Raw genomic sequence first — 72,089 nt, 5'->3', positions numbered from 1 at the left:
TTGTTGTGGGGGGGGGTTCCGTCCGAACTTGTCCGAATGTGTACGATGCCGCTTTTGGCCTTCCCCGCACCCCTACCCCGCGCGCCCCCTCCGCTGATCCCCCGCCTGCGGCATAGCGCGTTGTTTCCCCGGAGGCGATGCCACCCCTGAAAGTTGTGACCCTTAATGTTAAGGGTCTGAATAACCCCGTGAAGCGTAGGGCGATCCTTTCCCTGTTGGAGGGGTCACAGGCGGATATCTGCCTCCTGCAGGAGACCCATTTACTTTCCAGGGACTGCCATAGGTTGCGCTCTGCTAAGTTCCCCACGCAACTCTTTTCCTCTGCTGCGACTAAGACCGCTGGGGTGGCCATTCTCCTAGCCAGCTCCTTTAGGGGGGAGGTGTTGTATAAACATGCTGAGCAGAAGGGGAGACTTTTAGTGTATCGCATGCGCTTGGGTGGTGTTGCCTTTACGGTTGGTTCGGTTTACAGCCCAAACGACCACCAGGATCGTTTCCTGGAATCAGTGTTAGTGGACGTTACTGCCTCGCCCGATCGCCATATCATCTTGGGGGGAGACCTGAATATGGTCTTCGACTCCACTCTAGATAGATCTGCCCAGCGCTTCCCGCAGACGGGGGAGCTTTCTGGGACGGTACAGGACCAGATTGCGGAGTTGGACCTGCATGACCTCTGGCGCACCATGCACCCCACCGATAGGGACTACTCCTATTTCTCCCACGCACACCGCACTTATTCGCGGTTGGATTATCTTTTGGTGAGCAGCCCGCTTCGCTCGGCCGCCATGGCGGCGGACATCGGGGTCTTGTCCCTGTCCGATCATGCGCCGGTTTCCGGAGTCTTTGCGTGGCCGGCGGCCCCCCCCTCCAGAGGGATGTGGCGGCTCCATAAGAAATCGGTAGTGAAGCGGGTGGAGGAGGTCATCCAGGACTACTTGACCCACAATAACAACTCTGACACGTCCCTGGCTACGCAGTGGGCGGCTTTGAAAACAGTCGTCAGGGGAGAGTTTATCTCCATTTCCTCGGCGGAAAACAAGGAACGCCAGCGCAAGAGGGAGGAACTGACAGCGCAGGTTAGGGAGCTTGAGCAGGTCCACCGCCGTACGGGGGCTCCTCGTGTTTGGAAGCAACTGAAGGCGGCACGGAAACTCATCTCTGCGTTGGATCTGGATCGGGCGGAGTACGCAGCGCTGCGCCTGAAACATGCCTTTTACACCGGCGGGGACAGGTGCGGTAAGCTCCTGGCCCATAGGCTCAGGGCCGCGCAGCAGCGCAATGTGGTGAAGGAGCTGGTGGGAGTGGATGGGATCCCGGTTTCCGGTGACGCGGAGGTGGCAGATACCTTTCGTTCCTTTTACGAGGCACTGTACGCTTCAGAGCCTTCCCCACCGGGAGAGGCTGAGGCCTATTTGGATTCCGTGACCCTCCCGGCCTTGGACCCCTCCCAGGCGGCCCACCTAGAGAGGGACATTCACGTGGAGGAGGTCATCTCCGCGATCGCACGGCTGAAGCATGGTAAAGCCCCGGGCCCGGATGGCTACACGGCCTTGTTTTACAAGACCTTCTGTCCCACTGTTGCTCCTCTCCTGGCCCGCTTGTTCATTCCTTCTCCGAACCGGGTGCCATCCCACCGGACCTCCTCTCGGCGACTGTGTCGGTTATCCCCAAGCCGGGGAAGGACCGGACCTTGTGCGGCTCGTACCGGCCCATTTCGCTCCTAAATGTGGACCTCAAGCTTTATACCGGAATCTTGGCGGCCAGACTGGGTCTCCACCTACCAGGTTTGGCGGAAGCGGATCAGGCCGGTTTTGTACCCGGTAGGCAGACGGTCGACAACACGAAGAGGGTGACGCACGTACTGGAAAAGGCCTCACGCGTCCCGGGGGAGCGGATGCTTCTATCGGTCGACGCGGAGAAGGCCTTTGATGGGGTTCATTGGCCATATCTCGAGCTGGTTCTTGGGAAACTGGGGATCGGCGAGAAGTTCCGCACTATGGTCTTTAACTGCTATAGGCGACCGTCGGCGTCAGTGCGTGTCAATGGACACAGCTCCGGCAGCTTCGCCATTGAGCGTGGCACGAGACAGGGTTGCCCCCTCTCGCCGCTCCTCTTTGCCCTTTATATGGAACCGTTCGCGCAGAGGATCCGCGACAACCCGGACGCTATTGGGGTGAAGATGGGGCAATACACGCACACTGTCAGCTTATACGCGGACGATGTCTTGCTGACCCTGGATGACCCCAGGCGGTCACTTCCTGCCTGCGTCCAGGAGCTGAACGCTTTTGGCCGCGTCGCGGGCTTTAAAATGAACATGGCCAAGTTGGCTGCGCTGGATGTGTCGCTTTCTGCCGACACCAGGCGGGACCTTCAAAGTCTCTTCCCTATGCAGTGGTCCTCCTCCACGGTGACCTACCTGGGCATTTTACTTGCTCCCTCCCTGCCTGCTATGGTCGCGGCTAACTATTCCTCTCTGGGCAAAAAGATCAAAGAGGAACTCGGCCGATGGAACAAGGGCCTACTTTCGTGGCTGGGCCGTATTGCGGCGGTGAAGATGACAATACTACCCCAGATCCTGTATCTTTTTCGCGCTCTGCCTCTTCAGCCCCCCGTGGGTTGGATACGGCAGGCGCAGGCAGACATCTCCCGCTTTGTGTGGCAGGGCCGTAAGCCTCGGATGAAGCGGGTCCTCTCCATGCTTGCCCCGGAGGCGGGAGGTCTCGGAGTCCCGGACCTCCGGAAGTACTTCCAGGCGGCGCAGCTCCGGTACCTGGTGGAGTGGAGCCGGTGGGAATCGGACAAACACTGGCTCTTTCAAGACCAGGCAGTTGCAGGCCGTACCCTCCAGGAGGTCCCGTTCCTGCGGCGCATCCATCGCCCACCTAATCTCTACGCTTCCTTTATCACCCGGGTCCCGCTACGAGTGTGGGACGCGGTGTGTGAGCTTCGGGAGCTCACCACCTTTCCATCGCCGTTCACTCCCATTGCTGGCAACCCGGACTTCACCCCGGGTCTGGAGCCGGGGGCCTTTTCCCACTGGATGAGCGCGGGATGTAGGGCGCTTTTCCAGATCTACGGGCCGGAGGGCGTGCTCCCCTTCCAGCAGCTCCGACAGGAGTTTGGCCTGGCAGAGGGGGACAGACTGCGTTACATGCAAGTCCGCCACTGGGCTCTTCAACCCCCAGTGCGTGACGTCGCCGCCCGTTCGATTACGCCCTTTGAGCGATGGTTGGTAACCCGGGCCTCGGACGCCAAACTCATCACTGATTTGTATAAGTTTCTCCAACCCCCGCCGTTTCATTACCATAACCCAGGGAGGGAACGCTGGCACAGGGAACTGGGCAGGACCCTGAGCCACAAGGAGTGGGACAAGATTGCATATCGGGCGAGGCACTCTGCGTACCACACTGGGCTGACGGAAACCTTCACTAAAGTGTCCACCTATTGGTACTACACCCCGGAGCGGCTCTATGAGATGCGCAAAATAGGCGATAAGGGTTGCTGGCGCAGCTGCGGACAGGAGGGTACCCTCACGCACATTCTCTGGGAGTGCCCGGTGCTGTCGGCCTACTGGAAGGAAGTCTTAGATGAGGTGGATAGGCATTTTGAGATCGAGCTTCCGCGCTTCCCCGCGTATGTCTTGCTTGGCCTCCCCAATGATTTGATGTACCCGCTGAAATCCCGTAGGGGCAGGCAGATTGCGATTGCGCTAGGCTCCGCCGTCCAGAACATACTGGTACTTTGGCGCACCCCCACTGCCCCCTCTATCACTGGTTGGTTGCATAGGCTCTGGCAGGTACTGGGCATGGAGAAGATATCGCTAACGGTGGCTGGGAATGTTGACCAGTTTGAGGAGCTCTGGCATCCCTTTTGGCACTGCTGTCCACGGAATTTCGCGAGCTTACGTGTCCACGGTACCTGCGCCTCCTTAGGCTGACGCCGCCGGCGCCAACGGCGGAGTGAATGTGCGGATTGGGGGTCGAGGGTTGGGGGTGGGAAGTGGAGTTATATGCTTCTAATGCTGACTTTCGGACGGGGATGTTGGGGTATTGTTTTTTCTTCTTTCTTTCTTTGCTTTTCTTTCTCCTTCCTTTCTGGGGTCGAGGGGCTGGTGGAACGGTATGCTTCTCTCTCACTGTGTCGCGGAGTGTTATTTTGGCTTGACCTTGCCTAGGGAGTGGGGGCCTACAGGGGGGTCGTACAGAATGCCTTATTGCCTATGTCTTTGCCTTGTTACCCTCTGGGGCATCCTGTCTCCCTCTTTTCCTTCTTACTCGCTGCAACGTTTTGCTTCTTGTATTGTATGTTTACCTGACTTCCTGCTCCCCTCCCCGTGTTTTTCTTATGCCTTAATAAAATACTTTAAACCTAAAAGGGATTGTAAACGTCTTGCTGTTCTCGCCACTAAGACAGCGTCATCTGCATATAATAAAGCCAGAATCTTTTTTTGACCAACTCTGAGGATATCTTTACACGCCAGAATTAATGCATCCCCCAGGTTATTTATATAGAGCGTAAACAAGAAAGGCGCTAAAATGCACCCTTGCCTTACCCCTCGCTTTACTGGCCATGCATCAGTCAGACTCCCATTCTCGTCATAACGGACTGCTGCACTGGTGTTCTCATGAATTTCTGCTAGGAAGGATATCAATATAGGCTCCAGCCCCATGTCAAACAGGGAAGTCCAAAGTTTTTGCCGGTTTACAAGGTTGAAAGCAGTGGACAAGTCCATAAATGCTAAATGTATGTCCCCCTGCTTTGCGACTGTGTATTTCCCTATGACAAGGTGTAAGTTAAGACACTGGCTAGCGGTACCTCTTCCTTTTCTAAACCCATACTGCAGGTCCGAGACAACAGAGTTATCTTCCAACCAATCTGTCAGTAGCTCTAGTACAGCTTTTCCCATTATTTTCGCAGCCGAGTCTAAGAGTGAGATCGGCCGATAGCATGCCGGATCTTCTCTCGAACCCTTCTTGAAAATTAGGACAATGACTGCTTTGCCCCAGGACTCTTGTGAACCGGCTTTGGTAGCTGCATTAAAAACAGAAGTTAAAATCTTTGCCCAGTACTTAGGGTCGGCCCTATACAAGTCCGCCGGAACCCCATCCGGGCCCGGCGCATTCCCCTTTGCAGTAGATTCAATTGCCTCCAATACTTCTTCCTCGGAAAATAATTTTTTTTCGGCCTGTGTGACCTCATATCGTGGAAGAAAACATGAAGGGTTTATTTCTGCATAAAGACCACTAAAAGGCTCCACCCACTTTTCTGGGGCAATGAGACAATCCTTGTTTGTATTAGCTGTCTCATTAAACAGTGGACTATTGCTCACTTTCCAAAATTGAGTGCTACTTTTCAGAACACTCGCTTTGGTCAGTTCCTCCCATGCCAAGTTTTTTAGCTCAGCTTTCCTCTGTTTGGTAGCATTTTTGTAGGCCCTTCTAGCCTCAGTAATCCTATGTGAATCCCTATCAGACTCTTTTAGAACTTCTAGAAGAGCCGTATGCGTGTTGCTGCAAGCTTGGTCAAACCAGTTTTTCAACTTTTTAAAGCTAGGTTTACCTTCCCTAGTCAGGTTTACCGCTAACTGTACTGTTACGCGATTAAAAGTACTGAGGATTTCAGTTGGGTCTGAGTTTATACCTAAACATTTGCTCAGATCCTCAGTATTGCTCCCATACAGATCTTCAAGAAAGTCCGCAGGGGTAATCCCCTCCCACCTTAATCTCCGCCCCTGGCATATGGTGGCTATATTTGAGTTTTTAATAGATGTCAGTGTATTTTCACTTTTAAGAGCCCTAATATTAATATCCATACTAAGAGGATTGTGGTCACTAAAACCATTCTGTATGACACCAAAGAATCTATATGTATCTACCAAAAGGGATGAAACAAAAATGTAATCTATAATGGACTTATGTCCTTGACCCACAAAAGTTGGAATAGGGCAAGATGTTTCACCTTGTGAAGGGGCAAATAAATAATACTCAGATAAAAGACTCTGAAGATACATCCCGCTCTTGGTGTGCTCAAAATGAGTACACCCCCGGGAGTCGTATTCCAAATCAACATTCTGCAAACACTTTAGGTGACAAACATGTATATTAAAATCGCCAAGAACTAAAAGATAATAATATGCATTGTTGTTTGAATTATATTCATCCAAGATTATTGACAGTGCTCTTAAATGCTCCAATTCATCAATCCCGGTGAAGGAATTATAAAAATTTACCACCAGAATTTTAGGCAAGTTTTTGCCCTCCAGTCCTACCGCTAAAATATTTGGGGAACTTGTCACTACTAGCTCGGCTTTGTACAATAGTTTAAGACTAAATAATAACAAAAGACCCCCCTGGATCTCCCCATTGGCGATGGTATTGCAAATTTATTAAACGATTGATAACCGTCCAAATAGTAACACTCTCCAGAATCCCAAGTTTCCGGCAGGGCAATAATATAGTATGGTAATAAAAAGGCCTCCCAGTTTGGGTCCCCTCTTTTTGATCGCAACCCCACGATATTCCATGACAAAAAGGCCATCTTATTCTCAATTAAGATAGCTCTAGACTTTTCAAGCTCATTACCTTCAATATTCACAGGGTTTGATGTCACTAAATTAGTAACACCATCTTCCTCTGCAAACCTCAAAATATGGGCGTCCGTTTCTAACAACGACCCCTCTATTACAGATCGTAACACAGACCTATCTCTCTCCAGATCTAGTTCACTAAGTGGAACAGTTGGAACTCTATCACCAGTGACAGTGTTGCTGTCTACCCCTGAGGTGCTACTAATTCAGTAGGCGAACATGCTCAATGGTCGTCAACTGCGCTGGCTATTTCCAGCTTCAAGTTTTTCCAGCCACAAAGTCAATCATTTATATTCAGTGAGCTTAACGCCTTATATCTATTAGTCAATGCAACTGGCCCAATAGAAGTAAGTAACTGGGTACTATCCCAGCCCTCCCCATTTACTCTGATATTCTTAGGAGGATAGAAAAACCCCAGGGGGAGGACGTTAACATAGTCAGAATTAATCCTAACTGAACCTGCCTGCTTCAAAATGCGGTCAACCAATATTGGACAACCAAAGCTTATAAAAACGCAGTCATCCTTAAGAGTCTTCTTAGTTTTCCCCACCCATGTTACCCTTCTCACCATTTTAAAGTTATTAAACAAATGTTCACCTAACACAGTTTTAACGCTCAAAAAGTGGAGGGCCTTGTTTTTAAGGGTGGTCCAGTGTTCCTCTCTGCCATCCTGTGTTTTCGGGATATTTGCCAAAATTATCGACTATGGGCTTGCTTCTGGAGGGAGGTGCAACGATATTTCACGAGAACAAGCCTGTGCTGGAAGGCTTATTCTCCACACAGGGCCTGCTGGCCCCTGTTTTTCTCCTTAGCTGACTCCCGCTCCCACAACTATGGCGGGGATAGATGGTACTACAACTTGAGGTTCTACACTCATCATGGTGTCCACCAAATCAGTTACTCTCGTTGTAAGTGCACTCAATGGGTGAATTCTAGTTGGTTCGACCAATGCGTTGGGGCTTTCTGGTTTGAAATATATTTTTCAATAATTTTTAAACTGCCATCTATTTGCTCTAATTTGTCCATAACAGGGGTGATAAATGCTTTCAAACGTTCTTCCATAACTGTAATGAAGTCACCCATATTGCCCTCCATGGTATCTTTTGCATTATGTTCTTCGAGCTCCAAACCTCCCTTTGTCCTGTCTTCTAAAATCTGTTTTGTGACATTTCCATCCAGTCTACCCCGCCCAGACAAAATATTTGTATTTTTATTATTCCTGGGCTGCTTAGCTTTTCGCCAACTACTTTTAAGGGGGTCACCAGCCTTTCTTTTCCCTGGCGCAACATTGCTGTTAATAACTGAAGTAGACCGTAACTGCCTAGTACATGTAACTAAGGGAGAGGGCGGTAAACTAGGCGCAAAAGAAGAGTCAGATGCAATGGACAAACTAGCATCTAAGACTGACCCATTAGAAATCTGAGGGATACACAGAGGAACCAAGGGAGCAATGGTACTTATAGAAGACTCTATAGTTGTTTTCGGCAAAAGTGTTTGGCAAGATGGATCTAAAGATAACCTTCTTTCAACAAGTTCAATTTCTTTCACCACAACAGTTTCTGCTCGTTTCAGAAACGCATCCAAAGTCCCAACCCCCCCCACCGCCTGAACACCCTTTAGCTAATGATTTGGCCATATCAGTATGGGACAATCTCAGTTAATACAATATAGTCTCGTGAACAGATGGAAACAACAAATCAGGCCGGTAGCCAAGTCAAAGGAATATCTCACCCCTTGTTTTTTTTAAATGTCAGAGAGAGGGACCAGCCCAGCCTCCTTTGGCCTCTGACGGCCCGCCCTTGTCCCGGGCTTCTCCCGGGATGCTCCTGCAACGCGGGGAGTGATGCCGCAATTTAAGCGCCTCCTGGCACGCTTGCCCGGGTAACAGCTTCCGACAGCACTGACTGGTGGAAGTTCAGGTGCCGCGGACCCCCCCTCCACACAGCGGCCTCACCAAGATGAAACGAGTGTGCGGCAGCGGGAGGCGGGCGGGCACAACAAAACCAGCAGTGGCACAAACGTAGGCACCGGGCAGCAGGTAATGGTCACAGAGGTTCCACAGAATTTCCAAGAGGCTCCCCCCATAATCCTCCTATAAAAATTATTTTGTTTTAAAAACAGTAGAAATGGGTGAAGGACACCCGAACCGACTTTCCCTAAAATGCAGGTGAATACATAGACCAGAAACAACATGGAACATCTATACCCAACATCAGCTGAAGAAAAACGTTAAGGGGAAATGCCAACCATACAGTCACACAGGTCTAAGGACAGACAAACACGAGTGTGCACAATAGTGCACACAAACAATGATACACATGGGACTCGTACCCATTTGAACACCTATGTAGAGGTTAGTAGCATGAACAGACAGCAGAACACAAGGGACGCCTTCCCCTTAGAACCTCATTGTAAAGGTTATAAACGTGAACAAAACAATAGAACACATGGGACTCGGACCCATTAGAACACCTATATAGAGGTTAGTAACATGTACAAAACAAAAGAACACATGGGACTTGTACCCACTAGAATCTCTAAGAGAAGGCTAGAAGCATGTACAGAACAAAAGAACACCTGAGACTCTTACCCATTAGAAACCTTCTGTGGAGGATAGAAACATACACAGAGCAGAAGAACACATGGGACTCTTACTCATTAGAAAGAGTGTGAGCGGGACTGACGCCCACAACATACTGTGTAGATGGGAAAAACACTAATTTCAAACTGTGGAGATGGGACTAGACCCATAACAAACTGTGAAGATGGGATTAGACCCATAACAAACTGTGAAGAAGTGATTAAATATGAGCTGTAACCAAGTGAACCTACTGACACACTCTGAGGTGCAAGAAATATAACATTCAATGTTCACTCCTACACAGAAATAAAAACAATCATGCATTAATAGAATGTGAAAAGACAAGGTAAACACTACGCCAGTGAGCGACTTCTCTCCCGAGTACTTCCCATTAGACAAAACCTAAATATGAGATCGGCTACCTCTGACTTGGATGAGAGTCCTTTTGCAAAACCAACTGTTGTAAACTATACACAAAAAAACAGACATGAACAAAGTGTCTGTGGACGCCACAAGAATTCCGGGGCTCAAATAAAGGCATTTTCCTCCAGGCTAAAAGCATTTCGAAATTGAGCTGGGGCTTGAAAGCAAGTTCTGTGGCATATAGGCATTCGTGAAAATATACGTGAATCACCGGGATCACACACAGATCAACAAGAGTAGTATGGTGTACCCTAGTGCTAGATGGTGAAAGTCCAGTGTTAGTGTGGCTCCTGTTACGTCATTAATTAGAGTATTTATTGAATCCCAGAATCTCCTGATCTTGGTGCAGTGGAGGAGGAGGTGTGCCAGGTCCCCCTTCTGCTTATTGCAGTTCCAGCAGGAGTCATTCTCTCTGATACCCATGGAGGCTAGACGTGCCGGGGTCCAGTAGGCCCTGTGTAATAGCCAGAATTTTGTCTGATCTAGAGTTGTTGTCACCTTTCTTCTCGATGAGGAAGACCAGAGGTCTGCCCTTTCCTTCTCGTTGAGTTCTCTCCCCGCCGCCTCTTCCCAGTGGGTTATAATTTTGTTATTTAGTTTAGTGGTTTGGGGGCCCAGGGCTCTGTATATGTGCGCAACTTGGTGTCCTATTGTGTTCAGGCTGGTGGCGTATTGTATTATTGATGAGGTGTGACTGTTTATGCCTGCTTTGGCAATTGCCACTCTTATTTTGAGGAAGTTATAGAGCTCTACGCTATCAAACTTTTATTGCTCTTTGAGTGTGTCGAAGGTTGTTTGATTTCCTTTGATCTGTAATTGGCCCACCGTTGTTATGCCGTGTCGGTACCTTGTCTGCATGTCTAGTGTGTTGTTCCTATACTTTATTCTGGGGTTGTACCAGAGGGACTCTAGCTGTGTTTGTCTGACGCTTGTGTCTAGTAGTTTATCTATTCTTAGTAGTGCCATTCTTGTGTTCCTTAGTATTGCGTTTAGTTTTATTGAGGGGTGTTTCGTCGCCGTGAGTAGTGCAACGGGCTCCATCCCCCCTAGCAGGCACACCTCCATAACAACAGATAATGACAGGGACCTGATTGACCTCCTGCTCACAACGGCGGTCAAGACGGTGTTGAACAATTGGAAAAACACAGCAAAGGCCACTTTTAAAGCATGGTTCAACTGGGTCATATTCCTACGAGGAGCTGACACCATAACAACCAACAGCCTACCGAACTCAGGGAAAAAAGCGAGATGTGGCTGTCGCTAGACAACTACCTGTCCTCCCATAAGCCACCCTGAACGGTCAGACCAGGTAACACGGCATAAACCACACGCATCACCTACTATGCGACACAATTTGCCTCCTCTCTCTCTTTACTCTCTATATCTCTACACCTCTCTTTTCTCTTCACGCCACCAGGGGAGCAAAAGACAATCAGACAGTTCGTAAGGGGTAGGGGGGAAGCCTGAAGTACTGGCGAGAAGAAGAAGAGGCAAGCACGAGAACATGGACAAACAGAACAGGCACAAGCAAATCAGGACAATGCTTGGCCCCCCCCACCACGCCCCCTGGGCGCTTTTTTCCCTGTCTTTTCCCATCCCCCCATGTGTTTCACTCTGCACCATGTATATTTGCTTTTTTTCAATAAAAAATTACTGAAATAAAAAAAAAAACAAGAGTAGTATGGAATGTGAGTGTAGACGCTGCAAGTAGCAAACAACAGTAAATGCTCCAAAAGAACGAGGTGTCCTGTTGCTTGAAGTGAAGATCTACAGCCTGTGAAACTCACAGGCATGCAACATCTCTGAATTTGTGTAAAACCAAAATGGCGGCATGCATGCGTTATGAACGCCGGGTGGCTCAAGCCGTCACTAAACCACAATACGCTCCGGAGCAGCAAAAACGGGACTCTCCCATAGACGTCGCCGAAGCTTGAGTCTTGGCACCAACTTCAAGATGGCAGCACACTGAATATGCTGCGCCGGATGGCTCTCTGGGCACCCGGGCAGCAAAGCGTCCCATCGCAGCTGGGAAGCTACCTAGCAACCAAAGCGTGGAAGAAGTTGAAGGGAATTGTCATGAAAGTAAGAGTGCGCACGATATAAACAACATGTGCCCACTTTTTCAAACCGTGCTGCTGTGGTTAAACTGCCATAAGTCCAGGGTGAAGTTGCGAGGGACCAAACAATATTAAATGAAAGGCTCACCCCCCAAAAGTCCACAGCAGAAGTCGCAAACTGGTTAATTTTCTCTTGTAGTACAACGCGTTCACTGTAATGCCCACAACGCAAAAGTTACGCTGGTGCTGCAAGCACTGTGGCCAAGATCCAAATATAGCTCTGGGCATTTACAAACAGTGAAAAACACATAGCAGAGACACGATGTGAAAGTCAAATTCAAAACATGGAGATATAGCAATATTCCAAACCAGAGCAAATGCATTGATATGTATGCAATAAATATTAAACAAGAAAACCTTCTTTGAAAACCTTTGGAGATCAGGATCACACAAAGTGTACCAGTAGCAGGAAATCCAATTGTTAAACCCAATGAAGTACAAGCAGGCAGAACTGCTATGGGGACCATAGGATAATGCTGTGTCAATGTAGAGCTAAGGACTACCTGTAGAATATATATATATATATATATATATATATAGATATATATATATATATATTCACAGAAAAAAAACATAGGTTTCACACCAGTTATAGTTAGGTATTAGCATTTAAAAAACCTATTAAATTCACTGAAAAAACCATAGGTTTGACACCAGTTATAGTTAGCTGGAAATTTTACTGACATAAAACCATTGAAATTCCCACGTTATAGTTAGTTGGACTCACTATAACTTGCACGCCTGCAATGCACTGCTGATGACGTCACATATTACATCACTCATGACATGGTCAGTGACATCACTCATGACATCATTATTTTCGGGTCATGTGACCTGAAAATAACACTTTTCATTGGTTCAGAACAGTTTTTTTTCTAAATGATGAAAGCCCCCACCTTTTTTCCTCATTCTCACTTTGTACTTTGACTGAGGAAGACCTGTTTGTTTCACTGCTCGGCAGCGGAGATGGATACAAACTTTTCCTAGCGTAATTCAAGAACCCCGAGGGTTGCGAGATTTGTCGCGCACCCCCAAAGGTCTCCGTTGGACACATGACAAACCGGAAATACCAGATATACTGATTGGCAAGCAATGATGTCCTAGTTATACTCTTCTACATAGGAACCGATGATGGTCCAACCTTAAAGGCCACTGAACGGCCTTATACAAAGCGCTCCTGTTCTTTTTTTGTCCTGAAGAAGACCCCAGCATGAGGCTTCAACCAACCCTTAAACCGGGGGTCGAAACGTAGACCAGACTATACCTACCCTCTAACCATAGGAGAAACTAATGGAGTAACACAGATCCTATGTTAAAGAGTTACTTGGAACTACTGATCTAAATTAGACTGTAAAGGCCGCACTGATTATCACTGTGATTGTTTTATGGTCACAACAACCTTTACCCAGTCCCCACCTTTACCCCATCACACCCATCCCATCTAACTACCTCTTTTTCCTCATCACTTTGAGCGCGTTGATATGTAACAATGCAGACAATATGTGTGAATCTTTTCTACATATGAAGTTTTTCTATGCATTTAATTGATACTTGTGTCCTTAAATATGTGTCTGATTCAATGAAGTAATTGATATGCTTTTTCATATGTTTAGTTTTATCTCACAATTTCTGGTACTTATAGAATGATACTAAGTATCCAGGTAACAAAGTGCCTAAAATAAAAATGTTGCACTACATGGATGGAATGTTGATAATTTATAATTAGTAATATTCATACATTTGATGTTCTATTAATCAATAGACTCTGACCACTTTATACGTATCTACAGTAGCAGGAGCATCTCAACCACCACCACCACCACCACCACCACCACAAGGACCACCACAACACCACAGTGGTGGTGAAGAAAAAGAGGAGGAGGGGCAGTTCCTGCCTGAAGATAATACCCCCTATAAACCAAAGAAGCACATTGTCTGGGAGTTTTTTTAAATCCCAAAGGGCCTAAAGAAAGTTAATGCTCCCAAAGTGGCATGTCTGATCTGTGGCACTGTACTTTCCAGGGGAAACCCTGCCAAAAAGTATTCATTTGGCAACAATACTATGATTCGCCATATGCAACGCAGGCATCCAAACAACTATGCTGCGGCAGAGGTCAGAGAACTGACAAGGAACCCTCCCCAAGCTTCTCGCAGCACCTCAAAAGACAAGGGAGATGGTCCCAAATATCCAACCCCAGTTTGGAGATTTTATAATTGTTTTTTAAATTTTGCGGGACTAAAATTTGCTATGGAGAGCAAAGTATTAAACTGATTAACCGTGCTGGAGACAACCACAACTGCAAAAACAAACCTTAAATTGTTCGTGTTTTTTTGCTCCAGTTGAGCCGTTTACAATTCCCTGTTTTTTGTTTGTCCCCATAAAAATAAAAAATAAATATTAAATTGTTCATAAAAGCCGAAAAAAGTAAAAAAAATCCCCAAAACAATAAAAATAAATTAAAACAACAAAAAGAATAAAAAAACAGTTCTTTTTAGAACTACCTCCAATTTATAAAAAAATGCTACTCCCCCCGCGAAAATCGGGAAAAAAATATTGCCCCGCAGGGCCCTTTTATGGCCCCCACATCAAACCTAGGGGGTCAGGGGGGGTCTATTCTTCCCCCTTTTGGTCATTTTCCCCCTTTGTTTTTGCCACCTCTTGTGTCTCGATCCTACCAAGACACAAGATGGCGGCCGCTCCGGACTGTTTGGAATCTTGACAGACACCCGAGAGCCAATCGGCTTTCCGCTCGCGAACTCGCGTAGCCCGGTGCCCGTACCGGGACGCGCTTATAGATATATATATTTTTTTGAACCTAAATTACTCAAAATCCACTGGAGCACATATCTTGAGACATAGCAAAGGCACATCGGGCTACCAGTCCCTACAACTTTGCCAAGTTTGGTGGAAATCCATTCAGCCGTTCGGGCTAAAAGTGAGTCCAACCGCCCTATGGAAATTAACATGGGGAAAACACGTTTTGGGACCCCCTTTTTAGGTCTCGCCTTTTCCATTCCGCAGGAATGGAAAATGGAGAGAATTCTAGTGCTCAAAATACTCATCAAACTAAGGCATTTTTCTGTGCGGTTTTCTTCGAGTTCACGTGAATCACGTGACCAAACAAGCACGCGCATCAGCCTCCCTCCCTCCCTCCTAATTGCATTTTTTCACGGCCGCCACCACATGAAAGGGCTTCTCCCAGCGTGTGCTCTGCGGCTTCTCCTCCCCTAATTATTCATGGCTGGCCGGCCGTACTTTCAGTTTCCCGGCCGCTCTTGTTCCCCTAATTCTCTCTCACGCTATCACGTGCCCTCTCTTGTACTGTTTTCTCTCTCAGCTCCCTCTTTCTCTAAATCTTTATGTGTCAACTGTGTCTCTCTCCAGATTATTTGCCTACCCGTTTGTTTCATTTCAGTTTGTCTGTCTTATTCGTCCCTTTGTTTTCTTTCATCATATGTGCCAGGCTGTCACCCCTCATCGCTCTCTTTTCTGTTTTCTGCATTTGCTTGACTCTTTCACTTCCGAGCTTATTAAAGCATAGCCCAAGACAGAATACAAACCACGTTATCCATTAGCATTATCCTTTTTATGAAATCTATTAATCTACTTGAAGTTGTGCGGGGCTTCTCCGAGAGGTAATGAGGTGTCAGCATCTGCTGGGGACCGAAGAGGCTTACTCCTCTCAAGACACAGACGATCCTCAATTAACTGAGCGCCAGCAAAAGTGGGCTGGGACCAACTCCATTAAACCCTTCAGATGCTTGAGAAGAATCGATGTAATCATTTCATACAGCTAATACCCAGTGAGGGATGCGCGCGCATGCGGCTATGCAGACGACGTGCAAGAGAGGCGCGGAAACAGGAACGCGTGAAGATCCTTACAATGAGACACAGCGTTAATAGGTGCGCGTGATGTGCAAGGATATTATGATATGCAGTGAACCTTCCATAGTTACTATTAAACATGCATCTTTCTCTATGCAGACATGCACAAACAGTGGAAACAAGCACGGTGTTGTTGGCCAATACACTGACTGAATACGACCATAAGCATCAAACAAACAGAAAGCCACAACCTCAGCAACCACCAAAGAAAATGATGGTTGCAAGCATATCCAGGTCCTTTGAAGTTCGTGTCAGTGCTCATCACACAGCAGAGTAGAGGCTGGGATCAGTCTTTGGGACTGCCTGCTGCTGGGCAACGAGAAGGCACTCAAATATTAATAAAGACTATTAGATGGCAATCAGCAGTTGAACTAAGCCAGAACACAATTTGCAGTTTTTAAGAGGTTTCTCACTTCAGAAGGTTTGCTGGTTTGTGGCCAACTAATTATGTCATTTGTATAGCTTATTTTTGGGCCATTTATTAAAGTCATTTTTCCATCACTAAAACTTTCACATAGTCATTTTGGCTAGCCTCCACACAACCACACACCCAACCACACACCCAACCACACCACACACACAATCTCACACACAACCACACACAACCACACACCAAACCACACACACAACCACACACAACTACACACACAACTACACACACGCAACCCCACACACACAACCCCACACACAACCCCAAACACCCACACACACCCCCAAACACCCACACACACACAACCCCACACACAACCCCACCACCATACACGCATACAACCACTCACACATACAACCACTCACACATACAACCACTCACACATACAACCACCCACACATACAACCACTCACATATACAACCACCCACACATACAACCACTCACACATACAACCACTCAAACAACTACACACACAACCACACACAACCGCACACACACAAACACAAACATCTGTCGCCCTCACTCTATCTATTCCCCTCACTCTATCTATCTATTGCCCTCACTCTATCTCTCTATCGCCCTCACTCTCTATCAATCTATCTATCGCCCTCACTCTATCTATCGCCCTCACTCTATCTATCGCCCTCACTCTTATCTATCGCCCTCACTGTCTATCTATCTATCGCCCTCACTCTGTCTATCTATCTATCGCCGTCACTCTGTCTATCTATCTATCGCCCTCTATCTATCTATCGCTCCACCACAGCATCACTCAGGGGCACCACAGCATCACTCAGCACCACCACAGCATCACTCAGCACTACCACAGCATCACTGGTTCAAATATGTTCTCTCAATGTTTGAAGCTTTATTGCAAATGTCACAAAAAAATGTTAATATTTCACTTCTGTTCTTGGATTTTAGTCACTGAACATAATCTTCACAACAGTTATTTACAAAAGTTTAAGCTATTGCCATTAAAAATTACAATCACTTTTATTTAAGTATTAATTATTTAAAAAAATTAAAAGCCAATGTTAATTGTAATATCAATACATCTAAGTAAAGGCAATACAAAACAATTGACATTAAAAATACTAAAAGTGTCACATATGCTAAAGTTAAAAGTATTGGCATTGTAAATCACAAAACATAAATATAAAATGCCATTTACAAAACCAATAGCTCCAACTTTCCTACTGCGAGACCTGTTGGCAACGCCAGTGCTTGTTATCTCGGCCCCCGCTTGACAAACCCCCCCCAAACTTTCAGGGAAGGAGCGGAGCGCAGCGAGGCAAATTTAAGGAAAATTACAGGCAGAGTTATTCCCAATAGAATGTTGTGGATTTCCTATGGAAAACGATCCTAACTATAACTACCTACTGGCGATATATATATATATATGGCAGCGTGAACAAGGGCACTTGTGCTCGAAACGCGTCGCTGGTTTTGGTTCTGTGTAGCTAAATAAATAACAACATTTGCTGACTTTTGTGGTCCGTATCCTTTTTGTTGTTGGCGCGGAGGCTGGGACCACGAGCGCAGAGCAGACAGAGGAGGAACTTTGTGCTCTTATATATATATATATTCACTGAAAAAAACATAGGTTATAGACCATATATAGTTAGGAATTAGCATTTACAAAACCTTATTTTACTCACACAAAACCATTGAAATTCGCATATATAGTTAGTTGCACTAACTATATATCGCGCACCCGCAATCCACTGCTGATGATGTCACATATTACATCATTCATGACATGGTCAGTGACATCACTGATGACATCACTGATGACATCTCAAATGACATCACTGATGACAACATCCAGTGACTGTATGTTTCTGTAAAGGTAAAATATGTCTTACATATTGAAGAATGAGTGGATGTATAAGTGTCTGGATGAAGGATTTAGTAGGTGCATGACTGACTGTATGAGTGAGTGATTAAATGTGTCTCTCTGAGTGCATGGGTTAGTGACTAAACTGTCTTAATTTGCGCATCATTATGTCTGTTGTTCTGTAAACTGCTGCATGTGTTGATCAGTAGCTATATGAGTAACTATATGGGTTATTGATTGGTTGCCCAAGTATTTGTATGGGAGACTGAGTGTGTGTGTGGGTGGCTGGGAGGTGTATGACTCTGTGCATAGATGTGTGAGCAGTTGATTCACTAGATGTATGGGTTCAAAAGTGCATGTGGAAACAGCTGTATGGGCGGTTGACTGTGTGCATGAGTGTATTGGTGAGTGAATGGATATCTCAGTGCTACATGTCAAAGTAAGTACATATGTAAAACACAGTACATGTGAGAGTTAACATATATAAATAACTGTGCATAAGAGCCAGTGAATGTGTGAGTGGCTGTATGGATCATTGTGAACTTGTATCAGGGATTGTATAAGAGAGTAAATATGTGTTAGTATATGTTTGAATAAGTAAGGTGTGTATAACTGTATAGTTGAGGAAATGGAGGTGTGATTGATTCTTTGCATGACTGACTAGGTGTGTGAGTAACTCCATGGATGAGTGACAGTCTGTGCGTGTCTGTTTACACTGATTGTATCTAAGTTATATTAGAGTCTGAAGAGGTTCATTGTATTATCACATGAATGATATCATCAGTGATGTGATCAGTAATGTCAAATGAGATGTCATCAGTGATGTCATTTGAGATGTCATCAGTGATGTCATCAGTGATGTCAATTGAGATGTCATCAGTGATGTCATCAGTGATGTCACTGACCATGTCATGAATGATGTAATATGTGACATCATCAGCAGTGGATTGCGGGTGCGCGATATATAGTTAGTGCAACTAACTATATATGCGAATTTCAATGGTTTTGTGAGTAAAATAAGGTTTTGTAAATGCTAATTCCTAACTATATATGGTCTATAACCTATGTTTTTTTCAGTGAATTTCAATGGTTTTTTAATTGCAAATATCAAAAGCTGTAAAATGTATTCTGTTTCAGTTTCAATACCTTTTATTCGATTGCCACTTGTGTAATCATAAAAAGTACATAATTTTTAAAAACAAAACAAAATCAATTCATCATTGACATAATAAAAGGATTAAAAAAAACATAAGAAAAGTCATGATTTACAGAAAACTCATGATTTAAAGGGTTCTATTCAGTTTGTAAATTTTGACGTATTTTGATGATGGCTTTTAGAAACGTCGCTATAGATTTCGCTACATGTGGCGAGTCCAGACACTGCAGAAAGGAGAATGCAGAATAACACTGTCTATGACCACTAGATCGAAGAAGTGGAAGAATCCAAGATTTACGTGGAGTTTTGTAATATTTGCAAAAAAAGATTATGTGAATCGTTGATTGTGAGGATATTCCATCGCACGGACAGTTCATGAGCATGCGGGACCAATTGTGAATTTCGGGAAATGAAACTAAACGAAAAAAGGTATTAAAGCGGAATCTTGTTAATATGTATTTCTCCTGGTTTGTTAGAAAGTAGGACAGGTACGGTTGGATACCTTTGACAGGTTGTATTGCACAAATTTGGCTGTTCGAAAATTTTGTAATCTCTGTCTGGTTTCGCAGCTCTCTCAGATGAGCCAAGCACATCACCTTTAGCTGTTTTCTGGATATGTCTTCAATACTGGGCGGGTCATCAAAATAGGATTTGTGTCCGAGGTCAATAAAAAAGTTCCGTGCATAGACCAACCACGGGATCTTATGCCAATTAGTTAAAGTTAAACAGTCCGTGATCAAAGATCGTGTTAAGTGGCACTCAGGTTTGGACCATACGCGTTGCCACAGTAGGATTGGTTGTGAACGAATGGTGTCTGTGATATATTCCATGCCAAGCTCACTGTGGGAAGAGAAGATCAGAGTGCTCTGTGGGAGGGCCAGCACATATTTGATGAAGCTGTTCTCTGTTACCTGTAGGTGATCTATATGGCCGTGCCCCCAGACGCCTGCTCCGTAGGTAGCCAGACTGTGGCACTTAGCATAGTAGACTTTCAGAAGTTCAGGTGCCGCAGGTTTTCCCAATTTTCTCGAAAAAGAGGTCAAGGCCGATGTTGCACGTCGGAAGAGGAGGTTTCTGGTGGCCGTGGCTTGACGCCAGTTCAGCGCGTCATCCACGAGGATTCCCAGATATGGATAGATAGAGGTTTTTTCCAACTTTGTATTATCCACCAGTATTGGTTTTGGCTTTTTGACCCTGGGGCCGATGTGCATAGTAAAAGTCTTTTTTATGTTAATTTTCAGGCCAAGTGAGTCCATAAAGTTGCTATATTTATTGATTTGTTTTTGAAGTTGATTTAGTGTGCGGGCCAGGATGACTGAGTCATCTGCATAAAGCAGTGTCGGTATTGGGCGGTGGTTTATCTGTGGTAGATCCTGGCTCCCTTCCAGCATTGCCTGTTCTAGGCCGTTGGTGTAAAGATTAAACAGGAAGGGAGCCAGTACGCAGCCCTGTCTTACTCCTTTTGTTATTGGGAAGGAGCGAGACAGCTCACCATTTATGCCGAATCTGACTCGCCCTGAAGCATTGGAATAAAGTTCACGGAGGAAGACTATTAAAGGAGGGTCCACTCCGAGGTCGCTGAGTATTTTCCAGAGTTTTTCATGCTGGACGCAGTCAAATGCCGCACTGAGGTCGACGTAGTCGAGGAAGATGTTACCTCCTTTGGCGCCAACATATTTCCCAGTCAAGAGGGCAAGGTTCAGGGCCTGCTCCACGGTCCCAAGCCCCTTCTGGAAACCGTATTGCAGGTCGGTCATGATGTTATTTTCCTGGGCCCAGGATTGTAAACGGTCCAGGAGCACTCGGCCTGCAATTTTGCCCATGGAGTCCAGAAGGGAGATTGGCCTGTAGCAGGCTGGGTCAAAAGCTGTAAAATGTATTCTTCTTTTAAAGGAAAAATATATTTTTCATGTATTTAATATAATTTTTTTATGTATATACATTTTTTTTTCACTACCGGTCCGCGCACCGGGTAGCTTCCCGTTAGCACAACTGCCACATTCGAAAACAACATTGTGACGTGTCACGTAAGCGCGACGTATCCCGTTGCAGCGTAATGCGTCTTATGACGCGCCGCGTTAGCGCACTCGGAAGTGCTCCGGAGCGCGACCCGAGGCGCGAAGCGCAGCACCCCGGAAGCGCTCCGGGCGCGGAGTGGGACGCGTAACGTAAGCGTAACAGGTCATGTGACCTGAAAATAACACTTTTCATTGGTTTAGAAAAAAAAAATTCCCAAATGATGAAAGCCCCCATCTTTTTTCCTCACTCTGACTTTCATCTTTGTGAGAGGAAGGCCTGTTTCTGCTTGTTCAGTAATGGCATCTGTAGTAGCTGCAGCTGGTGGACCCCCACCACCACCACAACCACCTAGGAAGGAAGGACCACCTGCAAAGTTCCTTCCAAACCCAGAGGAAGAAGAAGAGGAAGAGGAGGTAGAGACGAGGCAGTTCTTGCGTGAAGAGCCCCGGCAATCCCACCGCTTAGACCATTTTATATGGCAATTTTTTTCTTACCCTCGAGGGCAAAAAAAGGTCAATGCCCGGCTGGTGACATGCCTCATTGCGATGCAGTTCTGTCCTGAGGCACAGACAAAAAGTATAGTTTTGGAAACTATACTATGCACCGCCACATGCAGAGGTGGCATCCAATCAATTATAGCGTTGCTGAGGTGCATCACCTCCAGGATAACCCACCAATATTATTTTACTGTTTCCTTTGGTTTTCCCCTTGTTACGCTTTCCGGAATGCTACCCGTGGCGCGGACCGGGCGTTAACCGTGCAAAAATTTGAAAAAAAAAGGCTGTTTTTTTTTTACATACATGGGCCTCCTCAGCCACCCTCAGAAAACCTAGGGGGTAAGGATATGTCTCCCGAGCCCCCTTATACCCATTCCCAACATTGTTTATCCTCCGTCTTGTGACTAAATTCGTCCAAAACACAAGATGGCGGACTCCCGTTACGCTACCGGTGAGCTACCCGGTTCGGGTACCAGGCAGCGCTTCCACCGCGAAAAATCGATTTTTTTTTTTGCCCCGCGGGGCCCTTTAATAGCCCCCACATCAATCCTAGGGGGTCAGGAGGGGTCTACCTTGCCCCCTTTCATTCATGTCCCCCTTTGTTTATTTCCACCTCTTGTCTCTCGATCCTACCGAGAGACAAGATGGCGGGCGCTCCGGACTGTTTAGAATGTTGACAGTCACCGGAGAGCCAATCTGCTTCTCCTCGCGAAGTTCCGTTACGCGTCTGGTACGCGAACCGGGGCGCTAACCGGGACGCTGTCACAGATATATATATTTTTTTGAACGTTAATTTCTCAAAATCCACTGGAGCACATATCTTGAGACCTAGCAAAGGCACATCGGGCAAACAGTCTCTACAATTTTGCCAAGTTTCATAGAAATCCATTCAGTCGTTCGAGCTAAAAATGAGTCCAACCGCCCTATGGAAAACTCAATGTTAAAAACACGTTTTGGGACCCCCCTTTTTTCTCGGCCCCCGCTTGACGAAACCACCCCAAACTTTCAGGGGACGCTCAGAAACAAAATGTGCCATTTTCCTGAATATTTCAGTCAATTCCGTCCATCAACGCCAAAGTTATTCAACATAGAATTTTCTGAAATCCCTATTAAAAAAAATCCTAACTATATATACCTACTGGCGACCGCCAGTAGGTTATATATATATATATATATATATATATATATATATATATATATATATATATATATATTCTCGCTCCCAGGTTGTCCACCTTTGAGTAGCACGCGAGCAGCAGCTTTATTTATGTGTAGGTGAGGACGGGGATCCGCTTGTAGACGCCGCTCCGTACTGGATCTGCCCGACGCGTTTCGAAGCTCCATCTGCTTCTCTTCAGGGGTTTTAACGGAAGCGGTGTGCGCACCCGCTACACTTCTCCAATTTCATATAACTCACCCGCCGATGGGAGGCTCCAGTGAGACTTCTGGGAAGTGTAGTGCGGAAAGCACACAATCAAGTCCTGTATGGACTCCACAAGTGGGCCCGTCCTCGATCCCATGTGCGGCTGCTACTTCACTGCCGTGACCCCCACGTTAACGGGGTGGTGCACACTCTGCGGCTGGACTGCCGCATATAGATTCTCGCTCCCAGGTTGTCCACCTTTGAGTAGCACGCGAGCAGCAGCTTTATTTATGTGTAGGTGAGGACGGGGATCCGCTTGTAGACGCCGCTCCGTACTGGATCTGCCCGGCGCGTTTCGAAGCTCCATCTGCTTCTCTTCAGGGGCTTTAACGGAAGCGGTGTGCGCACCCGCTACACTTCTCCAATTTCATATAACTCACCCGCCGATGGGAGGCTCCAATGAGACTTCTGGGAAGTGTAGTGCGGAAAGCACACAAACAAGTCCTGTATGGACTCCACAAGTGGGCCCGTCCTCGATCCCATGTACGGCTGCTACTTCACTGCCGTGACCCCCACGTTAATGGGGTAGTGCATACTCTGCGGCTGGACTGCCGCATATAGATTCTCGCTCCCAGGTTGTCCATCTTTGAGTAGCACGCGAGCAGCAGCTTTATTTATGTGTAGGTGAGGACGGGGATCCGCTTGTAGACGCCGCTCCGTACTGGATCTGCCCGACGCGTTTCGAAGCTCCATCTGCTTCTCTTCAGGGGCTTTAACGGAAGCGGTGTGCGCACCCGCTACACTTCTCCAATTTCATATAACTCACCCGCCGATGGGAGGCTCCAATGAGACTTCTGGGAAGTGTAGTGCGGAAAGCACACAATCAAGTCCTGTATGGACTCCACAAGTGGGCCCGTCCTCGATCCCATGTACGGCTGCTACTTCACTGCCGTGACCCCCACGTTACCGGGGTGGTGCATACTCTGCGGCTGGACTGCCGCATATAGATTCTCGCTCCCAGGTTGTCCACCTTTGAGTAGCATGCGAGCAGCAGCTTTATTTATGTGTAGGTGAGGACGGGGATCCGCTTGTAGACGCCGCTCCGTACTGGATCTGCCCGACGCGTTTCAAAGCTCCATCTGCTTCTCTTCAGGGGCTTTAACGGAAGCGGTGTGCGCACCCGCTACACTTCTCCAATTTCATATAACTCACCCGCCGATGGGAGGCTCCAATGAGACTTCTGGGAAGTGTAGTGCGGAAAGCACACAATCAAGTCCTGTATGGACTCCACAAGTGGGCCCGTCCTCGATCCCATGTACGGCTGCTACTTCACTGCCGTAATCCCCACGTTAACGGGGTGGTGCATACTCTGCGGCTGGACTGCCGCATATAGATTCTCGCTCCCAGGTTGTCCACCTTTGAGTAGCACGCGAGCAGCAGCTTTATTTATGTGTAGGTGAGGACGGGGATCCGCTTGTAGACGCCGCTCCGTACTGGATCTGCCCGACGCGTTTCGAAGCTCCATCTGCTTCTCTTCAGGGGCTTTAACGGAAGCGGTGTGCGCACCCGCTACACTTCTCCAATTTCAAATAACTCACCCGCCGATGGGAGGCTCCAATGAGACTTCTGGGAAGTGTAGTGCGGAAAGCACACAATCAAGTCCTGTATGGACTCCACAAGTGGGCCCGTCCTCGATCCCATGTACGGCTGCTACCTCACTGCCGTGACCCCCACGTTAACGGGGTGGTGCATACTCTGCGGCTGGACTGCCGCATATAGATTCTCGCTCCCAGGTTGTCCACCTTTGAGTAGCACGCGAGCAGCAGCTTTATATATGTGTAGGTGAGGACGGGGATCCGCTTGTAGACGCCTCTCCGTACTGGATCTGCCCGACGCGTTTCGAAGCTCCATCTGCTTCTCTTCAGGGGCTTTAACGGAAGCGGTGTGCGCACCTGCTACACTTCTCCAATTTCATATAACTCACCCGCCGATGGGAGGCTCCAATGAGACTTCTGGGAAGTGTAGTGCGGAAAGCACACAATCAAGTCCTGTATGGACTCCACAAGTGGGCCCGTCCTCGATCCCATGTACGGCTGCTACTTCACTGCCGTGACCCCCACGTTAACGGGGTGGTGCATACTCTGCGGCTGGACTGCCGCATATAGATTCTCGCTCCCAGGTTGTCCACCTTTGAGTAGCACGCGAGCAGCAGCTTTGTTTATGTGTAGGTGAGGACGGGGATCCGCTTGTAGACGCCGCTCCGTACTGGATCTGCCCGACGCGTTTCGAAGCTCCATCTGCTTCTCTTCAGGGGCTTTAACGGAAGCGGTGTGCGCACCCGCTACACTTCTCCAATTTCAAATAACTCACCCGCCGATGGGAGGCTCCAATGAGACTTCTGGGAAGTGTAGTGCGGAAAGCACACAATCAAGTCCTGTATGGACTCCACAAGTGGGCCCGTCCTCGATCCCATGTACGGCTGCTACTTCACTGCCGTGACCCCCACGTTAACGGGGTGGTGCATACTCTGCGGCTGGACTGCCGCATATAGATTCTCGCTCCCAGGTTTTCCACCTTTGAGTAGCACGCGAGCAGCAGCTTTATTTATGTGTAGGTGAGGACGGGGATCCGCTTGTAGACGCCGCTCCGTACTGGATCTGCCCGACGCGTTTCGAAGCTCCATCTGCTTCTCTTCAGGGGCTTTAACGGAAGCGGTGTGCAGATCCCATACGGAGCGGCGTCTACGAGTGGATCCCCGCCCTCACCTATACATAAACCAAGCTGCTGTTCGCGTGCAACTCAAAGGTGGACACCTTCGAGCATTGATTTATACGCGGCCGTCCAGCCGCGGAGTATGCACCACCCCGGTACCCTGGGGGTCACTACAGTGAAGCAGCAGTCGTACTTGGAATCGAGGACGGGCCCACTTGTGGAGTCCATACAGGACTTGATTGTGTGCTTCCCGGACCACACTTCCCAGAATACACACTCTCATTTGAGCCTCCCATCGGTGGGTGTGTTATATATTAAATGGGGAAGTGGGTCGGCGGTTGCGCACACCGCTTCCGTTAAAGCCCCTGAAGAGAAGCAAATGGAGCTTCGAAACGCGTCGGGCAGATCCCGTACGGAGCGGCGTCTATGAGTGGATCCCCGCCCTCACCTATACATAAACCAAGCTGCTGTTCGCGTGCTACTCAAAGGTGGACACCTTCGAGCATTGATTTATACGCGGCCGTCCAGCCGCAGAATATGCACCACCCCGGTACCCTGGGGGTCACTACAGTGAAGCAGCAGTCGTACTTGGAATCGAGGACGGGCCCACTTGTGGAGTCCATACAGGACTTGATTGTGTGATTCCCGGACCACACTTCCCAGAATACACACTCTCATTTGAGCCTCCCATCGGTGGGTGTGTTATATATTAAATGGGGAAGTGGGTCGGCGGTTGCGCACACCGCTTCCGTAAAAGCCCCTGAAGAGAAGCAAATGGAGCTTCGAAACGCGTCGGGCAGATCCCGTACGGAGCGGCGTCTACGAGTGGATCCCCGCCCTCACCTATACATAAACCAAGCTGCTGTTCGCGTGCTACTCAAAGGTGGACACCTTCGAGCATTGATATATATATATATATATATATATATATATATATATATATATCATTTCTATGGCAAAATGAAACCCCTCATTTTGTTCCTTTTCAAATTAAATGTATTAAGTGTTACCACTTTATTCCAATCAAGATGACTTCAGGTGTGCCATACTTTTGTCATAAGTAAGACTGTTAGTGTTCTAGTTGTTCTTTAGAACACTCTGGGACATTCTGTCATTGGGCTATAGTTGGGCTACATCTGGCTGATATTTGGGCTACATTTGGGCTCTTTTGTCTCTGGTGGCCATCTTGGAAGACTGCATATCAGAATTTATTTAATGAAATATAAGAGGATTTGAGAAGTCACTCAAAATGTGCCCTAATTTTTCTTTCTTCAGCAATAATCATAATTTCTATGGCAAAATGAACCCCCTCATTTTGTTCCTTTGCAAATTAAATGTTTTAAGTGTTAACACTTTATTCCAATCAAGATGACTTCAGGTGTGCCATACTTTTGTCATAAGTAAGACTGTTAGCACTCTAGTTGTTCTTTAGGACACTCTGGGACATTCTGTCATTGGGCTATAGTTGGGCTACGTCTGGCTGATATTTGGGCTAAATTTGTTTTTTTTTGTCTCTGGTGGCCATCTTTGGGCTACATTGGGCTACATTTGGGCTCTAACATATATATAGCCCAATGTAGCCCAATATATATTTTTCAAAGTTAATTTTCGGAAAAACCACTGGAGCATATATCTTGAGACATAGCAAAGGCACATCGGGGTACCAGTCCCTACAATTTTGCCAAGTTTGGTGGAAATCCATTCAGCCGTTCGGGCTAAAAGTGAGTCCAACCGCCCTATGGAAAACTCAATGTTAAAAACACGTATTGGGACCCCCCTTTTTTCTCGGCCCCCGCTTGACGAAACCCCCCCAAACTTTCAGGGGACGCTCAGAAACAAAATGTGCCATTTTCCTGAAAATTTCAGCCAATTCCGTCCATCAACGCCAAAGTTATTCAACATAGAATTTTCAGAAATCCCTATTAAAAAAAATCCTAACTATATATACCTACTGGTGACCGCCAGTAGGTAATATATATATGTACACACATATATTTATTACCTACTGGCGGTCGCCAGTAGGTAGTTATAGTTAGGACCTAGTTTCCATAGGAAATCCGCAACATTCTATTTGGAATAACTTTGGCTACGGTTGACGAATATTTGTAAAGTTCTCCAAGAAAATGGCCTGCTCCGCTCCGCCCCTTCCCTGAAAGTTTGGGGGTGATTCGTCAAGCGGGGGCCGAGAAAAAAAGGGGTCCCAAAACGTGTTTTCCCCATGCAATTTTCCATAGGACCTTTAAGAGGGGCTACATCCCGAACTGCTGAACGGAATTACACTAAATTTGGCAAAAAGGTAGAGTTCCGTTTGCAGATTACGCTTTTTGTTAAATGGTGTAAATCCGTTCAGTAGTTCCTGAGCTAACTATAACTGGTGTCAAACCTATGTTTTTTTCTGTGAATTTAATAGGTTTTTTAAATGCTAATTCCTAACTATAACTGGTGTGAAACCTATGGTTTTTTCAGTGAATATATATATATATATATATCCTACAGGTAGTCCTTAGCTCTACATTGACACAGCATTATCCTATGGTCCTCATAGCAGTTCTGCCATGTTTAAGCATTCCTTATGACAATTCTAGACATGAGATCCTAACCACCAACGCCTATGGATTTGATATAGTTCCATGCCCTTCATTATGAATTTATACAATGTATTCAAGGGCACTCACAGCAGTTTTCTTATGGAAACATTATTCCAGGTTTTAAATTCCTTACACCACTCTCTTTCTTACATTTTGTTAATATGGACACCATACACTGTGGCACTTTCTTGGCACCAGGGGATAGTATGATAGATAGGTACAGAGGATTTATCCTCCTTATTTTATATAATGTTGATTTTCCTTGTCTGCATTTAATTCCGATCATGGTAACAGACGCAACATATTAAAACAATTAGCAGACATATATAATCAGATGTAATTCCCTGCTCAGTTGGACACATAGAGACTTCTACAAAAATGTATTTTACATGTATTTTTAGATATTCCATGTACTGAATGAAGATATTTAATCCTGCATTTACTTACAAGTCTATGACGTCTCACACAGACAGTTATAGACATGTATTAGCCACTATTGTGTTTTACGCCACATGTGCCGAATTGAGTTTGAATATTTCTTTCATGCCTATAATTCCCTGATGCCATGTGATATTTACCAATTAGGCACTGTCACTTTAAATATGACAGAAAATTCACAGCCCTTTGTCATGTGAACAAGGCTCGCGGGAGCCGAAACGCATAATGGCGACTAAAGAAGAATAAAATATTTCCACTTATCTTGGGTCTGAGGCCGTTTCTGAAGGAACCTTATTGAATCCGAGGATAAACGGAATAAAGTAATACATATATATAACCTACTGGCAATCGTCAGTGGGTAGTTGTAGTTAGGACCTCGTTTCTATTCAAATAACGTTTTTTCTTTTGCCAATATCTTTGGTGACGTTTGACGAATCTTCGTGAAAGTTTCAAAACTAGTGGCGCGCTCCGGTCAGCTCCTGTCTTGAAAGTTTTGGGGTGATTCGTCAAGCGGGCCTGAGAAAAAGGAGGTCCCGAAACGTGTTTTTCCCATGTTAATTCCCATGGGAATTTTTAAACAGGTTACAGCCCGAACTGCTGAACGGAATTACACCATATTTCGCAAAAAGGTAGCCCTTGGTTCAGAAAGAGATCATTTTTTCAAATGGTGTAAATCTGGTCAGTAGTTCCTGAGAAATTAGAAAAATAAAAATATCGATATCTGAGCACCGAGGAGGGTTTGCGAACCCTCCCGGGCACGAGCTTCACTCTGATTGGCTGCCAACACTACAAACCAGGAAGTGTTGTCAGCCATCTTATGACTGGGTAGAAATGAGTCACAAGAAAATAGTGAAAAATCGGTTAAAAAAGAAGAAAGGGGGTCAGGGTAGAATCACCCTGACCCCCTAGGACTCCTTGGGTGGTCCCACAAGGAACCCCAGGACCAGAAAAAGCATTTTTTAAAATTTCAACAGAATTCACGTTGGGTTCGCAAATCCCACCAAAATGTATTTTTAAATAAAGTGCTGGCTCCCGCGCTTCATTTTAACAAGGCCCCCCGGTGGGCCAGGTCCCGGGGGCAATGTGTATTTAATTAACGAGGGCCCAAAAGCCCCAGGGAGTGCCACCTCCCCAGGGCTAAAGTAATTATATGCAGGGGGCACGCGGCCTCCCGCAGCCCCGGGCATCGCCAAAATAAATGCGTGGGGGTCCCGGGGACCGCCAACTCCACGGGGCTTCATTAAATAAGAGAGGGGAGCAAGCTCCGGGACCACCACCTCCCCTGGGCTGTAATAAATATTTAGTGTGGTAGGGCTTGAACGCCCCCCACACTGCCCTGGGGACCACCACATACTTGGCGCACTCTGTATTCAAATGCGGGGGTCCATTACGGACCCTCATGCCCCTGGGACCACCACCTCCCCGGGGCTTTAAACGTTGGGAAGGGAGCTGCATGGCCCCCATCCTGGCAAGTGAAGATTTGGGGCGGTGATGTCGTCATTGATGGCACGCTGGGTGGGGTTGCAACATACCTTACCCCCGCCGTTAAGATCCCGTTGGTTGTGGATGGTGATGCGGTCCAGGGGACCCGAGGAGGCTCGGACTTTCGAAATACTTACACAGCTTGAGGGTTGAAACTTTCCAGGCAGCCTACCCTCCCCAGTTTCCACACTTTGCCAGAACTTTGCATTCTGGAACCTGTAGGCGTGCTACCCCACGCTGCACTCAAGATGTATCTAAGGGGCGGAGCGACGAACCTGGTAACAGGATGTTGGTGGGATATTTAAAGACGCTACTGTGTGCCCACATCTATGCAACACCTCAAGCACTGAAGAAGGCTTGAATATCATGCGAAATGCATTTGCTATGCTGTGTCTGCCGAATAAATGCCACCGTGCCTCCATGTCTCCCAGTCTGTGGCCTCTTTCTTCCTTTTGGGAGGAGTTCTGTGGACATTTAACAGCGTGACCTCTAGCATCACGCACAAGAGGCCCCCGCATCTGAAAATGGGCTACGGAGTTGCTGGTTCTTTGCTCACGCAGATTTCCTCGTTTTCCAAGGTACTGGATTCTCTTCAGCCCCCATCCTGGCAAGTGAAGATTTGGGGCGGTGATGTCGTCATTGATGGCACGCTGGGTGGGGTTGCAACATACCTTACCCCCGCCATTAAGATCCCGCTGGTTGTGCATGGTGACCCTGCTGTGTCTGCCGAATAAATGCCTCCGTACCTCCATGTCTCCCCGTCTGTGGCCTCTTTCTTCCTTTCGGGGGAGTTCTGTGGATATATATGTATGTATATATATATATATATATATATATATATATATATATATATATATATATATATATATATATTATATATATATATATTACCTACTGGCAATCGCCAGTGGGTAGTTATATTTAGGACCTCGTTTCTATTCAAATAACGTTTTTTCTTTTGCCAATATCTTTGGCCCCGTTTGACGAATCTTCATGAAAGTTTCAAAACTAGTGGGGGCGCTCCGGTCAGCTCCTGTCTTGAAAGTTTTGGGGTGATTCGTCAAGCGGGCCTGAGAAAAAGGAGGTCCCGAAACGTGTTTTTCCCATGTTAATTCCCATGGGAATTTTTAAACAGGTTACAGCCCGAACTGCTGAACGGAATTACACCATATTTCGCAAAAAGGTAGCCCTTGGTTCAGAAAGAGACCTTTTTTTCAAATGGTGTAAATCTGTTCAGTAGTTCCTGAGAAATTAGAAAAATAAAAATATCGATATCTGAGCACCGAGGAGGGTTTGCGAATCCTCCCGGGCACAAGCTTCACTTTGATTGGCTGCCAACACTACAAAACAGGAAGTGTTGTCAGCCATCCTGTGACTGGGTAGAAATGAGTCACAAGAAAACAGTGAGAAATCGGTTAAAAAAGAAGAAAGGGGGTCAGGGTAGAATCACCCTGACCCCCTAGGACTCCTCGGGTGGTCCCACAAGGACCCCAGGCCAAAAAAAGCATTTTTTTAAATTTCAGCAGAATTCACGTTGGGTTCGCAAATCCCACCAAAATTTTTTTTTAAATGAAGTGCTGGCTCCTGCGCTTCATTTTAATAAGGCCCCCGGGTGGGCCAGGTCCCGGGGGTAAGGTGTATTTAATTAACGGGGGCCCAGAAGCTTGTTTCCTTCCCAGTGTTAGAATTGGCTTGGTAGTTTGGTTTGCCCTGTTCCCATCATGCACTGGGACAGGAACAGACTAATTTGCATATAGCCAGGTTCTGAGCTGGGATGGTGCAGTGAGCTAAAAAACGGTGTTGGATCTAGCCCTGATCTCTTGACTGGGTGAGAGTATTCTGCTTAATTCAGAAACTCTGTCCATCACCACCCCTTGTTGTTAAATATTTTGTCCACCACAAGCGTGGAAGGGTATACTCAGATGTGAGTCCCTTGCTCATTGCACCATCAGGATTCAAGCAAGCCGGGCCGACGACGGCTGAAATGCCAGAAACCGGTCCCCGGAAGCTTGTTTCCTTCCCAGTGTAAGAATTGGCTTGGTAGTTTGGTTTGCCCTGTTCCCATGATGCACTGGGCCAGGGTCAGGCTAATTTGCATATAGCCAAGTTCTGAGCTGGGATGGTGCAGTGAGCTAAAAAACGGTGATGGATCAAGCCCTGATCTTTGGACTGGGTAAGAGTGGTCTGCTTAATTCAGACACTCTGTTCATCACCACCCCCTTTTCTGAATCATTTTTGTCCACCATAAGCGTGGAAGGGTATACTCAGATGTGAGTCCCTAGCTCATTGCACCATCAGGATTCAAGCAAGCCGGGCCGAAGACGGCTGAAATGCCAGAAACCGGTCCCCGGTAGCTTGTTTCCTTCCCAGTATAAGAATTGGCTTGGTAGTTTGGTCTGCCTGTTCCCATGATGCACTGGGCCAGGGTCAGACTAATTTGCATATAGCCAAGTTCTGAGCTGGGATGGTGCAGTGAGCTAAAAAACGGTGATGGATCAAGCCCTGATCTTTGGACTGGGTAAGAGTGGTCTGCTTAATTCAGACATTCTGTTCATCACCACCCCCTTTTCTGAATCATTTTTGTCCACCATAAGCGTGGAAGGGTCTACTCAGATGTGAGTCCCTAGCTCATTGCACCATCAGGATTCAAGCAAGCCGGGCCGAAGACGGCTGAAATGCCAGAAACCGGTCCCCGGTAGCTTGTTTCCTTCCCAGTATAAGAATTGGCTTGGTAGTTTGGTCTGCCCTGTTCCCATGATGCACTGGGCCAGGGTCAGGCTAATTTGCATATAGCCGAGTTCTGAGCTGGGATGGTGCAGTGAGCTAAAAAAACGGTGATGGATCAAGCCCTGATCTTTGGACTGGGTAAGAGTGGTCTGCTTAATTCAGACACTCTGTTCATCACCATCCCCTTTTCTGAATCATTTTTGTCCACCATAAGCGTGGAAGGGTATACTCAGATGTGAGTCCCTAGCTCATTGCACCATCAGGATTCAAGCAAGCTGGGCCGAAAACGACTGAAATGCCAGAAACCGGTCCCCGGTAGCTTGTTTCCTTCCCAGTATAAGAATTGGCTTGGTAGTTTGGTCTGCCCTGTTCCCATGATGCACTGGGCCAGGGTCAGGCTAATTTGCATATAGCCAAGTTCTGAGCTGGGATAGTGCAGTGAGCTAAAAAACGGTGATGGATCAAGCCCTGATCTTTGGACTGGGTAAGAGTGGTCTGCTTAATTCAGACACTCTGTTCATCACCACCCCCTTTTCTGAATCATTTTAATAAGGCCCCCGGGTGGGCCAGGTCCCGGGGGTAATGTGTATTTAATTAACGGGGGCCCAAAAGCCCCAGGGAGTGCCACCTCCCCAGGGCTAAAGTAATTATATGCAAGGGGCACGCGGCCTCCAGCAGCCCCGGGTATCGCCAAAATAAATGCGTGGGGGTCCCGGGGACCGCCAACTCCACGGGGCTTCATTAAATAAGGGTGGGGAGCAATCTCCGGGGACCACCCCCTCCCCTGGGCTGTAATAAATAATTAGTGTGGGGGGCTTGAGCGCCCTCACACTGCCCTGGGGACCACCACATACCCGGTGCACTCTGTATTCAAATGCGGGGGTCCATTACGGACCCTCATGCCCCTGGGACCACCACCGCTTTAAACGTTGGGAGGGGAGCCGCATGGCCCCCCTCCTGGAGCGCTGGATGGCCCTGGGGACCGCCACCCCCTAGGGTCGGCTCCTGCAATGTCTCGGGGTGCCCACCCCTGGGACATTGCTGTTTGCTATGGCAGGGCAGGGGGACGCCTCCCGCCCTGCCATAGCAAACACTGCTTTGCTTCATTGAAGCTCAAGCGGGAAAACCTGCTCTTGTGTCAATAAAGCAAAGCAGGATTGCTTTTCCACAAGGGGAGCTGCATGTCAGCAGCTCCCGTTGTGGAAAAGCAATGCCGGCTGCCGCAGGAGGCGTGGAGCCGGCGGGACCGTGGGGACATTGGGGCTCTCCCCACGGTCCCCAACGGAGTGGCCAGGCCCCGAGGGATGGGGACCCCGGGGCCAGAAGTGGCCCGTGAGGGGGCAGAGCGGTTCCCCTCCAGTGAAAAAAATTATTTTACAAAAAAAAAAGGAAAGGCCGGTTCCGGGGATGGGGTCCCCAGGCCCAAAATTGGCCTGAGGAGGGGGGCCACGCTGCCCCACTCAAAAGAAATATATTTTAAAAAATATAAAAAAGACTGGCCATGCCCTGGGGGGTAGGGTGCCCGGGGTCGAAATTGGCCCCGGGAAGGGGGCCACGCAGCCCCTTCCCATTTTTTGGGGGGGTTAATTAAAGGGGTCAGGCTCTGAGGTATGGGGTCCCCAGTGCAAGAAAAATGGTTAAAGAAGCTGGGCCACAGAGCACCCCTTCAAAAAATAAAATAAAGAAAGAAAGCTGGTATCTCGCCGGAGGTCCCGCCCCCCTCCCTGCACCACTCTGCAAATGCTTCTTGTGGCGCGTTGTAATTTGGGAATTAATCCCCCTTGAATACTGAGGGTCCCTGGGGGCCAACTAGCCCACCAGGTACCTCCAGTATGCGCCACAGAGCTGCATTGCAGTGAGTGGTCCGAGGACACAGCCCTTTTTACACCTATTTGCAACGCAGCTCTGTGGGGCTTCCTGAAGGTACCTGGTGGGCTAGTTGGCCCAGAGGGACCCTCAGGATTCAAGGAGACTTAATCCCCCAACTTACAATGCACCAGGTGGCATGTATGCACTGTGATGCCGGACTGAGATGGGGTCTGATATGGGAAGTGTTCAAACACCCCCCACGGCATGTTGTAAATTGGGGGTTTAACTCCCTTTCAATACTGTGGGTCCCTGGGGGCGAACTAGACCACCAGGTACCTCCAGTAAGCGCCACAGAGCTGCGTTGCAGAGAGGTGGTCGGAGGCCGCGCCCCTTTTTACACCACTCTGCAAACACGTCTTCTGGTGCACTGCTGCTCGGAGGATGAAGTCTACTTGTGTCCTGAGGTCCTCAGGACACAAGAGGACCTCATCACCCCACCACCAGTGCACCAGAAGCCGCGTTTGCAGAGTGGTGTAAAAAGGGGCGTGGCCTCAGAACACATCTCTGCAAAGCAGCTCTGTGGCGCTTACTGGAGGAACCAGGTGGGCTAGGTGGCCTCCTGGGACCCTCATAATTCAAGGGGAGTTCATCCCTTAACTTACAACGCGCCAGGAGGTGCGTTTGTACAGTGGTGCAGGGAGGGGCCGGGCCTGATATAACAAGTTAACAATCGTGCTGTGTGGAATTTACTGGTAGTAATAGGAGGGGTAGTTGGCCCCCAAGGTTGACGATGGGGGCTAACTACCCCTCCTGTTACCTCCGGTAAATCCCACACAGTGGGATTGCTAAAATGTATTTGGAGGACACTCTCACCTTTCTCCACCACTCTGAAAATGAGACTGCTATGTTATAGTTAGAAATTAGCATTTTAAAAACCTTTGAAATTAACTGAAAAAAACATATTTTTCAGGGACGTTATAGTTAGAAATTAGCATTTAAAAAACCTTTGAAATTCACTGACAAAAACATAGGTTTCAGGGACGTTATAGTTAGTTGGACATTTTACTCGTACAAAACCAGAGAAATTCCGACGTTTTAGTTAGTTCAGCTAACTATAACTGCACCACCTACACTCAGGCACCCATACAAATACTCAGGCAACCAATCAATAACCAATATAGACAATCATGTAACTACAGACCAACCCATGCAGCAGCTAACACAACAGACAGACTGATACAAACATTCACAGTTTAGTCACTAACCCATGCATTCAGTAAGACACATTTAACACTCACTTATACAATCAGTCACGCACCTACTAAACCCTCCATCCAGACACTTATACACCCACTCATTCTTCAACACACATTGGCATATATATAAAACATATTTAAACTTTATAGAAACACGCAGTCACTGTGTGTGTATGTATGCATACATACATACACACACAGACATATTCACAAGCAACTTTCAGGCTAAGTTATGGGTACATCACTATATTAATAAGCGACATATATAACATTGGGCATGCACAAGTATAGAAACGTGCGTATGCTACGCATATGCCACGTCGATTCTGACATGCCTATAACTCCACAAGCATATGCACATAATAACGCACATCCATATGGCACGCCGGCCTGCCTCACATTTCACTGCTCTGCGATCCTCCCCCCATAGTGCAATCCGACTCCCAGCCCTGATGGGCTGCAGATAAGGGCAGGGTCTCAAGGGAGGGGAGAGGGGTCTGAGTCCAGAGTCGTGATTTACCCCCTGCAGCCCCGGCCTCTGACGTCACGGAAACCCTACCGCGGCAGAGTCACGAAGCAGCATCTCATCATCAGCGGGACAGCCAATCAGAGAGCAGTTCAGGGGTATGAAAGGGGCTCTGCGGGACCCGTGCCAAGAAACTGCTGGGCCCGGAAGAGAGAGAGGGTGCGAGGGAGGCACGAGAGCGCAGTGACAGAAGGGAAACAGGGGCAGAGACAGCCGTGCAAAGAGACTGCCAGCAAACTGAGAGACAGTAGTGAAGGAAGCACTCGAAGATGCAACAGCGCTAACTTGGGAGAGTGCTGTATAGGGAAGAGACTCCCAGGGGACACATCACCGATAGAGGGCGTGAGGTCGAGACAGCCCTGCAGAGGAGGAACGGGACTAAGTGGGAGGGAGACTGCCAGGCGAAACAGCAGTGACAGCGAGAGGGTTGGAACGACGTTAACCCAGAGAGTCTACAGTGCAGGGCAGAGACCGCTCAGAGAGGGTACTCCGTCGGAGAGACGACAGTGATAGATGCATCTGGTTCCGAGGCTACTGTAACCCCCCAGAGACAGATCGCAGGGAGGAGCGATCTTAGAGCTGAAAACTGCGACAGAGAAGAGACATCTCGCAAGGAGGACGTGTCTTGGCTGCCGTACGTTCGAAAGAGACTGCTCGAGGATAGAGTATCCGAGACGGAGCCATCGGTTCTGAGACAAAGAGGCTGCCTGTGAGGAGTAAAGTTTCTTTGAAGTTCTGCAGAGCAGCGGAGGCGGAGAGGGGGTGAAGAGACCGGGGCTCCCCTCCCCCTGCAGGAAGGGAGCGCCAAGCGAGCCGGAGGCAGAGGACCGGAGGCTGAACAGAGCGCCTGCTTCACTGAGGTGAGTGAGAGGCAAGAGCCGTGGGTGAAACCCGGGGAGTGAGACCTCACGGGGAGGGGGGGCGTGGGGGACATAAAAAAGTCAACGAGACGCCAGTGAGGGGGTTCAGATCTGGGAGAGGCGAGTGAAGCTCCACAAAGTGAACCCTGAGAGAGGTGAGTGACCTCCGTGGAGTGAGACTGGAGGGGGTGAACTCACAGGACAGAGTGAAGCCTCATAGGCAAAGCAAGACCTGAGGGGATTGAGACTGCATGGAGGCCGTGAGAAGCAAAGATGGGCGTTGGTCCAAGGTAGCGAGACTTCAGAGGCGAGTGAAACTGCTGGGAATGAGAAGCAGGGGTGCGAGACCTCAGCGAGCGAGTGAAACCCCGGGGGCGAGAATCAAGGCTGTGTGAGATCTCGGAGAGAGGAGCCCCGGGCAGGGAGTGGGGCCAGAGCACGAGAGGGAGTCCTCTGCGGGGGGTAAAGTCAGAGTTTTCAGGAAGAGGGGTGAGATCTCAGACAGGAGGGTTCGATTTCAGTGAGTAAGTGAGACTCCAAAAAGGGGTGAGACTTCAGCGCGGGAAGGGAGGTTCCTAGGAATGTTTGAGACCTAAATTGAAGGGAATGAAACACCAGGGAATGATACATCATAATGAGACTCCAACGGGTGAGAGGCGTGACACCTCCAATAGGCCAGGGAGTGAGCCGTCGGAGAAGCGGGAGTGAGTTCCAAGAGAGTGAGACCTCAGAGAATCAGGGGAGTGCGTGAGACCCCTGAGAGAGAGAGAGGGAGACCGCAGAGAGAGATTTGAGGGCAGGCAGGCAGGCTAAGGGGTTGAGATTCCAAGTGGCTATGGGGTGAGTGTACCCTTGGATGGTGAGGATAATGGAGTGACTGTACCCTCAAATGCCAAGCTGATGGGGTAACCACCAGCGTCCGATTGGTAACGAGGGCATTCAGGCAATGCCCGAGGGCTGTTATATTTTTAGCAGTCTGGGGGGCTCTTTGGGCGCTGTCTCTGTTCTTCTGATACCGTCAGCGGCCCAGCGGGAGTCTGAGTGGCCTGTCTAGAGGCGGATGGGCGCTCATTACCTCCGTTTACAACAGGTATCTCTCCCTTTGTCTCTCGGGCCGGCCCATTAATGTCTGCACATACTGAGCGGGGGCAGGGGGCGGCCTCACTTGTTTCACCAGTGTAAACTAACGCGTGCATTTTTTTAACCCCCACCCCCCTAAAGTTTTTTTTTATAAGATTACCCATACGCAGTGATATGAGGAGTGTTTATGCAGATGTGGTCCGGTTTTTTTTTTGTGTGCCCGGGCCGATTTTCATTCCCAATCCAACCCTGGTAACCACCCTCACAGAAGCCTGGGTGAATGTGGGTGCACTGTACCCCGGGCGCCTAGGTCATTGAGGTAAAGGCGGCAAGGATGTGTTGTGACCACAGGTACTTGGGTTAATGGAGTGACTATCTTCAGATGCTTGATAGAGGTTGATGGGGTGAGTGTGCCCTCAGGCGCAGAGGTTGATGGGGTGAGTGTGCCCTCAGGCGTAGAGGTTGATGGGGTGAGTGTGCCCTCAGGCGCAGAGGTTGATGGGGTGAGTGTGCCCTCGGGTGTAGTGGTTGATGGGGTGAGTGTGCCCTCGGGTGTAGTGGTTGATGGGGTGAGTGTGCCCTCGGGTGTAGTGGTTGATGGGGTGAGTGTGCCCTCAGGCGCAGAGGTTGGGGAGGTGACTGTATCTTTAGATGCAGAGGTTGGTGAGGTGAATGTACCGTCAGAGGTTGGGGGTTTGACTGTACCCTCAGATGGAGAGGTTGATTCGGTAACTGTACCCTCAGAGGTTGATGGGGTGAGTGTACCTCAGATGCAGACGATGATGGGCTGAGTGTGCCCTCGAGCGTTTAGTTAAATGGAAGAGAAAATGGGATAGGGAGCACTGTAAAGTCCGGTGACGAGATACATAAACAAGTCCAGTTATGTTTCTAAAGTCCTCGCCTTGTTTATGGGCCATTTAGCCGGACGAGGGAACTGATGCCCTGGCGCGGTACTCGACCCCTCTCTTACTATCTTGAACTAAAAAGCAACTTGACCGTTTCTAAGCGCTAAGAGAACAGCCGGGTGGGAGGCGCTATAGAAACAGTCAGGCAGGCTCACAAAGGAGTCAGAGAGTGTGCTGAGGAGGAGCACGCGGCGTCTAATGCTAATGCTGTCTTCCTGTCCTGCCTCAGATGGAGTCTGGAGGTTACTACTGCGAGGACCTGTCTCTGCAGGAGGTGCCTGGCCCCAAGATGGAAGCCCCAGGTGAGAGAGCAGTTCTGCGCCGCAGCGTGGTGAAGTGTTCAGGCCTCTGTGTGATGTGAGGAAGTGAAGGGAGCAGCAGTGTGCTGTGGTTTGGTGCAGTGTAATGAAGGGGCCTGCAGTGCACTGGAAAGAAGTGTTCTGTACTGCAATGAAGTGAAGTGCTGTGTGCTCAGTAATGCAATGGAGTGAGCTGCAGTGGGGTGCAGTGTGGCCTATGCACGGCTGGGGGTTGACTTCCTGGTCTGTCCATCACATTGGAAGATACTAAGCTTTGGTGGGGACATATCTGATATCGCGATAGACCCACTTGACGTCAAGTGGGTCTATCCGGTATGTCACACCGACGCCTAGCCTCCAATGCCATGGGCTGTATCTTCGTTCCCGCCTCCAGAGAGGATCATGTGGCCGCGTTTAACTGAACTACCGCAAAAATCGTATGTTTATCTTTGAAGCCAGGAACGAAGATGATTACATACCACATGTTTAATATACACTAGCCAGGAATGTTCACAATTGCATATACTGAGCAGAAAGCATAGACGAACCGCGCCTCCCCCCAACATTAATTCTAGAAAATAATGTGAAATGCATTAAAGAGAACTGGGCACTTGAGCAGGCGAAGTTAACGTACACGCCTTCCAAATGCCCGCACTTGACGTGACACCGTCAGGAGGTAAATAGTAAATAAAACTTTATTGCTTGATTAACAAAAATCATTGCAAATACAAGATAACCGAAACATTCATTTAAAAAAAGGGAGTAGATTAAGTCCAATATGGATACAGGTGAGAGATGGAACTCTGCCAAAACGTTATGCCGATAGTGGATTACAGACTGTGGGCACCTCACCGAGTTTTTTTACTGCGTGATCCATGTACCTTACCGGGACACAGTTTAGTTTGGTGTTCCTAGGATCAAAGCAGGCCAAAACTGCTCTACACGATCTGGTCATGTTAATGTTCCAGAGATGCTTGAGAAGGGACCATCTTTCGTTCAGCAGTTTTGAGCAAAGACATATTATGTGTATTATGTCTTCTTTGTGGTTCCCACAAAGTCGACATAGTTCTTGTCCGTGATCTCTTTTCCATTTTGGTAGATGGATCAACAGGTTGATAACTCCCAGTCTCAGTTTTAAAAAACGTATGCCCAGATGCATCAAGCATTTTTGGAGTCGCAAACGGTGCGATTCCTTAAAATCGGCCGTTTGCGATTCCAAAAATGCTTTTTGAGATGCATCATTTGTTTTTGTTGAAAATCGCTAATTTTTCTAAAATGCGATTGCATTTAAGGAATCGCAATATTGCGTTTCCTTAAATGCAATGCATCATTCTTAAAAAATTTGCGATTTTACAAATTGCAAGTGCAAATTACCACGAGGTTGAACCTCGTGGTAATTTGCAAAATTGTTTAAAAATGCACTAAAATGCATTTTTTAAACTGTTAAGTTACAGACACACATGTCCTTAGGACATGTGTGTCTGTAACTTATAGGTAAAAGTGCATTTCATGGGTGCAGGGGGGGGTCATTTGGACCCCCCTCTCCACCCTTGAAATGCTTTGTTGAATTCCGTTTTCAAATTGCGAATTCGCAATTCCCATTCATTCCTATGGGCATTTCAGCCCATAGGAATGAATGGGAATTGCGAATTCGCAATTTGAAAATCGCATTTTTTATGCGATTCGATAAAAATTGCGATTTTTACCGAATCGCAAAAAAAATGCAAGAAAAATGATGCCTACCATTTTGAGATTCCTAATTTGCGATTCGGTAAATTTCGCAAATTAGGAATCGCAAAAAAGTACTTTGATGCATCTGGGCATTAATTTTGTTCGTGCAGGGAAAGATAGTTAGGTACTGCTGTGGGGCCAACAAGGCATAAGATTTCAAGGTTAACCACCCATGACTTTGTTTTGCTAGGCGAGCCTTGTCTTCGACTATTGATAGCTTTTTTGTGCTTATTTTCGCTAGCCGTTTGAATTCCTATTGACTTATGTGCATGCTCCAAAGGTCGTTTAGGCATAGAGTTGTTAGGCCTTTTTCCCAATAATCATGCCCTGCACGCCATACATTCATGTCGAGACTGGCCCACAGATGATGTGCTAGGCTGCCTTCTTTTGACCTCAATTTATGGCAACACACAAGAAAAGACATGGCTCTGGCGTATGGTTGGTGGCAGATTCCCAGTTCCAACCTGATTTGTGCCGGTGATGTTTGGGTTGGTAACTTGAACAGTGTTCTGTAGATCTTTGTGATGATTTTGTCCAATTGGCCACTGTCCAAGCCTTTGAGGACTTCACTGCCATAGGTTAGTGTGGGAATAATTTTTGCCTGAGCGCCCTGTATTGTTGGTGCAAAAGTTGGGCCTTGTAGTTCCTTATGGATTGATCCAATTGCAAAAGCAAGTGCGGCTCCCTTCCTTTTTTGTTCTTCTAAGTGGGCTTTGTATTTGCCATTGTTGTTGAAAATAACACCAAAGTACTTGTTGCAATTGGATTCAACAATGCTTTCCTTGTTCAGGGTCCAAGACAGTTTCTTAGCTTTCCCTAGACAAACCGCCAAGATTTTGGTCTTGTTATTAATCAGAAGCTCATTCTTTTTTGAGTATTCCAAGGTAGCGTCCAGGAGCCTTTGCATGCCAATCTTTGTTTTACTAAGAAGGACCACGTCGTCAGCGTAAAGCAGGTTTGACAGCAATAGACCAGTTACTTTAGGAGCGTGAGAATTAACCTTATTTAGAGCTTCGGGGAGATCTGATAGAAATAAGTTAAAGTGTCGCGGCCAGGACGCAGCCCTGTTTTAGACCTTTTATGGTCGGAATTTGGCGTGATAGTCTTGAACCATCCCTGATCTTAATCCTGACCCATGTGTCCTGATGTAAAAGTTGTATGGCTCTTAGAAGATCAGCTGGAATGTTTAGACTAGACAGCTTCTGCCAGAGCTTCGCTCTATTCACGTTATCAAAGGCCGCTTGGAAATCAATAAATCCCATGTAGAGTGGGCAGGAGCTGAACTTCGCTTGGTCAATCAGGCAGGAAAGGGTCATGAGATTGAACGAAGTGCCGGTGTTAGTTGTAAAGCCAGTTTGATTGAGAGGAATGACAGAGTTGTCTTCCACCCATGCCCTTAATGAGTTAAGCAACACTCCTGCAAAATATTTTTCTTCATTGTCGGTGAGGGCAATGAGGTGGTAGTTCCCAGGGGATTTTTTGTCCCCGCCACTACTGTTCTGCAGGATTGAATTGAATATGGTGCATAGCTTCTCAGCCCAGAAAGTTATGTCTTCCTTAAACAAAGCTTGAGGGATTCCACCTGGACCTGAAGCCCCATCTTTCCGACCCTTTTTAATCAATTTTTTTATTTCTGCCTCTGGATTGTTGCTGGTTCATTGCTGCCTTGGTTGTAGGACTGTCATTTAATGACTCAGTTTTTTGGTCGTTATTGAAGCGTTCCTTTGATAGGGTCTTTAAGGTGTTCAGATCCGATGCCTGGTCAGCCACTTTATGTGCAACAATTTCTACAAGGGGAAATTCTGTTGTGGGATTTTTGCTTTCCAATCGCTGTAGTGAAGATGGAGAAAGTCGACCCACTCTGACTCCAATATGCATGAAGAAGCGACTTTAGAAGCGTGCCCAGATATGTTATTGATTGATCGCCAAAACCTAGCGGAATTGTTTGATTTGATATCTTGCTGGAGTCTAGCCTAAAACGAGTTCCGTTGGTTTCTACGTAGGTCCCTCTTGGCTTTCTTAAGATGACTGCGGGCCTCTCTCAGTTTTGTTATTTTTGTAGGGTCCATTGGGTCAGTTTTTAACGCCCGCCGTGTCTGATTCATGGTTCTCGTTGCAAATTGTATCTCCGGGTTTGAGTGGGGCTTCTGCTTTTGCCCAGTCTGGCTTGCATACTTTATCGGTTTCTCGTGTTTGTTGATAAGTTCGGTTGCGAAAGTTGACCAGTTAATAATTGTGTCATCCGTGCACCGTCAGGAGGTGCTTCCTTTCACTGAACTCGTACTGCATTCTGGGAGTTGTAGTTTGGCTTCTACCGCTAAGCTCAAGAATCAGGGCACGCTAAGCGCTCCTGAAGGTGTCACACATGATGGGGCCGTTGGCATCTTTGCTCCACCCACACACATGGCCCATTCACACACCAGAACACCACAATCCTGCATTCAAAGCAAGACCTAGAAGGGTTGTAGCTCGGAGCCCTAACAGGGCCTGGCCACCTTCTGTGGAAGATCAAACATTTACACTGGAGGATCCCTTGCTGAGCTGAGGCAAAGCGCAGTGATTGGGCCCAACACAGTTATGGCGCTATCCTGCCAGATAAAACAATAACTAGACGCAGGGAGCATGCAGGCGAGGAGCACACGCGAAAGCAAATTAACCCAGATTTACAATTTAAAGCCAAACAACATGTCTGTCTTCCCTGATATTTTGACATATGCACTTAATACAATTTTCCAAAATAACTTAAGTGTTCAAACCAATTCGATTGGCAGACTCTCAGGTGCGCATGGAAGGGGACCAGCTTCATAATGCGCTAAGCTTCCATTCCTACAGCGGTTTGGCGCTATACACATGTGACTACCGGGCACAGCCGTCTCCCCTTTCCGTGCTGGACATCTATTGTCATTTAGTTAAAAAGTTAAGACATAAAAGGAGCGAGTGCAGTGGCGTAGCTTCCATTGGTGCGGCAAGTGCAGTGGCACCGGGGCTGAGAGACCCACTGATCCCTGATTCTTGCTGCATTTAACAGAGGGCCCCTACACCCTGGCTAAGCCACTGAGCGACTCTCCGTAACCTAACCACGCCTACCCCTGGATAGTGAATGAATGAGCTGTTTTCTGTACCGTAAATACTGACTTCAGTGGCTGGAATTCATGGCTCGTGCTGGTCTGCAGACATCACATTAGCACTTGCGTCACGGGGTGGGGAGGGCCAGCGACGGAGACAATCCACGGATGCAGCCTCCTACCCTGGGGCAGGAAGCATGACCAGCCCCAAACCCTGGGGCAGGAAGTACCCAAACAATGGCCCCTCTGACCCCTGAAACGCTGATGCATCAGCCTTCCGTGGTCACAACACACGCTTATTCAGCCTCACGAGCAGGGCCATAAGTGTCTGCGATTGTTTGATCTCTTTCACAGATGATTTTAAAGTGGCGCTACCTTTAGACAATGGCGGTATTCCCTAAACGGGTGTGAACGTTGCACAAGTAGTTTCTTGCAACCCTGGTGAGGTTTGTGTTTTGCCACCACACATTTGTACAGTTTGAGGTTGTTGCCAAATGTGTTTACAAGTCGTGACACTTACGACAATCCATTCTTTTCAACAATTTATCTCGTAAGAGGTAAACTTGGAGAGAACACTTCCATATAAGGCAAATTGCTATGAAAAGTATCACGCAATGCACATAAAAACTTGGCATGATGGAGGAAGGAAAGCTTGAACCCGCAACTAAACAAATTGTGGAAAAAAGGTAACTTTGTAAATCTTTGCTGGCGTAAAATAAATGGAGATGCATTCTGACAATTCTCCGCCCGCCACTCCTGCGTTGATTCTGGAATTAATGTCACAGTATGGGGACAATCTGTGACTGGAAACGAACATCGTATCTTTCTTCTAATTGCTTTTCACTCACTAAAAGAATAAACTTGTTTTCTGTGCATAACAAGCTTTGGTAAAAACCAATAGGTCTCAGTAAAAAAAACAGTTACAAATAAAATACGTTTATTGTTCAGTTAATTGAAACCACAGCAATAGCAACATTAAAACAAATATCACTTTTTATGTTGTCTAAAGATAAAACTATTTCTTCTAGGTCTTACCTATGTGACTGTTGGTTTTACCAATGGCTGTTAGCCAAGCTGCAATGCACCCGGCACGCTAAAGTACAAAAAAACTACAGAATACATAGCCAATGGCGTCACTTTTAGGGCGCACGTCTACAAAATGATGCGGCTACTTTTGTTTTTAGTTACCGATATAAGTCAGTTAGGTAACTAAAAAAAAACCGCACAACATGTTTTTTGTTTTATTTTTTTTAAAGCAGATAGGGGATGGGAATATTGGGCGGGGGTGAAGCAGGGGGGTTGGGAGCAACGCGGGGTGGGCGGGAGAGACAGAAACACAACAGGGGAAGGGCAGGGGGGCACAGAGGCCACATGGGGCAGGATTGAGGGCAACTACAAAATAGAGAAACAGACTAGCACAACAGGAAGGGGGCGGGGAGAAGCAGGCAGGGACAGACAGCATTACACGAGGAAGACCGTTTTAAGACGCATGCACTCTGAGGGCTGACACAAAAAGAAAACATGTAGTTCTGTGACATTGAGCACAGACAAAAACACACATGGTAAAGAGGCATTGCTCCATGGGCGGGCCAGACACAAGATTGACATGCATGGACACAAATAAGAATGAGACAAGTGAGCGACCAGGAAAGCCAACCACTGGTAAGGAATGGGTGTCCTCCAAACCTTGCTGTGTTCATGGTAAACCACAGTATGCCTCGTAACAGACAATACATACACGGTCTTGGAGGCTAAACCTAATAAACCTAAAAAGGACGTCCAATCAAGATTTGTGATTAAAGCTCCAGTGAGCAGTTTTAGATGGCACCCTCCTTTGTTGAAACTCCCATTCACTTACCTGCGCTATGACCGCCTTTGGGATGATGGTGATATACAGACTATGATGTCATAGAAAGAATGTTAACATTCCACAGATCGTTTACGATGTCCTAGACACAATTGACAAATCGCTGGCAGTTGTGATGTTACGGAATCTTTACTGTCGACTATATCTGATATCGGAAACGTCATAAAAGAGATGATGATAGCAAGAATGTTTACAACCCTTAGACTGTGTGTGATGTCATAGAAAGCCTTCACAATTCTTTCGCAGTTGTTTACAGTTCACATGTACTGAGGAACTGCCGATGTTGTCTAACTTTACTTCAAAGTCTGGGGCTCGTCAAATGAAGGAGCCTCGCTCTGGGGTTAGGGGTGTGAATGTGCCCTCAAAGGACTAGGCTATTGGTTTAAACTAACCAGAAGAGTCTGATTTAATGACGTAAGGGATGTGGGTTCCTCAGGCTAGGATTATTTGAGTGATGAGATTGTATGGCTTCGGGGTGTCTTGGTGGGTACAATACAGGATCAGTGTGCTCGTGTCCAGTGGCACAGAGGCGTGAAACCTATAAGCTGCCTTTGGGGTTGCGGTGACCTCTAGTCACCCTGCACCTTTTTTTCTGTACAACAGACTTCGGACTGGACTCCCCCTTCCTCCTGGAGAACACGGGTCAGAGGAATGGGTACTATTCAGATGTGAGCTTTGGAAAGGAGATGGAGAACTTGCAGAGCGCCAAAGGTAACAGACTCGAGACCCTCACCCCTATAATCATCTGTAACCACGACTTGTGCAACCTTGGACCAGTCGATGCCTGCCATCGGTCCCCTGTCGCCAACTGTATTGGACCAGTTCACACCTTCCATTGGTCCCCTGTCACCAAGTGTAATGGCCCCGTCCACGCCTTCCATTGGTCCACTGTCGCCAACTGTAATGGACCAGTCCACGCCTTCCATTGGTCCCCAGTCGCCAACTGTATTGGACCAGTCCACACCTTCCGTCGGTCCCCTGTCACCAAGTGTAATGGACCAGTCCACACCTTCCATTGGTCCACTGTCGCCAACTGTAATGGACCAGTCCACGCCTTCCATCGGTCCCCCGTTGCCAACTGTAATGGACCAGTCCACAACTTCCATCGGTCCCCTGTCGCCATCAGTAATGGGCCAGTCCACACCTTCCATCGGTCCTCAGTCACCAACTGTAATAGACCAGTCCACCCCTTCCATTGGTCCACTGTCGCCAACTGTAATGGAACAGTCCACACCTTCCATTGGTCCCCAGTTGCCAACTGTAATGGACCAGTCCACAACTTCCATCGGTCCCCTGTCGCCATCAGTAATGGGCCAGTCCACACCTTCCATCGGTCCTCAGTCACCAACTGTAATAGACCAGGTCACAGCGGACATCTCACCTCTGTCACCTGTAATAATGAACCAGGCCAGATATAGTAATTAATAGGCTACACTGGATTTTAATTCTGGATCTGCCGTCTAGCTCAAAATAACAGTGGAAAATGTACATTTTAGGTAACTCAGTCTCCTGTAATAGTTGATCAGTCCAAACCCTAAATATCGCCCTTGTTTCCTAAAAGTGGCCAAATCCCTAACTTGCATCTGGCCCCTGTCTGTATTAATGACCTGACAAAACCTTACATCTGGGCCCCGTCACCTATGATAATGGACCTAGCCATACCATACATCTGTCCCCTACAACCGATGACAAGAGACCTGGCCATACCTTACATCCGGCCCCTGTCGCCGATGATAATGGACCTATCCACACCTCGCATCTATCCGCTGTAGCCTAATTCATGGACCTGGCCATTCCTTACATCTGACCCCATTCGTGTATGATAATGGAGCAGTCCAATGTGACAGATTGTGAAGTCAGTTCCGGGAAAGTAATATACTATTTTCATGCATCTCACGAGCTCTGTGTTCAGTGTAGTGACTGACGCCTCTCTCTCTCTCTCTCTCTCTCTCTCTCTCGTAGGACCCCCTACCTTCCCCGGATCTGGAGATTACGGCGTGTCCGCCTACCTGGAGCCCTCCTACTGGACCCCCTGCGAGATGGGTAAGGCCCCGGATGTGGTCCCGGCGGGTTCCTGCTGTGTGTGCCTGTATGGTCGTGGTGCTGTGTTCATGTTCTTGGCCTGGCAGCGTGAGGGGCACCAGCCTCACCCTGTGTGCTGCAGCGTGAATCTTGGGGTGTGACAGTTCGTCCCGTGGCTCGGGAGGCCTCCCTGTGGTGTCCGTATGTTTGACCCAGGTTCCTTGTCTCCCACAGGCAGTACCGGAAGTGGCTACATGCAGGCCAGCTCGCTGGTCCCCGATGGGGACGGCTTTGGGCAGTCCTACGAGACCTTGCTGCCGGTGCCGGAGCGGGAGCTCGATCTGATACCCCCACCACCACCCCCCGCCTCGCATGGGCCACAGGCCGAGGCCCACGCCGCTGCTGCGCAGGGGCACCATGCACTGAAAGGTAGGTCCTCGCTGCTTACTGAGTTCATACAGGGGGAGCTGTGTGGGTCTCTCCTGCTAGCTACATACTGGCGGGTCTGTGTGGGCTTGCATCCGTCTCTGCACGGCTTTCCTTCTCTGCGATTGCTGTCTGAGTTTTTGTCTCTGCCTGGTTGTCTCGATTTAGATTTGTGTCAGTCATATGTGTTTGGCTGTGGTTCCACGAACCTCTCAGCCACTATACATGTCTGTCCGTATATATCTAGCTGAATCAGTCTGTTTAGCACTTTGTTTATCTAGTCTGTTTCACGCCATCTCCATGACCGTGTCCATCTGTGTGTCTGAAGATTTCAGAGTCTCTGTTCGAATACTGTCCTATGTTTGTTTCTGTGGCTGTGCATTTCTGTGTCCATCATCGTGGCTGTCTGTGTGCCTGTCTGTGCTTCTGGGCATGCCTGCATCTTCTCTGTGCCTATGCGTTTCTATGTGCCCATCTGTGGCACGTTTCCGCTTGTCATCCTATCCGACTGCCTTTGTGCTCGTTTGTATCTGTGTCACTGTGCGTGCCCAGTTAATTTGCTGTGGTTTGCATTATATTTAAGGAAGGGTGGGCGCATAATGTCATGCAGCATGAAATATCTTCTAGGTTCACAAGCTTTGCACAATTCTGCCATCTAGTGGTTGGATACCAGAAATTGCAGAGGAGTGTTAGCCGTTTTGTTGCACCTGGCAGTCTGTTTCGAATGGTGTTAGTGCCCCGCCCATTCCTGTGGTGACTGAGGTCTTTTCCTGCTCTGTGTACATCTGTGTCTGCGCCCCACTACCGAGGCCGTCTCTTACCTGTTGTGCCCATCTGTGCTAACCTCCAAACTCCTGAGGCCGTCTCTTACCTGTTGTGCCCATCTGTTCTAACCTCCAAACTCTTGAGGCCGTCTCTTACCCTTGTGTATATCTGTACTAAGCTTCAAACTCCTAAGGACGTCTCTTACTCTTGTATATCTGCGCCCCACTCCCGAGGCTGTCTCTTACCCATGTGTGTATCTGTGCTAAGCTCCACCCTCCAGAGGTTGTCTCTTGCCCTTGTGTATACATGTGCCTGCGCCCCACTACCGAGGTCGTCTCTTACCTGTTGTGCCCATCTGTGCTAACCTCCAAACTCCTGAGTCCGTCTCTTACCCGTGTGTATATCTGCTAAGCTCCACCTTCCCGAGGTCTGCCGCCTCTAACCCCTGAGCCACACTTCTCCACAGTCTCTTACTCTGTGTAGATCTGTTCTAAGCTCCACCCCCCTGAGGTAGTCTCTTGCCCGTGTGTATATCTGTGCCTGCGCCCCACTCCTTAGGCCGTCTCTTACCCTTGTGTAAACCTTTGCTAAGCTCCACCCTCCTGAGGCCGTCTCTTACCCTTGTGTATACCTTTGCTAAGCTCCACCCTCCCGAAGCCGTCTCTTACCCTTGTGTATACCTGTGCTAAGCTCCACCCTCCCGAAGCCGTCTCTTACCCTGTGTATACCTGTGCTAAGCTCCACCCTCCCGAAGCCGTCTCTTACCCTTGTGTATACCTGTGCTAAGCTCCACCCTCCCGAAGCCGTCTCTTACCCATGTGTATATCTGTGCCTGCACCCCACCACAGAGGCCGTCTCTTACCCTTGTGTATACCTGTGCTAAGCTCCACCCTCCTGAGGCCGTCTCTTACCCTTGTGTATACCGGTTCTAAGCTCCACCCTCCTGAGGCCGTCTCTTGCCCTTGTGTATACCTGTGCTAAGCTCCACCCTCCTGAGGCCGTCTCTTACCCTTGTGTATACCTGTGCTAAGCTCCACCCTCCTGAGGCCGTCTCTTACCCATGTGTATACCTGTGCTAAGCTCCACCCTCCTGAGGCCGTCTCTTACCCTTGTGTATACCTGTGCTAAGCTCCACCCTCCTGAGGCCGTCTCTTGCCCTTGTGTATACCTGTGCTAAGCTCCACCCTCCTGAGGCCGTCTCTTACCCTTGTGTATACCTGTGCTAAGCTCCACCCTCCTGAGGCCGTCTCTTACCCTTGTGTATACCGGTTCGAAGCTCCACCCTCCTGAGGCCGTCTCTTGCCCTTGTGTATACCTGTGCTAAGCTCCACCCTCCTGAGGCCGTCTCTTACCCTTGTGTATACCTGTGCTAAGCTCCACCCTCCTGAGGCCGTCTCTTACCCTTGTGTATACCGGTTCTAAGCTCCACCCTCCTGAGGCCGTCTCTTACCCTTGTGTATACCGGTTCTAAGCTCCACCCTCCTGAGGCCGTCTCTTACCCTTGTGTATACCTGTGCTAAGCTCCACCCTCCTGAGGCCGTCTCTTACCCTTGTGTATACCTTTGCTAAGCTCCACCCTCCCGAAGCCGTCTCTTACCCATGTGTATACCTGTGCTAAGCTCCACCCTCCTGAGGCCGTCTCTTGCCCTTGTGTATACCTGTGCTAAGCTCCACCCTCCTGAGGCCATCTCTTACCCTTGTGTATACCTGTGCTAAGCTCCACCCTCCTGAGGCCGTCTCTTACCCATGTGTATACCTGTGCTAAGCTCCACCCTCCTGAGGCCGTCTCTTGCCCTTGTGTATACCTGTGCTAAGCTCCACCCTCCTGAGGCCGTCTCTTACCCTTGTGTATACCTGTGCTAAGCTCCACCCTCCTGAGGCCGTCTCTTACCCTTGTGTATACCGGTTCTAAGCTCCACCCTCCTGAGGCCGTCTCTTACCCTTGTGTATACCGGTTCTAAGCTCCACCCTCCTGAGGCCGTCTCTTACCCTTGTGTATACCTGTGCTAAGCTCCACCCTCCTGAGGCCGTCTCTTACCCTTGTGTATACCTGTGCTAAGCTCCACCCTCCCGAAGCCGTCTCTTACCCATGTGTATATCTGTGCCTGCACCCCACCACAGAGGCCGTCTCTTACCCTTGTGTATACCTGTGCTAAGCTCCACCCTCCTGAGGCCGTCTCTTACCCTTGTGTATACCGGTTCTAAGCTCCACCCTCCTGAGGTTGTCTCTTGCCCTTGTGTATACCGGTTCTAAGCTCCACCCTCCTGAGATTGTCTCTTGCCTTTGTGTATACCGGTTCTAAGCTCCACCCTCCTGAGGCCGTCTCTTACCCTTGTGTATACCTGTACCTGCTCCACCTTCCTGCGGCCGTCTCTTACCCTTGTGTATACCTTTGCTAAGCTCGACCTTCCTGCGGCCGTCTCTTACCCTTGTGTATACCTTTGCTAAGCTCGACCTTCCTGCGGCCGTCTCTTACCTTTGTGTATACCTGTACCTGCTCCACCTTCCTGCGGCCGTCTCTTACCCTTGGTATACCTTTGCTAAGCTCGACCTTCCTGCGGCGTCTCTTACCCTTGTGTATACCTGTGCTAAGCTACACCCTCCTGAGGTTGTCTCTTGCCCTCTCTCCTCAGAGGAAGCCTCGCTGGGCGAGCAGAGCTTCTCCTGGGCCTCGGTGGACTGGAGCGGCTGGAACGAATCTCCCTGGGACAGTACCTACTCTCAGAGGGGCACCTCAGACTGTGGATACTACCAGACCTACAGCGCACCCCACCCGAAGCCCCCCAAGCAGCACCCGGTGCCCAGCGCAAGGAGCCCACCGCAGCCGGGGGCTGCCAGAGTCCTGCACAGCGGTACGTAGTAGGGTGGTGTATGTGGGACCCAAGGAAGGAAGGAGAAGACCGAGGAAGGGTGGAGTGAAGGGGACCCAAGGGAAGGGTGGAGTGAAGATGACCCAGAGGAGGGGTGGAGTGAAGGGGATCCAGGGGGAGAGTGGAGTGAAGGGGAACCAGGGGAAGAGTGGAGTGAAGGGGACCCAAGGGAAGGGTGGAGTGAAGGGGACCCAGGGTAGGGACAGACCAGGGAAGGGTGGAGTGAATATGACCCAAGAGAAGGGTGGAGTGAAGATGACCCAAGGGAAGGGTGGAGTGAAGGGGATCCAGGGGGAAGAGTGGAGTGAAGGGGACCCAGGGGAGAGACAGACCAGGAAAGGGTGAGGTCAAGGTGACCCTGGAGAGGGACGGACCATGGAAGGGTGGAGGGAAGGTGACCCGACGGAGGGACAGACCAGGGAAGGGTGAGGTCAAGGGAAGGGTGAGGTGAAGGTGACCATGGGGAAGGGTGGAGTGAAGGGGACCTGGGGAGGGACCAGCCAGGGAAAGGAGGTTTGAAGAGACCCAAGGTAAGGACAGAGGATACTGGGTAAGAGTGGGGTGAAGGGGTCCCAAAGGGGTATTTTTTTTTTCATGTCCTCAGTTCAAACTGACCTGCTCGCTTTATGGTCCCAAACACCAGGTCCCGGCAAAGCCTCTATACACTGGTACTAAGGTGGGCTGCTGTGGACTCACTAGAGGGATTCAAGAAAGGGTCTCTCAGCTTGTCCTGGTCATCTTCTCGTACTAACGCATCCCATTCTGGTCTCTCTTGCAGGCTCTGGTCCGATCCAGCTGTGGCAGTTCCTGCTGGAGCTTCTTCAAGACCGGTCCTGCCAGACGTTCATCAGCTGGACGGGGAATGGCTGGGAGTTCAAACTCTCAGACCCTTCAGAGGTAAATGCAGGGGCGGGAGGTGTGAGCTTCACCCCAAGGATCTTCTCTTCCACCCATAGTTTCTGGACTCACCACAGATCCAGGCTCTTGACCTCTACTAGTAAACATTGGGGGAGGGGTCACTTCTCAAGCTCCAGAGTCCTTTAACTTCCCCATGGGACCCCAAGGTCAGAATACTAGGGCCACCCATTCACTGCACTTTACCCAATGGAACCCAGTCCAAGTGTACCTCCCATCTTCCTCTCAAGGTGATGTGTCCCCCACACTGATGGTTGCTAGAACTGTCTAATACCTCCAGCATCCACCATCTTGGATAGGTAGGCACACACATAAGTGGTGATGCATGTGTGCTTGTACATCCTCACGCATATGCTTGCCAACTGAATGACGTGGGCACAATATCATTCTCCCTGGATTCTATTTTACCCACTTTCCTACTCCACAAGGCGAACCTCTTAACTGCCTACCAGCCTCACCGGGGCAGAGCCACAAAGTTCCCTGCAAGAACATATTTCTTCCTGTGCCTTGTCCTCCCACTACCTATTGTGTTCTCATCCCGACCCCTCACCAGGCTATCATCTACCATTTCTTCATCAGCTTGGATCCTCACCTCCTTACCAATTATTCCATCTCCAACACCAACTCGCCAAGCTGCAGCCCCTACCTCCTCACCATGCTGTCATATTCATTCTCTTCCTTGCCATGCAGCCGTCTCTACCCACCTTCTTGCCATGCAGGCATCTCCACCCACCTTCTTGCCATGCAGGCATCTCCACCCACCTTCTAGCCATGCAGCCATCTTCACCCACCTTCTCGCCATGCAGCCAGACCCACCCAACTTCTCGCCATGCAGCCATCTCCACCCCTTAATCCCTAGATTGCTACCCTCAAACACCTTCTCCCCCTGCTGCCATCGCATTCGCTATCCTGCCACTCCTTTCCATTTCTCAAACTGCTATCATCTCCTCCCAACTTCACCCTCTTTCCCACAGTGCCGCCCTCTCTACCCCTTCTTCGCTTTTCTGAATCTTTACCTTGTTCCTCGCCAGGCTACAGATGAAAACATCCCATTCTCCAGTTTCCACCATCTGCCCCTTCACTCATCACTTTGCCATCTCCAGGGTCTCACTGATCATATTGCCACCTCCATTCCTTCATCACAATTCTGCCCTGGCCACCATCTTGGTTCCTCACTAGTTTAATTGCCTGACTTCTTTTGCCTGGTCCATTCCCAATTACTGTTCACCTCATCAGGCTCACACCCTCCAAAGACATGTCTGCTCATGTGTGGTGTTTTCTCCAGGTGGCCAGGCGCTGGGGCAAGAGGAAGAACAAGCCTCGGATGACCTACGAGAAACTGAGCCGTGGCCTGCGCTACTACTACCACAAGGACATCATCCACAAGACCGGGGGCCAGCGATACGTCTACCGCTTTGTATGCAACGTACAACACCTCCTGGGGAAGACGTCACATGAGATACTGCAAGAGATGGACGTCCCGGCTCTGGATGGCCAAAGCAGGAGGCCAGAGTCCAATCCGAGAAGCCATAAATCCCAGTGCCAGGATCTCGAGAACCTCTGAACCTTTGTGACGGGCCATGCCCTGGACAAATACTGGCTTCTGAACCTGGTGCCCTCAGCAGAAACTGATTACTTGTGATCCCAGGAACCAGGGAACTTACCCATGGATTCTAAGACCTGATCTAGAGCACTAATGGACCATTGGTTCACCAGTAGGTCCTGAGTGACGCTTTAAGGTGGGGTGAGCAATGCATGCTGGGCCTTGGCGCTCTGGGGTCCCAAAACTCAATGCACTGGACCGTGTCTGAACAAAGCTCTATGTCTTACAAAGTCACTGTGGAGCTCCACTATAGCGGCTGGAACCAGGACAATCGGAGCAAAACTCTGTGGCTATGGTGTCGAACTAGTACAAGCAGCTAAGAATTTAGTGCCTTAAAAAATACTGACAAATAAACTATACAAGCTGGATTAAGGACTATCGCAGCATAACCCTGTGCCCAATTACTAGATGCACTGAGCCATTGCTACAAGCCACTGGCAAGTTAGTGCCTTAAAGAAGTCATGTCATGGCGTGGCACCTTACGCATTGTGATTTGGACTGCAATGCTGTGGTGCTCCTGGAGCCCCAAAACAAGTGCACTGAAACATGGCGAGCCGTCTCAGGGAATAGCAGACAGAAGACATTCCGTATAGAACCCCAATAAACCTACTTGGGCCTTGAAAATCACTGTAAAGTAATGCTATGCAATATCACTCCTGGTGCTTGCTGATGGAGGCTGCAGATCAGCGCTAAGAATGGGAGTCCCTACAAGGTGCTACAGCTTCCTGCTTGCCCAGTACAGGGCACATGCTTTGACAATCTCTACTGTTGGCCCCAAAAGCAAGTCACTGCCTAGGGCAGATGCCAATGGGGTATGTCCTGCTACAGTAAGCTTTGACCAAATGAAGTTTAGCACCTGGTCCGAGTACCTGGTAATGTGTATTGTTGCCCTGAATAATGACCATTAAGAGGCAGCTCTCCCCCTCTAAGGATGCTAGCTTTAGTGCCTGGTTGTGGTAGGCAGATCCTGCCTCCTGCCTTGCATCAACCATGTGGGGCCTTTAAACCAGGGCCCTATGAAGTATTGCGCTCACGCTTCCCGTACCGTAGTCCTGCCAAGTCGCAAGCGACTTCATTACTGAAAAGGGGACTGCTACCTCATTTACTATGTTATTAAAATTATTATATATGTTAACTATATTATTACATTTTGGTATTCTCATAACCTATGATGCTCAGAATGTTTGTACAATAAAGAGAACATATTTTAAATTGGGTTCTGTCTGTTTTAGGGGCCTCTAATTGTATTCAGTCAATGGAAAAGCAGTAATTTTGCAGACCCTCCTCTTTTAAAGAACACAACCTCAAAATAATTATAACCTACAACGCAAATTGTCTACACCGATAATGACAATGCTACTGTAATGACTCCAGTAGTTTTCATATGTTTATTCAGGATACCACATCCTCAGCTGAGCAAAATGCTTCCCACTTTCCAGCTGTTCAAATTCCTAACCACATTCTTTACTAGGTCAGCAATGACCTCACAACATTCCATGCTGCCAGTATTACACATCATTACATACCTTCCTCCCTATAATATTTAAACAGAACAGTAAACAACATACGAAAATTCAGGTTACAAAGCATAACAAAATGATACATTACGATCAAGAAACTGATAATGTGAAATGTGTAACACATAAGCATCTCTAAACTCTACATATGTCACCCATACTCATTGTAGTTTTGGAGAATGGAGCTGTTTGACCTCTCTCACCCTGCACGGAACAGAATATTTACTTTCTCATTGCAAGCAAACCCTTTTTTTTCACGACCACCCAATCTCCTGGTGTTACAATACAAGGTTTGTTTCACACCTCTCCTTTCATTATAATACATTACATTTTTTGTGCGAATTTAAAGCATTTCTTTTGATTTCCTCACCATCAACCACAATTTTCATCGCTCCCCCTCTCAACCACACAGGACACTCTTTAACACCAGGCTGTCTTCCTTTTAAGGACACAAATGGAGAGACTCTTGTCCCAGAATGGGGAGTTGTCCCGTGCACCCACATCATCCTTCTCAATTCACTCTACCACGGAACATGATTAGCAAGTGATAGTTGTATATTGTCAATTACCAATCAGTTTACTCTTTCGACCAAGCCATTAGCTTGTGGCCGAGAAGGGCTACCCTCTGATGCACAATTCCCATGCCAGAGAGATAATTCACCATTTCCCTGGATACAAATTGAGCACCATTATCTGACACAATACTTTAAGAAATCCATTCTTCCATAAAAACTCCCTACAAAAATTCAATAACATTTGAAGTATGTACTTCTCCAACAGCCTTAAACACAAACCAATTAGTATGGTAATCCACTAAGATTAAGATGAATTCGTTTCTTAACCCTAACCAAGATATAGGTCCCAAAATATCGATAGCTAACTTCTCCCAAGGTCTTTCCGGAAAATCCATGATTCCCAAAGGAGATTCTCTAGTCACTTTAGTTTGGCACTATTTATACATGCTGCACAATTCTACACTTTTTCCTCGACATCCCGATCCATTCCAGACCACCACAATGATTCCCTCACTTTCCTTTTTACAATTCCAAGGCCCAGGTGTCCCTCATGAACAATATCAAGAATTCTCGTCCGAATTCCCTGAGGAGGAACAAACTGACCTCTTCTCATTAGTTTGTCACCAACCACGCTCAACTCTTTAACTTTAAAATACTCATGCATATCGCCGCTCATTTTGTCTGTCTCTTGCCAACCACACACGGCTTTCACCTCAACTTCCTTCATTACAACATCTTCTTCCCTCTCAGCCGCCCTTTCTTCTGCAACTATAGCTAATTCTCCATTCATAAATATACCATCACTGGGTTCTACCTCAGCAACGATGTCTTCAGACTCCACCTCTACGGGTATCCTTGAAAGATAATCTGCTACAACATTCTTGCTGCCTTTCACAAATTCTATCTCATAATTATAATCCATCACTGATAAGCGCCACCTAGTAATGCGTGGTGTAATATTTCCTTCCAGACCTTTCCCACCCATGAAATTGTATGTTAAAGGCTTGTGGTCAGTTATGAGCCTAAAGGGGATTCCCAATACGTAAAACTTTAAAAAATGTATTCCCCAGCAACAAGCCAAAGCTTCTCTTTTAATTACGGAATATGTAGTTCCCGCCCCCTACAACCTTCTTGACGCTAAGCCAATTATGCTTTCTATTCCACCTCTAACTTGCCTCAACACCGCACCAATTCCAACCTTGCTAGCATCCTTTGTAATATAAGTCTTTGCCGTAACATCAAAGTGTATTAGAGTAGGAGCGTGAATAATACTCGTTTTTTGTAAAAATGCAGTCTCACTTCTCATTGTATTCAAACTCAACTCCTTTCTTCAATATTCTTCTCAAAGGTTCAACAAACTCTTTGACAAATTTGGCGCAATATTCCGCCAACCCTAAGAATGACAACTGCCTCTTATTATGTGGTCTTTGCGCTTTCTTTATTTCAGACACAATGCTCTTTTTTTTTTTTTTTAGACCGATACATTTAGCGCTGATAGTATGTCTCAAATAGGTTACCTCATTCCTTCTAATTTGACATTTCTCTCATTTCTCTCTTTTTACAGTCAAACCATGTTACTTCCTCAAAAAAATTGTCACGATCACAGATTTTTTCCCACAATGAGTAGCATCTTGAAAACATAGCGCATGGTGCAAATCACCAAATATACTTTTCATTATTCTCGGAAATACAGCAGAGGCTGAGGTGAGCCCAAACTGCATTATTTTGTAACGAAACGCACCCAAGGGACTAACGAACAATGTAAAATGTCTAGATTGTGCATGTAAATTCACCTGGTGATATGCTGATGCCATATCTAAAACACCGAACACAACACCACCACCTTCCATCGTTAACATTTCTGAGCTGTTAGGGAGTGGTTGTCTGTCCACCCAAAGGCTTTTGTTTAAACCACGCAGGTCTACGCACATATAATTTTCCCTTCTCGCTTGGGTTCCACCACAATCAGAGCCAACCATTCGGAAGCTTTGATGGGCTCGGTAATTTGCTGGTCCAACAACTTATCAAGTTCTTCTTTCAGGAGCTCTAGCATGGCATTAGGAACATTTCTCACTTTATGCACTACAGGTTTCACACCTTATTTTAATATGATCTTGTGTTAGAATCCTTTTAATAAACCCAACTTGTCCGAAAAGACTTTTGGATACTTCTTCATTAGATCATCATGACTTTCATCACAGACCTCTTTCACTTCATCATGGTCAGCCAACATAGCTGGTTCAACGGCATTGGGATTTATGATGATGCCCAAATCCCCGGTAGGATGTCTCCTTTCTGGTGAAGAATTGGCTTGGTAGTTTAGTCTGCTCTGTTCCCATGATGCACTGGGCCAGGGACAGACTGATTTGCATATAGCCAGGTTCTGAGCTGGGATGGTGCAGTGAGATAAATAACGGTGATGGATCAAGCCCTGATCTTTGGACTGGGTAAGAGTGGTCTGCTTAATTCAGACACTCTGTTCATCACCACCCCCTTTTCTGAATCGTTTTTGGCCACTATAGGTGTGGCAGGGTATACTCAGACATGAGTCCCTTTCTCACTGCACCATCAGGATTCAAGCAAGCCGGGCCGAAGACTGCTGAAATGCCAGAAACGTTCGGCTGAAATGCCAGAAACCGGTCCCCGGTAGCTTGTCTCCTTTCTGGTGAAGAATTGGCTTGGTAGTTTAGTCTGCTCTGTTCCCATGGTGCACTGGGCCAGGGACAGACTGATTTGCATATAGCCAGGTTCTGAGCTGGGATGGTGCAGTGAGATAAATAACGGTGATGGATCAAGCCCTGATCTTTGGACTGGGTAAGAGTGGTCTGCTTAATTCAGACACTCTGTTCATCACCACCCCCTTTTCTGAATCAAATCCCGCTGATGGCACCGACCTAACAAATCTGAACCATAGTTGGTAACATACACTCTTCCATGCACTTCACTTCCTTTAAAATTAATATTCAACCATATAATTCCCAAGATCTCTATTTTCCTTCCAGCATATCATGCAGCTTTTATATCTGGTTTACTTAATTGATTCTTATTCATACATTTTCAGTTGCTTTCAAATGTTTGCTTAGAGTTTAAGGTGAATAAACTACCTGAATCTACAAAAAATTGTACAGGCACCCCTTCCAAGAGCCCATGACAATGAGGTTTCTCCAATTTGTCAACACGCTCCAACTTCACACCACACACATCCAAACTTCTTATGTTATCCCCAACCTGTGCCTCCCCATCCACGGCAGAAATTATTTATTTTAACAGTTGAAATCAATTCTTGAACATTATTGCAAAGGTTATCCAAGTATTGATCAATTTGTTGAACTCTCCTTGCAGCTCTAAATACTACTCCAGTCCTGCATATTTTTGCAAGGTGACCCCTTTTTCCACATTTTCTACAAGTCGCACTTCTGGCGGCACATCGTGCACTAGATGCAATGTGTCCAGGAGCACAATACTAAAAGCATTTTATCTCTCTCCTATCTCCTTTCTTTTGTTTTATTTATATTTCTCGTTTGCAAACAAACCCTTTTTTAGGTCTCGCCTGTCGATGCGCATGCGCATCGAGCTTGCGAGACTATGGGGGCTTAACCACTCTTTACCTAACTTGCAAGGAATCGTGGCGATTCCTTGCAGTGCCCGTGTTACTTTCATAACGGTGGCTCACCGTTGTACAACAAAAAAACATTTGTCGCATTTCTCCTCCTTCCCCCCCTTCTCTGCCTTCCCTCTGTCCTTCAGTTGCTTCATGCCTTTGCTTGACCTCTTTTGCTTCATTCTTTTCGTAACCTCTACTCCTACTCTGCCTTTCAGCATCCTTTCATCCCCTTCCTCCTCCCCCTCACTTCAGCCCTCCCTTCTCATTTCCTCTCTCTTCTAAACACGTCATTCGTCCCTGCCTTCAATATCCTCTCTTCTTTCCCTCATCCGACCCCCTCCATGTCCATATTTACCCTTGCCCCCTTCGCCTCCTCCCCTTCCCTCCCTGCCCCTCCCCATCACTGTTGGCCACACCATTGAATTGAATTAATTCCGCCATGCTGTTCGCAACGGGCCCACCCCTGCAGCAGGCATTGCTTGAAATCAAAGGCGCTTGGAGGTCTCCACGGGGTTCTCTTTGTTTTCCGCCCAGGCGCTGCTTTGATCCGTGGCTGATTATTATGAGAACCCGGAGGGGCTCCTGGCCCCCAGCGTTAAGGGCTCCTCGCCTGCAATCGGATTCTTTTAGAGTCTGCCCTTTAGTTTTCACAACAAAGCAAAGACAACCCTGAAAATGTCCATGAAGTATAAAACATCTTAATGTAAATTGTCCGGCAAATTCCCACTGAACACTAACGGAGTACATGCTTGTATATATGTATATAACCAGGCAAATATAAAGTACAACAAAAAAAACATTTGTCGCATTTCTCCTCCACCCCCCCCTTCTCTGCCTTCCCTCTGTCCTTCAGTTGCTGCATGCCTTTGCTTGACCTCTTTTCCTTCATTCTTTTCGTAACCTCTACTCCTACTCCGCCTTTCAGCATCCTTTCATCCCCTTCCTCCTCCCCCTCACTTCAGCCCTCCCTTCTCGTTTCCTCTCTCTTCTAAACACGTCATTCGTCCCTGCCTTCAATATCCTCTCTTCTTTCCCTCATCCGACCCCCTCCATGTCCATATTTACCCTTGCCCCCTTCGCCCCCTCCCCTTCCCTCCCTGCCCCTCCCCATCACTGTTGGCCACACCATTGAATTGAATTAATTCCGCCATGCTGTTCGAAACAGGCCCACCCCTGCAGCAGGCATTGCTTGAAATCAAAGGCGCTTGGAGGTCTCCACGGGGTTCTCTTTGTTTTCCGCCCAGGCGCTGCTTTGATCCGTGGCTGATTATTATGAGAACCCGGAGGGGCTCCTGGCCCCCAGCATTAAGGGCTCCTCGCCTGCAATTGGATACTTTTAGAATCTGCCCTTTAGTTTTCACAACAAAGCAAAGACAACCCTGAAAATGTCCATGAAGTATAAAACATCTTAATGTAAATTGTCCGGCAAATTCCCACTGAACACCACCACATCCACCATCACCGCCACATCCACCACCACATCCACCACCGCATCCACCACCACCACTGCATCCACCACAACCACATCCACCACCACATCCAACATCACCACCACATCCACCATCACCTCCACATCCACCATGACATCCACCGCCACATCCACCACCACCACCACCGCATCCACCACCACCACTGCATCCACAACCACATCCACCGCCACCACATCCACCGCATCCACCACCGCATCCACCACCACATCCACCACCACATCCACCACCACATCCACCATCACCACCACATCCACCATCACCACCACATCCACCATCATCTCCACATCCACCGCCACATCCACCGCCACATCCACCACACCCACCACCACCACATCCACCACATCCACATCCACATCCACCACCACATCCACCACACCCACATCCACCACACCCACATCCACCACACCCACATCCACCACACCCACATCCACCACACCCACATCCACCACATCCACATCCACCACCACATCCACCACCACATCCACCACCACATCCACCGCATCCACCACCACCGCATCCACCACATCCACCATCACCTCCACATCCACCACATCCACCACCACATCCAACACCACATCCAACACCACATCCAACACCACATCCAACACAACCACCACCGCATCCACCACCACATCCACCATCACCTCCACATCCACCACATGCACCACCACATCCACCACCACATCCACCGCATCCTCCACCACCACCACCGCATCCACCACATCCACCATCACCTCCACATCCACCATGACATCCACCACCACATCCACCACATGCACCACCACCACATCCACCACATGCACCACCACCACATCCACCACCACATCCACCGCATCCACCACCACATCCACCGCATCCACCACCGCATCCACCACCACCACCGCATCCACCACATCCACCATCACCTCCACATCCACCATGACATCCACCGCCACATCCACCACCACATCCACCACATGCACCACCACCGCATCCACCACCACATCCACCACACCCACCACCACCACATCCACCACCAGGTGCAAATGCAATGTTCTTGGATTTTCGTCACAATAAAATACACTGAACATAATCTTCACAAAATTAATTTACAAACGTTTAAGCTATTGCCATTATAAATTAAAATACATTTTATTTAAGTATTAATTATTTACAAAATTAAAAGCCATTGTTATTTGCAATATCAATACATCTAAGTCACGTAAAGACAACACACATTGCATTACAAATGCTATAGGTGTCACATTTGCGAAAGTTCAAACTATTGACATTGTAACTGACAAAGCTATTACTTTTGCTATTTTCAAAACCAACACATAAATAAATAAAGTGTCATTTACAATACCAATTGCTCAAACTTTCCTAATGCGAGACCTATTGCATTTCCAATGCTTGTTTCACAACCACCCAATCTCCTGGTGTTAAAATACAAGTCTGTCCCCTGCACAGCTCCAACTCGTCGCCAGTGTAATGATAAAGATTCTCCAGTAGTTTTCATATGCTTATTCAGGATACAGCATCCCCAGCTAAGCAAAATGCTTCCCAGCTTCCAACTGTTCACATTCCTAAGTAGTCTTTACTAGGTCAGCAATGACCTCACAACATTCCATGCTGCCAGCATTGCACATCATTACAGCTACACACCAATAGAAGCAAGCAATCCAACATCGCAATCTATAGTTACAAATTAGATACCTTGCACCATCCTCCCACACCAGCACTAACCCGTGACAGTCTATTTTTTCATTACTTACCATTGGTTGGCTTCTTTGTCACTCATTTCCTTGATCCGCATTGGCCAGTGCATGCAGACGTCACTTTGATGGAGTAGGGAACAAGTACAGATTGATGTCTTTATTGGTGTCTCTTTCTTTGCTCAGATTGGGAGAACAAAACAAGTTCAATCTACCCCTCCCCCATTGTCGATGCTCCCTGTCTTTGATGTTTCACATATCAGCTTACTCCTTTCTTACTTAACCATGCCTCGTGGTTCGATTGGTTGAAAAAAGATTATTGATAGAAGTCACACTTGCTAATGCATTGTGCTTCCTCCTTCAGTTTATTAGTTTCAGGGCAGCTTTTTAGGCAGGAGTGTCATTATAATATCCTACAAAAGGGGGTTCCATCACCACCCCCTTTTGTACCGCATTATAGTATCCTATGCTGCATTAAAAATTCACCAGAACAGCCCATTTCCATGTCTTTTTTTTTTTTGTCCAATGTACTGTGCAAAGCATTTTTTGACTGTTTCCAGAATATTTCCATGGAGTGGCAAATCAATGCAAAAGAAGATCATTACATTTGCCGCATCCCAGTGTGTCTTTTCTTTCCCTTTTATGGTTTGTTTAGGCCCAAAACAACGTTGACACCATTTAAATCTAGTGTCTTGTCCTGGTATTTATTTGCAACCCTGCCTAAGAGATGCACTGTATTTTTCTTTAAATATGATCCATAACTGAATAGTATGTTTAACTTCTATAACACAGCACTAACAAAATAAATGATTCAACTGGGACCTCTTAGCCATGTGAATTATTATTAAATGGTTGCAGCCTTTTGAACTTGTGCCCCTTGTGCACCTTCACACCTTAGTGAGGGAGTGCCCTGGGTGTTCTTAATGGTTTAATCTGTTTGTGTTTTGTCAGCACAAACAGCAGTTTACTGTGAGTTAGACTGACGCCCCCAGTAGATCTGTACAGACACTAGCTCTTAATTTGCCCTCACCAAGACCCAAGTTTGGTAATAGCTCCAGTATGGTTACCTCCACATGTGCAGATTTCCAAAGGCCAGACCAGATTTCTAGCTTTAAGGCATACTTGAATAATCCCAGGAGTACTAGGTTGCGTAGATTTAGGTGCAGGATTTTGCCCTTTTGCTAAAACAGGATGTTCTCTGAAGTTGTAGCCAAATTAGAGGGCAAATGGTCAGACTCGGAAGCTCTGGACGCCATGCTCTCCTGGCTCAGTCTAAGGCAATCAAGATGACTTGGTCCTGGTCCTTTCTGATCTTCAATAACCAACGCAGGAGAAGTCACAGTGGGAATACGTACAAGAGCCCATCACTCCATCCCAGCCAGACTATCTCCCACTGAGTGCTTTGGAGGAAACTCCATCCTGCAAAACTGTTGAACTGCGCATTCTTGCCAGTGGCGTTGAATCTAGCCAGGACTCTCCCACTGATGAAACATGCCCAGCATCACCTGCAGGTAGAGATGCCACTCCTGGTACACCACCCACCGGCTCAGTTTGTCCCTCTGACATTTAGGCACCTCACTAGGAGGTGGAACACCATAAAGATGGCCAAGGGACATACTCAACCCCTACTTGTTGCAGTACCACATCACAGTAGTGTGGCTTGTGAGACATGTACCAGCCAAGGAAGGATTGCAGGGCCAAGCAAATTCATTTCTGCACAAGATCCAAAGCTTCTAGTCTCCCACTTTCCCTAAGTGGCCTCACAACCAGTCAGCAACAAATTTGTTATCACCATGAGCTCTTGGTTTAGGAGGGAGATGAGCTATTGCAGGTCAGGTTGTCATCTGTCAGCCACCACTGCAGGAAGCAAGTTGTTTCCTATTAGATCAATATTGTGTTGACGAGTTGGCCCTGATGTTGAGCCCACTGGTACCTGAGGTTCTACTGAAGGACTTCAAGTGTCATCTGGCGGACAGGATAAGAAGAATGCACTTGGCTAGGGGTACAAGAAGCCTCAGAGCCTCACTATGACACAGGACTGACTCCGAAACATCTGGATCATTTCCTGAATATCCCAGACTTGCTGTGGTAGGGGTTGGGGGGGCAATGCCGCTGTGTGAAGCACTGCTCCATTGAACAGCATTCTCTGGAAGGGATTCAGATGTGACTTTGGCATTTTGATGGAGAACCCAAATGATGTCATGAGGTGGGCAATCGTCTGGATGTGGTCCACGACCGTCTCGTGAGCCCACCATCAGCCAGTCATTGATACAGGACTACCCGTACCCCAATCATGAGCTGAGTCCACTGACATTCAATGAGGCATAGTTGGTCCAAAGAGGAGCATGGAAAAGTGCTCTTGTACCCCTCTTGAACTACAGGTAACACCTGTGACTGCAGAACAGGCATATGGAAATACACATGCTCCATGTCCAAAGATACCATCCAGTCTTCCGGGTCTACGGCAGATAGTCTGAGCCAGCGAGAGCATCTTACATTTTTCCGTCCGCAGGAAGAATGTTCAAGATAGTCACGAAGCTTCATCCTTTTTCAGGATTAGGAGGTATTTGGAGTAGCATAATCTGCCTTTCTTGACCCTGGTACCCTTGGAAAGTAAAAGATCCACCTCCTGCACTACGTTTGTCGGGTGCTCCTCTGAAATTTGTTCTGGTGTGAGAAAAAGATGGGGGGGGAATAAAGGGCAGGGCATAGTCCCTTTGAATGATCTGTAAGACCCATTTCTCTGATGTAATGAATCTCCAGCCTGGGAGCAAATGTTGAATCCTGCCTGGTATGACCAGCTACGGTTAAACTAAAGCAGCTTGGTATCTTTTGTAGCAGGGGCGAAAGGACTGCAGGATTGCGTCCGTGCTGCGCTGTTCAGTATTTGCCACATCTACAGAAAGAGGACTGTCTGCTGTGCCACCACTTAGGAAGTCAGGTGTTGCCAATAGGAACATCTTCTTGAATAGAATTTTTATAATGTTTTGAACTAATGAGAAAATTGTGACAGCTTTTGTCAATGACCCCCATACAGTAAATCTTTCCAGTGCCAAGTCCCCTCACCCTCTTCCCCCCTTACGCCCCAGGGCTACTCCCATCAAAGAACATGTTCATTAAGGATGCTTGACTATCTCTGGAAAATCTAACCAACCTCATCCATGCGTGCCTTCGCAGCAAGACATTCACTGCCAGTGCAATCTGTAGTATCTAGGCCTCTGTATGTTACATACTTCGCTGCATCCTGCCCATCATGGATCGTCTGCGCAAGGGATAACTGAGGCCTTCCTGGACCACGGCGAGACCTTGCTGGTGAGATCCCACAGAGCACGCATGCAGCTGCTCAGAAAACAAACCATATGTATACACCCAAGGGCCAAGCTTGCAGAAGGACATTGGGGCATATTATCAAGCATGGCGTTACAATTATCGCAGCTTTAGTGGCAGAAAACTGCAGCTAAAGTGGTGATAAGGGGCTTGATAATATGCCGTAGAGAATTCCCATAGAAGCCCATGTTCACAGCAGAACATGGGCTTCTATGGGAATTCACAAGGGCATATTATCAAGAAGTTTTCTGCCGCTAAAGCAGCGATAATTATAACGCCATACTTGATAATATACCCCATTGTTTTGCCAAATGTGTTAAGAATATTTGATTTCCTATATGGAGGACTGTTTGGGAGGGAATTCGGAATGCTAATTCCCTCTGGAGGCTCTCAGGTGTAGGGTGCTTGATGTGGAAGTCTGAGTCGCTTGGTGCAAGTCTGTCATAGGGCTACTGACCAGCAGGCAACTAACAAGGCTTGGACCATGTAGCCATCACGAAGAACATCTATTTCACACGATTTGTTACTGCAAATAATGCTTTGCGTTCTTCACAAAGCTTTGCAGGGGTTGAAAAAACTTCACTAGGTTCTAGTGAAAGAAATCTTCTCAAGATCAGCCGCCACTAGTCTCACAAGACTCAATGGGATGTACGGAGGGCCACCTGTGATGCATCTTTCAAAGGCCTCACGTCAGGAACCAGAACTTGTAGTAATGGTGGGGGCCACATTTCTGGATCTGGGTTGCACAAAAACCGTAAGTAGATCAGGGGAAAAAAACGTGAAGACATCTAAATGACTGTCCAGTCCACGAAGAAACCGCTGTGGTCAGTGTCGTCTTACCAGCTGTAATAGTATTTTTTTCTTTCTTTCACTGGTTACGGTTGTATACACAATTCCTCGTGTGCAATTTTCGAATAAAGGCTAAACAACAACGCAGTGAAGCCAACTGTGGATAGAATCCACCTTGCATCCCCCGTGGTAGCCAAAAAAGTACATGTCTGAATTTCATATTGGTTTATGCATTTTGTGTTGGTGTAATTCCCAAAAATTGTGTTGAGCTTCGTTTTGTAACTGAAATTGTATTTTTTTCGCTACTCGCTTTATCTGTGATCTCAGTTAGCCTAGCAGCAGATAATTATAATTTATAAATTATGAAATACCAATCCCTTTGTAAGCAACGAAGCGTCACTCAGTCCTGAACTGGGGGTTATCTAGGAAGATTCTGGGCTCATTCATTTGTGCGTTCTATTAAAGCTCAGTCGGTCACGGGCTGTCAGTGCACTGCAGTGTAGCAGGGTTTCCGTTCTCCCATAGAACTGTGCACAGAGATCTAGAACCTGGGTGAGTTAGGGTGACCCAAAACTCACCTTAGTATCAGAAATCCCCTTACCAAGCTAGCTACAGTGTCTCATTGGTCATAACAACTTCCCAATGACTTAGACAATCCAGAACATGAACTTAGGGAACCTCAGGTATCGTGGAACACATGAACACTCTTTCGCTCTATAATCATTTCAAACAAAAACTGGGAGCCAAAGAACACACGTGCAAGTTTGAAATATTTATTTTTCAATGCAAGGTTCTCAAACGCAGTATCTTATATACTATCAACATACATATTATAAAAATCAGAGTTATCAGCATAGTCACTAGTCCATAGTAAGCGAACGGTGATAGCATATTATAATGCAAAATCTATAGAAATTTGTATCCCCTATATTCCGCGCACCCTATTTAGCATACTATATTATATCTAAGAAGGTCTCATTTGGGTTTTTAGCAGGGCGGGCCCTTACCTCTAATGGTCAGTAGGAGAAGATCACATCAACAGCTACCAGCTCTCTGCATGCGAAGCATCAAGTGTGTTGATTCATTCCCTGTAACTCTATCTTAAACCCGCGTAGAGCCCAATGTTGGCAGCAACATTATTTGTGTTATGTCTAATGTGGTGCGAGGATCAGGCCTTCAGCAACCTTGTGTTAGGTTATTCTTAGAGGGTGCAGTTCTCAGTGTGCAGACAGTTGTACCAAGTGTACCAAGCACAAATGATATCAGAGCAATAACATATTATTCTCAAATAAATCACATCTTTCGTCTAGGTTGAAAGCTACAATAACAATTAGGTGTCGTGTGCAAACTGAAGCCGAAGGAAAATATGTTGTTTAAACATTTAATAAACTCATGCTAACTTAACACAATATATAGAAACGCAGTAACCATATGACACCCCCCCAATGATCCGAGGACGGTCAAAAAAGGGAAAAAAAACAAGCCAATACTATAAGAAAGGCAAAACATGAAAGCAGAGTTCAACAATATTGAGCCACGCTAAATGTATGTAAATGTATATAAAAATCAATAATCCAAAATATGTATGAATGCCTATAGTGGCCACACAAAAATATAAAAAAACTTGAACTGGAGGCCAAGAATAAAATCATAGGCCCAGAACATATAAATGTTGAATGTTCGTAACAGAAAAGGCACCATTCAGAATTACTAAAAAGTCACGTGCCATAATGAAAGTCTCCAAAGCCACTCATGGGTTGATAGAATATGCAAAATAGGTAGCCACAGCTTCCAACATGAAATCACTGTCATCATCCGAAAACAGCTCAGCCATCCAATTAAGCAATGGGAAAGAACATACGTGCTCCTCCAGCACCGAATCCTCTAGCAACATCAGAGGACAACTCAGTGGGTTCTCGAGAACGCTATGTGCCAGAAAGTCATGCGCCGCTGCGGGTATGTCCCACTGACCCATTAGTCCATGCATCGCTGCCATAACCCTTTCGCCAGAACAAACCAACTCGTGAGCAACTACGGGGCTCATCAGCTGATCAAAATCGTCGTCAGGAGAAGTCGTCAAGCAGAGATACAAATCAATGGCCCAGTCGAAATCACAGCTCAGGCAATGAAACACAGGCTGGACACATGTGAAATAGGAAAATCGAAATGATAATCCAAAAGCCGTGCTTAAAGTCGCAAGCGGCAAGGTGCCATAGTAATTAAGCATCCGGTTGCGAAACAGTGTCAGAAGGGGCTGAGCGGCTCCTTGCGCAGGATGGGCATCCATGTTTTATAAAGCAAAATATCACCAAAACGCCTGCAGCCAAAGCCAGCAAAACAGGGAATCCGCCAAACAAACTTGCGAATATAGAATGAAAGAACGCAGGGATAATACCAAATACTTTTTCAAACGTAGTCACGAGACCACTGCTAACCAATTTAAAAAAATGTGCGAGTCCAGACGTCGAGGAGGCATTAAAGATTTGATGAACCAGCTCGCAGAAATGAAATGGCAAGTCAGTATTTAAAAGTGCCTGCACCTCTGTGCGTGTGTTAGCTATGTGAAGGACATAAGTTTCACGGGCCGAGCTCAGGGCCACTTCTTTTTGAGACAAAAGGGCTCTTATTCGGCTCAAACCATTGAACTCCGCTCTCAAGGTTGGGATGCGCGGCCAGATGGAAACATCTGAATTCCCATGCGTGGGTGGATATAACACGTTCTTGCAACACACCACACGTTCTGATACAGTCACCACATAGGCGATACCGACCATTAACCCACAACACTCCTCGTTATTCAAAAGTAAATAACTACTGTTAGTCAATAAAGTGAATGTGGGAACTATTGCAGGAACCGGTGTGCCTTTCAAAACACAGGCTAAATTAGGCCAGTCCTGATTACAAGAACCATGCAACTGGATGTGCCTGCATATCAGTGAACGGTTAGGCGACTGTGTGCATTCTTCACCATTCAGATTCACTTCCTACCCTTCCTTCAGACATCTGTATGTGTATGGTAAAGACCATGTCTCATGTAGGAAAGCACTGCCTAGTGGTTCATATCGCCCTATAGCAATATATCGCATACAATTTGTAAATTTATGCAGAGCAAAGGGTAAGGTAATAATACCATGGATAAGCCATGTAGCAGCAGCCGCCTCAGATACAGAAAAGGGCAAAGATTCTAATTTTTCAATGTGTAACATAGAAAATGATGCATCTCGCATGGAAAGCATGCGCTAATGTCAGTCAAATTAAATGGGTCAAATAGTGACGAGACGTTCATGTAACTCCAAGTCACTCAACCAGCTTTCAGAGTCTGTAGTGTCCATGCAAACTGCATAACAGAACGCAATTGATTTTGACCATGATATAATACTGACTCTTCATCATGCACAATGTCAACAACAGAAGAGACAATATTGTTCAACGTGTAAATTCGGGAAGAAAGCATGTTAATACTGTTATCGACAACTCCAAGTAATTTTTCTAAATTTGCTTGGTCAATTGCCCTTAGGCGCTTAGCAGCCTCAATTTGAGAAACTTTCCAAATTTCATTGTAAACTGCATAAATCCACCGTTTAGATCTACCCTTAGCCGGGCCTTTTATGAAATCATTTAAATCCACATTTTCAGTCAACTGAGACAGATGTAGTTTAACTGCAGCTAACGTGGAATGTTGTAACCAATTCTGACGCAGTTTCCCCACAGAGTAAGTGGTGACAGTATAATCAGTTTCAAAACAGGGATCTGGTCTAACTTGTGTGAACCCTTCAACCAACCCCAAAAAACTACGTTGGCAAGAATCAGCACTTCTTTGCCACAACAGCCAACCCTTTGGATCCAAACTGGATACATTAAAGGACGAATTGTGTATTAGAGACTGTATCTCACGAATAGACAAATCAGAAAAATTACCTCAACCTGAATATTCTTCTAATTCGGGGATAATTGGTGTATTTAATTTTTTAGAAGTAGCCAATCCAAAGCATGTTGTTTGGGAAATAGTAGAATTAAGAAACAACATGTGATTCGGGATGAGACATGCACGGTGCAAAGCCTCAGTGCCTTGTACCTGCCAATCTTTGGTACCCCAAACCGATTTAAGGTCAATTATTCCCTTCCAGAACTCGTAGCCATCTACAGCCAATTTGTCTAGAAAGGACTTCGAATACAGCAACTTTGTATCGGTAAGTCTAACTTTGGACATGGACTTTTGTGTCATTCTGAAGTAAAATGACTCAGGATTCGATTGATTAAAATCTGTAAAATAACTGTATTTTTTCAGAAATGTACTGGAGCTTCCT

General features: G+C 47.3%; 1 protein-coding gene across 4 annotated transcripts; it reads left to right on the top strand.

Moving 5' to 3' along the window:
• The first annotated feature begins 36,565 nt into the window (after positions 1 to 36,565).
• On the top strand, positions 36,566 to 56,058 carry ETV2 (ETS variant transcription factor 2). 4 transcript variants are annotated; one of them, XM_086929972.1, is made up of 8 exons: positions 36,566 to 37,297; positions 39,512 to 39,584; positions 46,848 to 46,955; positions 48,207 to 48,287; positions 48,501 to 48,695; positions 52,092 to 52,310; positions 53,107 to 53,225; positions 54,529 to 56,058. In XM_086929972.1, the coding sequence occupies exons 2-8, from the start codon at positions 39,512 to 39,514 to the stop codon at positions 54,805 to 54,807; spliced, it is 1,074 nt and encodes a 357-aa protein (XP_086786098.1). In that variant the 5' UTR covers positions 36,566 to 37,297; the 3' UTR covers positions 54,808 to 56,058. The 4 variants fall into 4 exon arrangements, with proteins under 4 accessions (XP_086786098.1, XP_086786100.1, XP_086786101.1 ...); XM_086929973.1 differs by lacking the exon at positions 36,566 to 37,297 and adding an exon at positions 37,375 to 37,452 and having other exon boundaries at positions 54,529 to 56,055; XM_086929974.1 differs by lacking the exon at positions 46,848 to 46,955 and having other exon boundaries at positions 37,159 to 37,297; positions 54,529 to 56,055.
• Positions 56,059 to 72,089: the final 16,031 nt, after the last annotated feature.

Source organism: Lissotriton vulgaris, chromosome 7, assembly GCF_964263255.1.
Source record: "Lissotriton vulgaris chromosome 7, aLisVul1.2, whole genome shotgun sequence".
Lineage (NCBI taxonomy): Eukaryota > Metazoa > Chordata > Amphibia > Caudata > Salamandridae > Lissotriton > Lissotriton vulgaris.
The sequence above is the reverse complement of the archived record's forward strand: the minus strand, read 5'-3'. Positions and strand labels throughout refer to the sequence as shown.

What these genes read in the sequence shown, in the direction of transcription:
- ETV2 (XM_086929972.1), top strand. Translation starts at nt 39,512, where the DNA reads ATGGAGTCTGGAGGTTACTACTGCGAGGACCTGTCTCTGCAGGAGGTG. An exon ending in GAACTTGCAGAGCGCCAAAG is followed by an intron (nt 46,956 to 48,206) that starts GTAACAGACTCG and finishes TCTCTCTCGTAG; the next exon opens with GACCCCCTACCTTCCCCGGA. An exon ending in GGGGCACCATGCACTGAAAG is followed by an intron (nt 48,696 to 52,091) that starts GTAGGTCCTCGC and finishes CTCTCTCCTCAG; the next exon opens with AGGAAGCCTCGCTGGGCGAG.